Source organism: Tenrec ecaudatus, chromosome 4 (genome assembly GCF_050624435.1).
Source record: "Tenrec ecaudatus isolate mTenEca1 chromosome 4, mTenEca1.hap1, whole genome shotgun sequence".
Classification (NCBI taxonomy): domain Eukaryota; kingdom Metazoa; phylum Chordata; class Mammalia; order Afrosoricida; family Tenrecidae; genus Tenrec; species Tenrec ecaudatus.
Window position 1 is genome coordinate 85,132,825 of NC_134533.1, and position 72,089 is coordinate 85,204,913.

At 41.4% G+C, this 72,089-nt stretch overlaps 1 pseudogene; it reads right to left on the reverse strand.

Moving 5' to 3' along the window:
* Nucleotides 1-28,416: 28,416 nt before the first annotated feature.
* On the reverse strand, nt 28,417-30,665 carry LOC142445938 (oxysterol-binding protein-related protein 9 pseudogene; annotated as a pseudogene).
* Nucleotides 30,666-72,089: the final 41,424 nt, after the last annotated feature.

A 72,089-nucleotide genomic window follows, 5' to 3' on the forward strand; every position in this document is an offset into this window, starting at 1 on the left:
GAAGATTAAGAGGAAATTTGTCTTGTTTTATAATGTGACATTTCCTGAGGACACGCTTCAGGACTTAATGACCTCAAAAATTAGGCCTTAAAAATACAAAGACTAAGGAGAGATAAGGTAATCCACCTAGCCTAGAGATGACGCGACTAACAGCAATGTTTGCAGCTACTTTGGGCTGAAGGACATATGAATGTGTCAGAGTATTTCTTAAGAAATGGCCAGCCATGGCATTTTGCATGTGGGGGATGAACCTAAGAGGCTGTGGGGCCAAATTCAGTAACCAAAGACACTTTGAAATCGATAATTATTTCCTCCTAAAAGCCAAGTGATCCTTTTCATGTTAAAGCCAATGCTTCTGTATCCTGGGAAGTGTTGGATCTATGCCCTGGGAACTTGAACCCTGGACATCAGGCGTGGGCACTAGCAGTAGCAATCGTATCACTGTCATGAGGAATTCAACACGCATGGACTGGAAACAGAACAAATGCTCCATGTCGGAGGCTCTTGGCTTTGTAAGGTAAGGTTACAGTTGTGGACAGTTACACAGGGGCAGCTATATCCTATCATCGGGTTGCTATGAGTTGGAATCGACTGTGTGGAAATGAGGCCTCTTTAAGAGTAAATGCGGTGTTGTATATGTAGAGAGTAGGGTTGCCGTATTTATTTCAGATTTAAACCTTGACTTTTTTCCAAGGAGACTTGAGGCTATTTACTGAGTAAAGCACGGTGCAAGATGAATCACTAAGGATAAAAGAAGAGGACTGAGACCTTAGTAAGGAAGGACAGGCTTTCAACTCAGAAAACCTCTATTATTCTTGATTGTTTGCTCTCTGCCCATGATGTAGTCAACCAAGTATCTGCTTCCTTACTTTCAAAAAGGAATGAAATATTTACCCCTCCTGCAAGCATTAAATTACATGAAGATGGAAATATTTATATTCCATATCTGATTCTCTTTACTCCTCTCTCTCTTTCAAGCAATCCCTTAAGACTTCAACATGGCTTTGAGAAGCTCTTGTGAACCTTTTCAGAAAGTCACCGCACGTATCTCTGTACTTTCCCTGTGTCATGGGGGCCTCCGACCATTCCTTTGCCAGCGCTTTTAGCGTCCACCCCTGTTATTTTCTCAACGGCGCTCTGCATTATACACTCAGCTTCATGTATCGCCACTGTTCTTGATAAAAGCAGAAGGATGCAGCTGCCTGCTCCCACCGAGATCTACAGTCCAGAGACCTACATTCTTTTCAACATCACTGTGAGTCAGGATGAACTCGGTGGTAACGGGTGGGTGTGGTGTAGTGGGTCGTTCAGCAAACACTGACTAGTCCAGTTCATTCGTCCCTCTCAGAGAGTGCATTAGTTGTCTCTTACTGTTGTTATAAATTGCCATACATAGCGGATTAAAACAACATTCATTTATTATCTCACAATACTCAAGGGTAGGAGTCTTGGTGGTCTCAACTGATTTCTCTGCTCCAGGTTTCAAAAGGCCTTCATGGAGGTTCTCGGGAAGAGTTCATTTCCAGACTCATTCAGAATACTGTCCTATTGTAGTGGTAACATTCCAGATTCCCAAATGGCTCATGGCCAAGGCTCATTCTCAACTTCTAAAGGCCACTCACATCCCAGGCTTTAGGGTCTTTCAAAGCCAGCAGTAGCAGGCGAAGCTCTTCTCACCCTTCAAGTCTCTCTGGCTCAACTCTCTTCCATTGTCTTCTACTTTGATTCCAGCAGAACTGTCTCCAACTGCAAGGGTTCAGGGGATTATGTTGAGCTCAGCTGGAGAAGTCAGGCTACAACAAATAAACAAAGTACAACAACATACAAACACAAATAGTGTCATTCGGGCAATTATGACCCGGGACGACCTCGTGTGTTACAGAGTTGAACTGCTCCCTTCTGCTCTCTTTTCTTTCTTCCTCCGCACCGCTCGGTGGTTCCAAACTGCCGCCCTAGTCGTCCAGTTACTTGCGTGCTGTGTAGGGACTCTGCTCCACGATAACCTTCCTCGTTTAAGGCTTGTCTCTATAATTGTATGAAGCCCTGGTGAGATAATGGTTATGAGTTGGGCTGCTACCTGCAAGGTCAGGAGTTCAAAACCACCAGCTGCTCCATGGGAGAAAGACAGCACTTTCTACTCCCACGAGGGGTTTGCATCTGTGAAAGTCATGGGGCAATTCCACTCTGTCTGCTAGGTCCACTATGAATTGGCATTGACTGGATTTGGCTTTGATTTGGGTTTGGCAGTGGGTTTGATATAATTACATCAGCAACATCGCCCCAGAGTGATACCTAGATTAGAGTTTGATTGAGTAACCAGAGGATGGAGAGCTCGGATGCATCTTTGAATGTCTGCTTACAACACAAAGTCTGCCCAAGATTTGTCAGATTTGGACAGTTTCCTTTTTAATTACCTCCCTTTGTAATTACCTCCGTTTTTACATCAATAAATCAAAAGACTCAAATACAACCTTCTCTATTTTCCCTTAACTTTCTACAATCCAGGAAGAGAAATCCTTCATCTTGGTATAATGGAGAGAGCAAACAAAACACATCCTTTTAAAATTCCTGTTTGTTTGTTTTTGAAGGTAGTAACTATCCACTAAATCAATACACCCTTTCTGCTCCCTGTATCTCTAAAATAGCCTTCAAAATACCCCAAATGCTTCAAGTTTTTCATAAGGATTAAATTGAAAGTGTTGACATAAAAACATGATAAAATGTAGAGCCATTTTCAAATCAGAGTATTCATTCTTGTCAAACCAAACTCCAAACTCACTGCCACCGAGTTGATTCTAATTCACGGAGGTCCTGTGGCACAAAGCAGAAGGGCCCTTGTGGTTTTCTGAGACTGTAGCTCATTACGGAAGAAGAAACACTTGTCTTTCTCTCAAGTTTATGATTTTCACTCCTTAAAATTATTCTATGTAAATATATTAGTATGAAATTAAATATAATGAACCATTGATCTTCAAAATTCCTTGTTTTCCTAGGATTACCCGGGAAAATATTCACAGCCTTGTTTTTGGGGGTTTTCCCAACAGTTCTATTGGCTTATAATTCATGTGTCATACAATTCAATAGGCAATCACACCAAGAGGCGTTAACCAGTCCTCAGCACCATCAGTTTTAGAACATTGTCCTCATTCTTATACTCATGGTTATTAGCTGCCTATATTCCCCAGCTGCCCCAAGGAACCAGTAATCCCAACACTTTGTCGATAGATTTATCTGTCCTGGATTTCATAGGCAGAAAATTATTAAAATAAATAAACACAACAACAATAATAATAAACTAAGAAGAACAGCAAAGTAAAACAGATAAAACCCTCAATTGAAAAGAAAGCAGATAATAAAAAAGGACAAATTTAAATGTATCATATGGAAGATCAAAATATAGGGTGCTAAATTTTAACCTAACTACATCTTCAACAATTCATTTTCCAATGCATTCTACATGTTAGCAAGGCTGTTCAAGTCTCTGGTCTATGGTCAGAGGGCATTCTCCAGGAGCTTAATATGTGTATTTCTCCTTCATTTTGTTTAAAACTGAAATAGCTTTAAAAAAATCATTTTATTAGGGGCTCATACAACACTTATCACAAGCCATACATACATCAATTGTGTAAAGCACATTTGTACATTCATTTCCCTCATCATTCTCAAAACATTTGCTCTCCACTTACGCCCCTGGCATCAGCTCCTCAGTTTTCCCCTCCCTCCGTGCTCCCCCTCCCTCATGAACCCTTGATAATTTATAAATTATTTTTTTCATCTATTGCCCTGTCTGATGTTTCCCTTCACCCACTTTTCTGTTGTCCATCCCCCAGGGAGGAGGTCATGTGTAGATCCTTGTAATCGATTCCCCCTTCCCAACCCATGCTCCCTCTACCCTCCCAGTATCGCCATTGATACCACTGATCCTGAAGGGATCATCTGCCCTGGATTCTCTGTGTTTCCAGTTCCTATCTGTACCAGTGTACATCCTCTAGTCTAGCCATATTTGTATGGTGGAATTGGGATCATGATGGTGAGGGAGGAGGAAGACTAGGAACTAGAGGAAAGTTGTATGTTTCATCATTGCTGCATGGTACTCTGACTGGCTTGTCTCCTCCCTGAAACCCTTCTGTAAGGGAGTGTCCAGTGGCCTACAAATGGGTGTTGGGTCTCCACTCCACACTCCCGCCCCCCCCCCCCATTCACTATGGTAAGACTTTTTTGTTCTTTGATGCCTGATACCAGATCCCTTCAAAATCTCGTGAGCATGCAGGCTGGTGTGCTTCTTCCATGTGGGCTTTGTTGCTTCTGAGCTAGATGGCCACTTGTTTACCTTCAAGCCTTTAAGACCCCAGATGCTATAACTTTTGATAGCCGGGCACCATTAGCTTTCTTCGCCACATTTACTTATGCACCCATTTACTGAAATAGCTTTATAATGGGTCTAAAGGGAGATCAAATTGGAAATTAAATGATAAGGTTTTATATTTTTACCTATGTCTGCCATAATCGACTTTATAATGATAACAAGATATAATGATAACAAGATATAATGATAACAAGACTGATAACAAGACTATTCACACCCCTCCAGGGCTTCAGCAAACAGGTCACACCTCTCGGGAAATCCATAGACCATGAGTCCAAAGGAAAGTGCAGCAAAATGCCTCAAAGAGACGTTTGCCTGATGTCTCCATAAAGCCACAGTGTGCAGGCAGTCAGCCTTCCACAAAGGCCTGGGTGAACACCACAGATTATGGGGTCTCTGCCAGAGGAGAGTGGTGCAGTAAATGGCATGAGGGTCCCCATTTCTGACTTCCCCTGGTTTTCCTATTCCCACAAGGCAAAGGTCAGACTGTTTCCTAAGATACTCTACTTCGATGTTGGGTTTCAGAAATCATTGCCAAGGTCGCATTTAACTCACAGATAAAACTCACAATTATGGTAATTTGGGGGGGAAGGTAACGGATTACCAAAAGTAAGTATCAGTAGATAGTAAGCATATAGTCATTGGCCCACAGTCTCTCACTGCCAAGTCTCTCTCTGCTTTGGGGCTCCCAGTCCCATGGCCCTTTGCACTCTGCCTCCATGGACCAGGAAGCCAACCTGCTGGTTGGCCTCATAGTCTCTGTGCTTCTTCTTTGTTCTGTCTCATGGTCTCCTTGCCTTGGCCTGTGGTCCCAACCTCTTTTACTCTGCCCCACAGAATGCATGCCAAGCCTCTGGGGCCTGGGACCTTGGCCTTCACCATTCCACATAGAGACCTCAGTTGTGCTTCTGTGGCTATTTTTTCTCATGGTGTGGGATTTCTTTCTGTGTCCAAGAGGGATCCGATACCCATCCTTGACTAGGGCTGGGCTTGGGGGCGGCAGCATTTTTTCTTTTAGCATGGCATAGCCCCAAGGAAAATGGCTGGTGGCTTGGTTCACACCCTCTACTCAATGGGAGATGTAATGCCACCTGAATCCTGTCGACTAAAATAGCAGAGAAAACACTGCCAGGGAATCAATTCTGACTCAGAGACCTTATAGGGCAGGGCAGAATGGCCTATCCCGAGACTCTGATGACAGGAGTGGGAAACCTTGTCTTTCTCCCGCGCAGCAGCTGGCGGCTTCCAGATGCTGACTTTGTGTTTAGCAGCCCATTATGTAACCGCTACAACACTAGGTCTCCTGCACAGCAGAGAATGCCCTCTAAAATAGGATTATAGCCCCAAGCACAGAGACCAGAATTAAAATATCTCATAAAGGATTCTAACAAAAAGGACATTATTCATTGACTACATCTCAAGCTCCCTTAGAACAGGTAGATGAGAATTGTTTAGTTTTATATGAAGGAGAGACTCTTTCTAGGTGGAAGATTTCAAGACCTGAGCAATTTCATAACAAGAGGTGACTGTGGGCAGGTCTGAAATGTTTGCACATGGGGGACCATCCGTGCTGTATCATTAAAGATAGCCTAGACTCCTTTCAGCACGATGGAGACAGAAACACTGAGTTCAAAGGGGAAATGAAATTAACAATCCCATAATAGAAAATGCCCCCAGATAGAAAAGTGTAAGTGCTTCACATCTGGTAGAGGCTGCTGCAAATGCATCTTGGTAAATTCGCCACAAACAGCGATGTAAGAAAGGGCGCAGTTTTCCTCCATGCTGCCCCTGCCCTCATTTAGGAAATTGAAAATGCCAAGATATTTTTATTGAATAATCTATTTCATTCATCAAGAATATATGCTGCGGAGCATATATCACATCCCCATGGATTAGTCCGGGGCAGTGAGACTTTCTCTAGGTAGGCAACCACTCTTAGCTCCTTTTCCCATCCTTCCTCTGTCATCAATTTGCTTAGCCAACAAGTTTCTCCCAGATGAGTAGAAAGCAAGCAAAAAGAACAAAAGCAGGTCACCGGTTTTGGAGAAGGCACCAGAGGAGTTGCATTGTTTCTGAGATCAAGCCAGCCCCTGGCTCATAGCAAGACGGCCCTGCGTGTTACAGAGCAGGTCCGTGGTACTGAGCTGCTGTCTCCGTGGAAGCGAAGAGCCAGGCCTTTTCCCGGCACCGTCTCCAAGCTGACCTAGAGGAGCTTCTCTCCATAGTCCCACCGTCATGTAGACTCCATCAAGGACTTGCTGTCATTCTTGGGAACCTTAACTACATTGTTTTTCTGGAATAATTTCCCTCAGGACTGCCCATGGGATCATTTCCAAAAATGTTTGGGCACAGGGCCAATGCCGGACTAATTGTGCATGTCCTAGTAGAGATTTAGATTTCTCCAAAGTAAAGCCCACAGAGATTCGGAGGGAAAGCGGTTCAGCCATTAGGTTTCTGAGGGATTCACAACCACGCCAGGGGAAGGCAGCGCGGGCTTCGACTACTGAAGGAGTCCTAATGCCAGCCTGGCATGACCAGTTCTCTGCCTGAGATTCAGCTGAATATGAATTTGAAAAGAAAATAATAGAGGATTTGTTTTACAAATTCAGTTTCTTTGAACTTTGAAGTTGTTGGATGTAAACCTACCAAAAGAATTATTATTTTAACTTTATTTTCTCCCTGATACTGAGAAACACTTGTATATAATTTTTGGCAGTTCTTTATTGTCCTTTGATTGCCAGAGTACTGCAATATTATTTTCCCTCTTTGAGACACCTGTAATTGGTTAGACTAGGCAAAATGGCAGGAAATTGAAGTGGAAGGCTTTGAAGTTTGAATTAATTAATTAATGTGCTTTGGGATCATATTTTGAGCCTTCTGGTTCAAAACATACACTATACACTAGACATTCCAGGATAATAGCCAAAGGAGTAGTGGTTAATAATTTGAGAAGAGCCTCACCAGGGGGCACAAAAAGACTATTTTGAAAATTGGAGTAGACAGTCATGCCGTACATCTTCCCCTTAATGGTTATGCCCAGCAACTTCCCAGCACAACCAACCCGGGAATAGGGAGGCCAGGGATGCATGTTCCGCGTTTCTAACATGTCCTTTCAGATGGAGGGGATGCCATTAGGGTCTCGCACTACTGGGCTCTCTCCTTCCTCTCTGTTCACCTTCCCCAGAGGGTGACTCCTTTCATTGGCAAACACAGCTCCTCTCCTCTCCTGGGAATGATGTCTGCCAAGAGCATGTGGTGTTGATTACATAATTGGAAAAGTCCTGTCGGTGCTAGCGGGGAAGATGTGAGAAAAGGTGAAAAGCTTTTAGTAGACCAGAAGGCCCTTGAGATGAGACCCATTTCACCACCTTTCTTCATTAGATCCATGCTTACCTAGAGATGAAAGTCACATTTGCCAATACATTCCATTTTAGTAGTAAAGTTGATAGTTTGGTTCCTCTCCCATTTGCCTTCTCTTGGATTATTTCTCAAACTGTTCAGAACTCAGAAGAATAAGGGAAACTCCCTCTACCTGCAAGAAAACATTAGAGATTCAGAAGATGCATTACTCAGCCCTCATATTCCTTGGCTGGTTGTTCTTGGAAACTTTTAGGCATAACTGCAGAGGTGAGGAGCAATTTATGGTATAACTTAATCTTTCAAGACAGCTCCTTTGCACACCCACATTTTGGGAGCTCTTACAGATATTATAACAAACCATAGTTCACTTGATCAAGCATGATTGAACACTTGCTGCCACCATCAGCGTAAAAACAATGTCTTTCTTTTGGCACTCTTTGATATCAGTTCTCCTTTATCCCCACCCCACCCCCAACCTGCCCCCAGTAGCCCTTGTTATTATAGTATATATTATCATGATTCCTTATATTTCATATTTCTGTCATCTCTTACACCATCCAATGTATCTGTTCACATACCATTCTGTTATTTGTTCCCCTTCAGTGGGTTTATATGTTTCCTGTGTGTTTTTTCAAATTATAAATCACTATTTCTTTGGAAATTGTCCTAGAACTCCTAGTGGACAGTGTATATCTGGACCCCAGAAGGTTCTAGATTGGATCTATGAGCACATTAATTAATTGAACTTCAAAGTTTTTCACTTTAATTTTCAGCTACTTTGTCTAGTTCATCCATGTTAGTCCAGATTGACTAGAGAAACAAATCCAGAGACAGTCCTATATGTGTAAGAGAGCATTTTACATCAAGATTAATTGTATATTTAGAAAACATACCAGCCCAGTCCAGAGCAAGTTCATGAGTTCGCTATTAGTCCATACGTTCATTATTAGGCCATATGTCCGATACTAGTCCATAAATTCTTCTACAGACTCATGCAGCACATGCAATGATGTTGAAAATAGGAAGATCACAAGCCAGTGGGTGAAGAGTCTTGTGGAAGCATCTCAGCTCGAGCACGGCTCTCCATGTAGCTCCTCCAACTCCAGGGCTCGGGCTCCATCAGCATAGCTTCTTGTGGCTTGTCAACAGGCATGTGTATGAGGGAGAGTGTGTGTCCCACCTCCAGGGAGGAAGACAGGAGTTCTGAGAATCCTCAGGAGAAGGCCATTCCCACACAGAGGCTTCATTTTCTCTGATCTGATTGACAGGCAAAGACTCCACCCCTTTGATCAAGTTGACAGACTATTATGTAACTGCCACAACAACCATTCACAGGTGCTTCAAAGAGGTAAAATAATAATAATACACTATTCTAGCAATCAAAGGACAATAGAGAAGTACCACAAATTTATATACAAGTGTTTCACTGTATCCGAGTAAAAATAAAGTGAAAGGAATAATTCTCTTTGTAGAAGGAAGCTGTTGACCTGAGAAATATTACTTCCTCTTTCCATGGACACAGAAATGGTAGTGAGTCAGCTTCAACCATGTAGATTTAAACAGGAGATCCCATACTGCTGCTCCCAGTTCTTGTACAAGATGAGAAATGTGGTTGTACAAGAAGTCATTCAAAATGCTGTTAGTCTTCATTTAAAAGTCTAAGGAAAAAAATCAGCTGAACAAAACAATGTGTTTAATTATGTAATTGTTTTGCCTACTTGTGGTAGTTACATAATCTGGTGTCAGTTTGGGACTTGAGAGGATTAAGAGTGAAGGAGTTACTCAATTTCAATAATGAGTCTTTCCGACAGGTGTCTATCCCTGTTGGTTGATGACTCCCTTTCCAAACGGAATGAGCATACACACACACACACACACACACACACCCCACATGGTGTTTGGAGGGGAGTCTCACACACAAAAGCATCTTGAATTGCTAAGGGAAATGTCTGTTCAAACAAAAATAATACCATGTCACCGCCAGAGGTTAACTATTTTAAAATGGAGTCTCCCAGTGTTTATAGTATGAAGAAATCTTATCCAAAGTACTGACAGATGTGAAGAGAGGGCAGCTTTGAGCAAAGGTAATTTCACACGTCCCATACTTTGTAGGCTAACCTTTCACGTGTTCCTGAGTTATCAGTCAGTTTGCGTACTTTAGGGCTCAAACATCATAACTTTGTGTTCCCCCAAAGACTTACCTGAGCCATTTGCCGTGCAGGACAGGGCCCCGGAGCCAGGAGTGGACTGCAGCGCTTCAGCTGACCAGAGTCATCCCCGAAAAGGATGCCGGGAGCCAAGCTCACATTTAGTTTGCTCTCCGTGCTCACGTTTCTGTTTCCTGTACCCAAACCTCCTCCTGGTCCCATGTGCTTAGCACAAACCAGCAGGAAGTGAGGGTTGGCCACTTGATTTTCCTTTCTGTGGCACCTCCGTGGCGGAAAATGAAGGTCAAAGTCAGGAACGGGGCCAGGACGAGAGTGGGGAGAGGGAGGCACTCAAGGCAGGCACACCATTTCTCAATATGCCAAAGGTCTCCGATATCAAGGTAAATCATATTTCAATACAAAAAAAATTAATGAAAGTTTATCTCCACTCCCCCCAACAACAAAAGAATATGAGCAACCAGTAATATCATAGTCTTTGGTGAATAAGCTAGAACATTTGTACTTAAGTCAGGATCCGGTGGTTACTTGAACAAGTTGTCCTCACTCAACCTCGCTCTAATCCTGCCCCTGACAAATCTTTATTTAAAATTATGATATTTTACTGACTGTGGATTTTTTGCATTGATTTTCATTTTTTAGAAAAAATATGCTAACCTGGTGTTTATCTGGAGGAATGGATTTATTGCCACACTCTTCTCTTTTGTCCTTCATCTCTTCCAGCTTTGACTCGGCTCAGGTGTACAAATCCTTGCTTTAGCCAGAGCATATACTTGCTGCGTCATTTTAGGAAACTTCTTTTATCCTCCTAATTTTGGGCCTAATTTTATAAAACGGAAAACAAGATTTGATGGTCTCCGATGTTGCCTTCTTTTCTGATGTGCTCAGTGAAGTCTGAGAACACATCTGCGTGAACGGGCTTGGCTGACTGGAGTGGTAAGCACACACGCGCCCATAATCAAGCTGGAACATGCAGGGTAAGCAGAGCTGATGGGTGAATAGTTAGGAAGCTGAAAGCTAGCATCTCGTGCCAGATGTCTCACTGAGGTTCCTTCATTTGGGGCTTGATTCTTTCTTTTCCTCTCGGATGCTGTGGCAAGCAGTTAAACAATGCTGGCATGAGATAGAAAGGGATAGGAGGAGTCCCTGAGCAAAGCATCTAAATGTAGCCCTTGAGCCCCGGTTTGTAAAACACAAACAGAGCGCTCAGTATAGGAAGTCATTGCTGCTCTGGGATGAGTGCTAAAGAGGCTCGTCTTCTGTCTAGGGCCATGCTCCCATGGGCACGCCTCCATGTTGCCCATAGCTCTTCCATCGTATCTCATGCCAGCGGTGCCTGGTTATCGGTTTGGTTTTCCAACTGACTAGCTTTCAAGGTAGGGAAAAGCCATAAGGGAACCCAGACTGGGTCTCAGAGCTGAGCTGTGCTGTACTTAATTGACTAAGAGATGCTCTGGCTGAGAAGGGACGCAGGCCGGGCCGTCCCAGGATGCTGCTGTGCTGATGGAGTTGTAATGAGTCAGGAAGCACGTTGCTCCAGGGGTGTTTCCAGATGGGTTTATGTTACTGAACTAAAGTCAGCAAAGGCAGAAGAGAGATTTGCAAATTGTGCTTTCCTGTTTGGAAGCGGCAGGGCTGCCACTCACCTGTCTCTGGAAAGTGGAAGGTGCCAGGACGGATGTGCAACTCAGAATGTTTAGGGAACATGACCTCAGTTCTTATCACCCGTGTTCTGTTAGTCTCACCTGGCTGTTTACACTCTTGACTGTCTGACTCGGTAACATGGGGACAACGTGTTGGCTTATCTAAGAATCCATAGCACCAGGTCAATAGAACTAATGGCTTTTCACTTCAATACAAGACATAGAATGAAAGCCAAGAGATATTGAGGCAGATAGAGCCACAACCAAGTTGTACCATGCGGAGAAGTTGGCAGAGAGACAGCAGCTCGATTGTTGGGAAGAGGCACTTAAATTAAGAAAATTAAAGTCCCGTCCCTTTTGTCTACTTCAACAGTCTCTCATTTAGTCTCTTAAACAACAACATTGTGCTTGTTGAACATGGGGACTGACATCAACACATTCATTGCCACTTGCTCTTGAAATCCCTAAAGTATGTAGAACCAGTTTTAAAAAAGAACTTTTTAAAATTCACAATCCAATTGAATTGGCCACACAATTTTAGAAGATGAGAAAAAGATGAAAAAGATGGATGATTACTTATTGGCATAGAAATAACAGACACAGGAGACAACTGAAACTCTCCTTTAGAAAAGACGCAATGAAAAAGAAAATCGGTCACCTCCCAGACCTATAGAAGGTCTTAGAAAATGTAAGTGCTGGTTTTCACTGATGGCTGGGGAAAGGCCTAGATTGAAAACAAAGGGATTGGTTGAAAAGCCTGATAAGGTGTAGTAGATACCCCAGGATCCCTGGTTGCAGTGTGGTTACACCTTTGGGCTATGATCCAAAACCTCAAAATCCACCAGCTACTCTGGGAGAGAAAGACAGGACTTTCTACACCCATAACCAGTTACAGGGCCATGTGCGGCAGTCTATCCTGTCCCATCGGATCATTCTGAGTAGGCATGGACTTGGTGGCAGTGAGAGAGGAGATGCCCGCCCCCTCATCCAAGATTTCCTTCTCCAGCCCCTATATCCAGATGACGATTCCTCCTGACAAAGAGAAGTCATAAAAGCAAACCACATACCTTTTTGACCCTTGCCAAAAATAAGTCCCCACCGCCTTGGAGAACCTGAGCCTCCAAGAGAATCTATTAGGCACAACTGATAAGTGGAGGCCAGATCCAGTCCTGAAAAGGAGACAGTGAAGTGAAAGTTTGCCGCCAGAACAGCAGGAACATGCCGGTTCCTTTTCCCCACTCCCCTCTCACAGCACTGACATCCCCGCAGAGAGGGCCCCCCCCCCCACCCAAGAGGGGACCGTACAGGCTAGGCTGCCCTCAGGAGAAACCTAAATGTGTAGGGTGGTTTTTATAAGATAGATACTCCTAATTCTTTCCCCATTGACATCGTTTAAGGACTCCTCTCTGAGATAACTAACTAGCCAACAAAAACAGACCTGCACCTACAAACACCAGGAAGCCCTAACAAAGAGCAGCCAATTTTCCAAAACATTCAAAGACCCTCTGATAAGGTACACCGTTCCACATGACCAAGCCCCTCGAAGAAGTTTCCAAAGAGCTTTACAAATAATAAAACCACTCATACCTTTGAGGCGGCCTCTAGCATGAGCAAGCAATGGAGATACACATGAAGAAAAATGCAATAAAAGGAGTACAAAGGAAAGAGATAAAATTAAATTTGTAAAGCCTTAAAGATCAGCAATAGGTAAATAATCTTTAATACCTGAGAAGATCCCATTGAGTTGACTCCAACACATAGAGACCCTCAGAGGACAGAGAACTGCCTTAGGAGCTCCTGAGACTAAATATTTACGGGACCAGATGCCTCCTCTCCTAGTTGGCAGCTCAGTGCAAAGGCCACTAGGCCCCCAGGGCTCCTTACCAGAGACTACCCTGCATCATTAATGAGCAGGAGAGAATCCTCACTAGAAGCAAAGAAAGAACGTTAGTACTCCAACATCTCTGGTCATGAAGAATAACTATAATAGATGTGCCACACTCCTGGAAACAACTGTGAAACTGGACAACATGCAGGGGCAACTGTTTCCAGACATTCAGCTATTGGCAGCTCAGTGCCATGATCTTTGAAAACAGGGAAGCACAGGAGAGTCATGTCTTTGCATGGGGTTAACTCTCGTATCCTTGGTGCTCAGAGATACAGCCAGCTCCATATGAAAGTCTTGTTGAGATGAAGATTTGTAGAATGGGAAAAAGAATGCTGACATGTTTCGAATTTATACATTTAATTAGCAGAAAAATGTTAACGATGAAAGATGAAATATATCCAGAAAATTGTGATTCTTCCCCACAAGAACTTATCTAAATCTAAACACAGGTGTGATGGCTGCAGCTGTGAGTCACAAAAGAGAAGACCTGATGATGGGCTGAGACCAATATAGAATCACCAAAGGCCAACAATGCTGGACTCTATTGAGTACCTATCCATGAGCACCTTCCTCATTCAGCTGAGCCCCCGGAAAGGTCTCACCTGAGTGGTAAAAGCTCTATATTATAACAGTGAAGCCCCTTCTCACTCACTCACTGCCATCAAGTAATGTTGACGCACAGCCACCCTATAGGACAGGGTAGAACTGCCCCTGTGTGTTTCTGAGACTGTAACATAACATGAGTAGAAAACCCTGTCTTCTCTCAAGGATCAGCGGGGGGCGGGGGGGCGGGGTGTGTGTGTGTGTGTGTGTTAGAACTGCTGACCTTATAGATTGCAAACCAACAAGTAACCATTATGCTACCAGGGTTCCTTAATGAAGTCCTAGGACTGATAGGAAATTTTAAATAAACTCTCCTAAATAAAGGATATATCCAAATGTGGCAAAAATGAAGAATATTGCTGTGTAGAATAGATGACTTGAAAAATATTACCTAAAGAGTTTGATAGCATGGTGATGGGTAATTTTAATATTCATAAGTAATTATGTTGAGCTTTGGGGAAAAATAATAACAGAGTTAAAAAATCAAGGAACACAAAACAATTCAACCACCATCAACTTTAGAGAGAAAAAAAATCAAAGGTCACACAAGGAAAAGCGTAGTGATTGTAGACATGCATCTTGCTCGCATTTATCCCACAAGAATAAAGATGAGTGAACCACTCAAGGAGGCAATGTGGCTCTCACATAGCCTCTTCCAAACTCCTGGCTGAGCTCACAATTCCCTGCCTCGAGGGGCCTCTGATGCACAGCAACCCTGGAGCACAGAGTGGAACGTCCCCTGAGGGTTTCCAAAATGGTGCGTCTTTATTCTTCTTGAGAGAGGGTGTTACATGGCCCTGAAATTCTATTTCCCCATCATAGATTTTAATTGGGGGTAAAACATTTATTGTTCCTGCTTAATATGTGCAAGAAAGTGTATTAAAATCTTGCTAGAACTATTAATTTGTTCGTATAGCAACTCTTCACTCAGCACTAATTATATGGCAGGAACATTACCAGATGAACACCAGGTTGTACAACACAGGGTCCCTGCTCTCATTAACATTTATAGTCTCATTTAATGTACTCTGACCTTCCAAACAGACCTATCTCTATCCAAGTTGTAATATTATTGCTGCCTCACAGGATAAACAAACAAACAAATAACACATAACAACTAAGTGGTGGATCAACTTGCATAAAGAAATACAAATAATAAATTCTGGAGCCCAATTCAAACCTTGCCTTATCTGATCTGTGGCACTTAGATTTTGGTCAGCTTGAACCTGGGTCACAGTGCAGGACGGAGTGTAAGTTCTCAGTCAGGTCCCAGTTTGATAGTGCCTCGGGATGTGGCCTTATTATAAGGGAGATGCTAGAAACGTCTCCTTCTTGCTTCTCCTTGGTCCTCTCTACTTGCTGGCTCAGGATGTGGCCCTGGTTCAGCTGATTCCTCTTTCTGAACCCACTCAGGTTCTCACCAAGCAGATAAAGAAAAACCTTCAGAAACCATCAGCTAGATCTAGGGAGCTGGGAAGACAGATCTAGGAAGGTCACTCTAGGAACCCGCCACCAGGAGCTTCTCAGTCCTTAAAGGAAGAAGAACACAAAAAGCTATCCTATGGTTCAAATTCTTGGAAGGATACAAGGGGGATCTTTCAGCATCTGTTCTCTGGAGATGAAACCAGCAACTGGAGCAATGACGGCCCCTGATGGGAAGAGAATGGGACCAGGAAAGAATGGGATTGTTGGTAACTAACAGAGAAAAAGGTGGTAGGAACCATGCTTGGTCAGGGACTTCTGATAAAGCTTATATTAAAATGGTCTTAATCCTAGACAGCTAATATGTCTGGCAGTATGTTTGAGGTGGCGCTGTAATTAGCAAGCCTGCTAAAATCATCCATTGCCCTTTGCTTCACAAATCATCTCTGACATAGGAATTACATACACAGAAAGCCTCTGCCTTCCAGGTAGGACAGCAAAAAGATTCCGGATTTTCCACTATATTTAATCAAAGTCTGTGTTAGGCTACCCAGACTAACACATTATGGTACCTTGGGAGTGGGGTACTAGAGAAACAAATCATAAAGATGGAAAGGAGATGTTTGTTTGGCTTCTTCCTCAGAGTAGTGTTTCTTCTTTGTCTAGCCAGAAGTCAGTTATATTCTTGCAGTTTACTGAGTTGTTTTCTAGAAAGAATATGGGAAATGAAAGCTTTGATTATTTTGTTTGGTTGTAGTCTTTGGTTATTCCTGTGTGAAGTGGTAAAAATGAATATTGTTAATGTAGATTTTGAGCTCAGGGGTAGAAATTGCCATTTGAATTTCTCAGAAACCATGCTGCTTAAGGAAAATGGCTGACAGAAGTTCAAAATGGCTGACAGAAAGCATGGATCTGTTTTGATGGTCTCAGAGGCCTAATCCCATATTTTTGTGTCCAAAGAATAGTTTAGATAAGGATTTAGATAAGTTAAATAAGAGTTGAACTTGACTTTTAAGAATTGAGTTTAGTATCTGATTCTACTTTGTTTATACTGATTTCTTCTGTTTATTATTATTGATATAATGATTGATAGAAATGTTTATTGGAAAGTATGAAAATAGAGAGTTTGTAAGCCCATTTGTCTTCCCCCATTAAAATAGGCTCTTTAGATAGGTTTAGGACATACCAGCAGAGAAGGCTCTGAAAAGATAAGCCCCACCCAGTGCTTTGGAGTACTCAGTACATTTGCATTCCAAGAGACTTACTTGGGGACAAAATTGACAGATTGAAGATTAAAAAAAGGGGGGGGACTCTTTGTATTTAAGTTTGAACTCTAGTGGATTTTGTCAGAAGCTGGAAAAAATCTGGAACCATGAAGAAAACTCCTCTCTAGGACTGATTATTAAAGAAAGCCTGTGAGCAGGCTGAAATGCTTGCTAGGTGACCACCTGGATTCACTTGTTGAATGGAAGTGGGAGAAATGCAGCAATAGAGACTGATTGAATTTGGCCATGGACTTGAGTTTGACACCCATGGACTTGATTTACATAAACTAGAGGAGAAGACAAGGTGGGTTGACAGGTCTGAAGTTCATGACCTAGTACAAGGGGCTGGGGTGCTGAGGATTTGTGATGGGGCCATGGTCTAAGGCAAGGGGACAAATGAACATCCTAGGGAGGCTAAGAGAGGCAGCCTACATTGAGTTGACCAGAACCCGACAAGATGAAGAGATATTTGAGCCTGTGAACTGGTACTGTGAACTGTTGACTTTATGGATAGCCTATCCTGAGTTGACTGTGCTTATGGATGCGGATTTCACAAGGTTCCAACTGGATTGAAGATTCTTCACGTTGAAAATATGATTGTTTGGCTCCTCAGAGCACTGGGGTATTATAAGTGGGCAGTATAGAAATTGGGTACCCAAAATTGGGGGGTATAAAGGCATGCAGTGGTTGGCTTATAAACTTTCATAGGTGGGGGAATATATTCATAGTATTATAGGATTAAGGTGTTGGTGTTACTTAACTGCAATTGTTAGACATAGGATATTTTTGTTCATTTGTAAAATGCTATGTTTAAATAAGGGTGGCACATATTGAATTGTATGCATTTTAGTTTAATCCTGTCAGGTACATATATGATTTCATTATTGTTTGTTTGAAACTTATATATGGTTACAGAGTTATGGGAAAGTATCAAATTGACAAGGGGTGGTCTGTGGTAGATAAATATTCATTTGTCAATTTGAGGACTAACAGTGTAGGGTGGAGTCTAGTGTGTCAATCAGATTATAGCCAATGAGGCCTTTGTGTAGGCATGGCCTTCTCCTGAGAGTTCTGGGAAATCCCTAACTTCCTCCTTGGAGGTGGGAGACACTGTCTTTGTCTGCACACACCCTGGGAGACATAGCAGTTGACAAGATACATGGACTCACCCTGATACAGCCCTGGGTGCTGAGAAGCCATGCAGAGACCCTTGCTGGCGCTGAAATATTTCCTACGCCACTGAACTCAAAGACTGTCCACTCACTGGCCTAAGATCTTCTACATTCAGCATTATTGCATGTGTTTCATGAGTCTGAAGAGGACTTTATAGATTGGTGTCAGACATATGGGCTAATATTGGACTTATGGACTTTATCTGGACTGGGCTGGGATGTTTTCTCAATGCTCAACTTCTTTTGTATATAAACCTCTTTCTTGTACACATATGTGTGTCCATAGATTTGTTTCTCTAGTCTACTCAGACTCACACAAAGCCCTATTCTATTCTCTCTACTTCACTGTCTTTCCTTCGTGCTGCACTGAGCATTGGAAAAAGCAAGTTTAATCTGGTAATATTAATGCTGCTCTGCTTATACTATTAGAAAAATCTAATATGTTTACACTCAAAAGGATAAACAACTATTTTTAACATATTTAAACCATTGAATTGTATAGTACATGAATGCTATGCCAATAAAACTGCTAAAAATAAAACTCGAAGGAGAATTTCGTATTCAATCTTCATGTTGTAAAAGTAATTCTAAAGGGTTGGATGCACAGAGAAACAAATAGGCTACAGCAGAGATTCCCTCTCAATTCCCAAAGTACAAACTAAAAACAGAAACATAATACTCACACTCTCACTGTCCTTGAGTTGATTCAGATTCATAGCAACCCTACAGAATAGAGTACAACTACTCTGTAGGATTAGCGAGAAGGGAAATCTTTCCGGAAGCAGAGAGTCTCATGTTTCTCCCATGGAGCGTGTGGTGAGTTTGAATAGCCAACACTGAGATTAGCAGTCCTTTGATTGGCCCACAGTAACACCTGGGCTCCCCAGGGCACACACATCCCTATACTCTCAAGGCCTGAATTTCCTCAATTGCAAAATAAGATGGTTGCCTCCGGGGGTGGGGTGGGGGGGGGGATTTTAAGAGCTAAAGTTTTTATTTTATTTTGTTTTGGTTGTTCTACTTCTGACATTAATAGTTGGGAGTTCATTTACCTCAGAAGACCAATTGGTAATAAATTTAAACTAAATACCAAGAACAATACAGAAAGGAATTTTAAATAGCTATCTAATCCCAAGTATCACAGAGAATATAAATTATGAACAGGGATGGAAAACTAGAAGACAGAAATAACAGCCTTGATATTATGTGCCCTTACTTATCTGTTTAAAGCAGGGCTAAAGGATGAATACTTTGCAGTAGTTTCATAAATTTCTTTTGGTTAGAGAGGGTATATATTCAATGGCATAAAAGTAGTGTTTCATTTTTTAATGAAAGCCAAGGATGTCATTGAATAACTTCTTTTTTGTTTGTTCATTCCTGTTCTTTCCTCTTTCTTTTTTCTTTTTAGAACGACTGTACCAAAAGGAGAAGAGCCATTTTAGAATCGCTAACCCCACCGAAAAGCCATGTGAAGGATTTTGTTCTTACCTGATTCCAAAGCTGACAATTTGGAGATTTATGTTTGCCTGCAAATGCTGCAGTGAAACAATAAGAAAAGAGCTAGGACGGGGAGCTGTGAAGTCAGTCAGAGGGATTCAGCAGTCCATGGGGAGTCCTTGAGATGGAAAAAAATGGTAAGTCCTCTTCTCCCACAGCCACCTAAACTGATGGTTTTCTGGTATGTGCTGCAGTGTCCCTGCCCTGCAAAAGCCTTGGGATGGAATGAAATAGCTATTTTCCAGCTCATGCAATAAAGACTTGATGGATACTCGATATGTTAAGATTAAAATCAATGCAAGTCAAGTGCATTGCACATTCCCTGGTACATATCGGTTCATAGCCACTGCTATGAGAATCATAATATACATAATAAGAGAATCGCAGCAGCAGGAGCAGAAGAAGTGAGCAGTGGTACCTGTAGCAGTCGCTGCTACTGTGACGCTAGCTTAAGGGAAAGGGAGCAGACAGGACCCAGGAGCACACACTCCTCTTCCTGTCTTGCTCTCTAGTATCAAAGGGCCAAGTCAGGGAAATGGAATGTTAGGGGAATGGGAATGATAGCAGGAGAAACTAAACAATTTTGAATCCATAGGTCAGGCTCTATAACAGCTGCTTATAGACACTGTCTTATTTCTTATTAGTCATTGAGGTAGGTAGCGTCAACCCAATGATCCAGATTAAAAAACAAGGATCAAGTAATTTATATGGGATTTTCTAGAAATGCTCGCTTTGTGACTGGTGTAAACGAGAATGCCAATACAGATATACTGGATACCACTTTGCTCTCTGATCTGTAGAGTCACTATGAGTCGGAATCGGATTCCTGGCAATGGGCTTGGTTAGGTCTTGGAATGCTATCACCAGGCTTGAAATCTGAGGCAACTCTAGGTGGGTTCGATCGACCATTTGGCTGCTAGCCAATCACTTTACTATTTTCAACCCCCAGGGACTGTATTATAAATCCTTATCCTTCTAATTTAGAGACCAGAAAATGACATTCTCTTGGTTAATTGACTTCTCTAAAAGTTCACATGGTTAAAACATGGCAGAGTTAAGACTACGAGATGAGTACCATATATACTCAAGTATAAACCAACCCGAATATCAGTCAAGGCACCTAATTTTACCACAAAAACAGCATTTAAAAAATATGCTTAAAAACTTGACTTATACACAAGTCTATACGGTATGTTTGACTCAAAGCCTACACGCCACTCTTCAGAACTTGAATTTCTAACACTCTGGCTGTAATACTCTCCTTTGGTATCAGACCGGTCCATTCAACTTCATCTCACTTCCCTACTGATAAAAGCCTCCTTTCGATCCAGTTACCTCTCTCCTTTCCAGTTGGCCTTTTCCGCAGCCATAGTGGAGGCCATGAGGGTGAGGGCGTGCTCTGCTGTTCAGCAATGGGCTCAGGGGCCTGGCAGGCACCGCACAGTGAGAGGCACGGCTCTCAGAGCCAATGCTGAAAAGGTGACTAGAAGCAGAACTCAACTAGGCCGTCAAGGATCGCAGGCTTCTGTAGGGAAGAAGATGTGTTTGTGGTAGCCATCATTACATTGGGAAGAGACGAGGATTTCCTAAAGGGAAACATGACAATCAGAGCAAATCTATAATAAAACGTACTGAGCTGCCATCACTCGCCTGTCTTGTTTCACAACTCTTGTCAGTTATCAAAATCTGCCTATTGTCTCAACTCTTAGTGAGAACTTTAATTGCTTCTTCTTTTTCCAAAATCATTTTATTGGAGTCAATACAGCTGTCATACCATTCCATCGTTCGTTTGCACACTTGCTATCACAACCAATCCAAAGACATTCTTTTCCTTTCTGAACTCCTTGACCTCAGCACCTCTTGACCTCACCCCCCAACACCACCACTGTGCCCCCACCCCGAAACCCGTGTCCTGCTTTCTGTCCCGATAGGCTCATCAATCCTGGGTTTCATATACTGAAAAAGAGAAAACCATCTAAAACAAATTCAAGAAGGTTTAATGACATTTCACATCTGAGATAAACCCAATACGAAAAAAACAAAAAGTACAGAAAATGTTGACAAACCAAATCAGACATAGTGAGCATCAGAAGTGGGATCATCTGACAAGGTTTTAGCTGTTCAGGTCAAGTTCATCATTTGGATCGTCTGCAGTCATCTCTCCAATGCACTCTATTTAGTAACCACGTTCCTCCTGAATGAAGACGGACATGAAAGGACAGCAATTTGATGAAGTAGAAAAGGTGAAGGAAAAAAACAAGCAAGGTGCTATCAGCCACCCAAATAAATGAGTCTGAAAGATGTTTCCATGAATGGAATTGCAGATTTGACAAATATGTTAAGTGTAATGGAGAGTTCTTTGAAGGTGATAAGGTTGTATTGTAAAAATACGTAACTTTGAAAAAATTCCGTTTTTTGGGGGGGTACCCAGAGTTGTTTTAATCCAACCTCTGCTGATGGGAATTTAGGGGGTTTTCCACTTGTTGCTATTGTGTACCATGGTACTGCAATGAACATGGGGGATCATATGTCCATACATGATCTGTTTCTTATTTCTTTGGCGTATATGCCCAGTGATGGTATTGTTGGATCATCTGGTAGTTCAATTGCCATCTGTTTTAGGTATTGCCATGTCATTTTTTGCAGTGGCTATGTGTATTTACAAGTCCACCAGCAGTGAATAAGAGTTCCAATCTCACCATGCCCTATCCAAGATTTGCTGTACTCTGTTTTGTTGTTCTTAATTGGGCTACAATGATGGGTATTAAATGGTATCTTGTGGTTGTATTGACTTTCATTTCCCAGATGCCTAGTGAACAGGAGCATTTCCTCATGTGCTTATTAGCCATTTGTGTGTCATCCTTTGAGAATCATCTGTTCATGTTCTTTGCTGAGTTTCTAGCTTTCTGTCTTGATTTAGGCTTGTAGTATACTTTAGATTGCTACTCTTGGGGACTAAATTATGCTTTCAATTGGCTCCTATGCATGTGACAGTTGGACATTGAATAAGGTAGACCTGATCAAAATGGACACACTTGAGCGGTGGTGTTGGCCATAGAAGGATATGGAAAGTGTCACGAACGTTCAAGAGAACAATCTGTCTTCGAAGAAGTACAATCAGAGTGCTCCTTAGAAGCAAGGCTGTTGAGACTTTGTCTCACATGCTTTGGGCAGGTCATCAGGAGGCAGCAGAACCTGGAGGAAGACATGATTCTTGGGAAAGTGGAGGAGCGGGAAAAAGAGGACGGCTTTCAATGAAATCACTTGACACCACTGAGGATCGTTGTGAGGACAGCACAGGAGCAGGCAGAGTGTGGTTCCATTTTACATAGGATGCTGGGCTCTTCCTCAACCATCCTACCAGCAAGTGGAGTGGAAAAGGTGTAGATTCAGCTCTACTGTTTTACGGTTCTTGCTAACCTGCATAAACTAAGAGCGAATCGCTACGGGAAAGACCTCCGTTCTTCAGATAGCCAGGAAGGTCATTCATTTATTTCCAATGTGGTGTAGGGCTGGGTGGTGTGGTTTCAATACTAGCTCAACCAATTACTTATTATGACCTTGGGCAAGTAAGTTAAACTCTCTAAGCGTCCCGTAGTGAATAAGATATTGTTGCTAAGTTGCTGTGATGATGAAATGAGATAAAAATGCACGAAAGCAATTATCACAATGCGTGGTCAATAAAGCGTTAGCCATTATTCTGCATTGCCTTGTAGGGATTTGGGATATTGAAATGAGTTCATCATTCTATTGTGAGGGTTTGGGTGTTTATTAGATCTATAAAAGAGGGAACTGTCTCAAGAAGGAGGGAGAATAGATTAGGAAAACCTTATTCAATGGTAAATCTAATGGTGATTTTTCCAGAAAAGGGTCCCACTTGGATTGTTGCATGCTCCCAAGTTATCGTCTTGGTTACAATAATTGTCTTGGTGGGCAAAAATGTTTCAGATTCTGTGTTAGAGCCTGCATGTGTTAGGCATCTTGAAACACAGCTTCTCTCTTGCCTTACTTTTAAGACCATTGCTAGCTACTTGAATCAAGGAGCGGACTTGTTGTCCACCTGCTTCATCACCTTGTCTTCTCATGAAATTTCATCCATTTGTAGGAAAAGGGGACTTTGATTTCTGTAGCTGAGCTATCAGTCACGAGCCTGATTCTTTTATCTACTTGGTAGCTAAAATGATTCTATCAACAAGGATGACTAATTCATTTTGCAACTACCTAAATTTTACTGTCTAGTTGGACAGTTGAATGTGGTCAAAAACCTCAAAAACCAGTGTTCCTGGTTGGGTCTGCTTGGAGATATTTATTTGTACTGTCTGAACTTAAATTGTTCTTTTCTGTGACATTTGGATTAGAAAACCCCCTTCAACAAGACTGTAATGAGATTAATACAGAGGCCAGGCAGGGGCTGCCCAAGGAACCTAGGCAGATGCCCATGCAACCTAATGAAAACTGTTGAAGAATTGATATGATTTGGGGGGGGGTCGTGGTCAAGAGAAACATCTTCTTAGGCGGTTTCTTCTGAGAAAACACAGAAGAGAAAGATCACTTGTTAAGATTAACAGTTGAGGATGCATCTCTTTTCCTGAGGACAGGCCTTAGAGTCCGGGTAATTTTTACCTCCACCTCCTAGAGATTCCACAAGAGGGAGCTCTTCTCCTTATCCAGGCCTCTGCAGGGGCCTTCCTGCTCCATTCTTACCTTACCACACCATTTCCTGGGGTGTTTTGATTTTAAGTTTCCTTTCTAAACAAGATACCTAGATACAAGAGAAACGATACAAGTTACCTAGATAAAAAAGCAAAAAAGAGAGTTCTAAACCAACCAAGAAAACCAACGCTTGGGTTCTGCCGCCACTAATAAGCACCTTACGTAGGCCAGGTAGCCTAGGGTACGTTTGGGAGTTTGATCAGAATTCGTAACCTATAGTCCAAGAATACGTCCTCATGTGTAAGTTTGTACATACATATGTGCACACTTTTTTCTATGGAAAAAACTGGCTCTCATCATTTTCATAAAGGAATTGGTGGTAAGAAATATATAGGAGTGTGTGTGTGTGTGTGTGTGTGTGTGTGTGTGTAAAGGGTCCACCATCGTGCCCGCTCTATAATAGTGCCAGAACCTGGTTGTTAATAGTCAATAAGTATGGAATGAATTAAAAACGAAAACAGAAGTGAGTGAGTCATAACATGACTGGCATGCCAATCTAGACCTAAAAAGTCTCTAACTGAAGCTTGTAACTAAAATCATCCGACTATTTGTCTTTAGCTGTTCTAAAATTTTTTCTAGACATTTTTTTCTATTTGTCCTCAAGTGATATGCATGTACAAACTTAGATAATCTGCACACCATCACCAGGCACAACATACTTTGAATCTTCTCATTTATAAGTGCCGTGTGGTGTCGGTGTTGTTAGGTGCCCTTAAGTCCATTTGGCCCCCTATAGATCCACACACAACAGAGGCAAACACTGCCTGTTGCTATAGCAGCCTCCCAATTCTTCCCGAGCCACGGTGTCATTCCATCTCCTTGAGATCCCTCTGCTTTACAAAACATGATGCCCTTCTCCTGACATGTCCAAAGCACATAAGACAGAGTCTCCCCATCCTTGCCTCTAAGGGGCATTCGGGCTGTACTCCTTCCAAGACACAGCAGTTTGCCCTTTTGGCAGTCCTGGTGCTTTCAGTGCTCTTCTCCAGCCCCACAATCCAAATGCCTCAACGCGCCATCGGCCTTCCTTATTCAGTGGCTACCTTTCAAATGCTGAGTGCTACCAAGTGACAAAGGCAGGTTTTGAACTTGAGTCTCTCTCTGAGACACACTGTGGATCTTCCTCTCAATATGCTCATAGGACGAGCATAAACTCCAACACAACATTTCTTATTCTGAGATATTTTATCAAATAATACATATGCTAAAATATTTCATGCTTGGCTAATTCTTAATTTTAAAAATAAGCCCTTTTATTTATAGATATTTTGACAATTAATGTACGTAGGTACATTCATATAAGCTGTGCTATAAAACATCAGCAAAAAAAATCACTGCCATCAAGGAAATTCTGGCTCATAGCGACCCTCTAGGGTAGAGCAGTCCCTGTGGGTTTCTGAGACTGTGACTCTTTATGGGAGGTGACAGTCTCATCTTTCTCCTGAGGAGCCACTGATGGTTTTGAATTTCTGGCTTTGTGATTAGAAGCCCAACTTAGAGCGACAGTGCCATCAGGGCGTCAAACTGTGCTGTGTAGACAGATAAATGAGAGGTAGAAAGAAATAGATTTAGTTGAGAGGCATATCCATATTGGCATATGGTTGAACCTATAGATATATAGACATTGATATAAATTTGGATTGTTTACAAGCTGATTATCCTTGCTAGCAAAAAAATTCAGCAATGCCCAGTCATGTGTCCAGATCAACATTCTGTTTCTAGTGACAGAGTAACAAGTCAGGGTTACATAAATGATTTCCTAGTTTTAATATATTACCTACAGAATTTTTTCACAGTCATTTTTATTTAATCCTCGCAAGGATCTTGGAAGAAAGGAAACTGGGTTTTTGAGCATTTGTTCTGGCCCAGGTTCTGTGCCAAGGGTCTGCTCGTCAGCCATTGGTTTCAGTACAGCTCTATGTCTCACCCACGAACTAAAGGAAACTTCCGGTTTCAAACTTTTTGCAAAACAACAGCAAAATCGTGCTCCATGAAAGAAAAGAAATGACAAATTGGGTAGAAATTTAAACCTTTTGTTCTGTGAAAAACTATTCAGAAGACGGAAAGGCCAACTATAAACTGGGAGAAGATATTCGCAGATCACACATCTAAGAACAAATTTGCACCTAGAACATTCACATGATAAACCCTCAAAATTCAATAGCAATACCCAATCAAACAAACCATTCAACAACACTTACACTACGAGAGCACATGTTTCCAACAAAGAGAATACGCTTGTCTAAATACACATACAATGATCGGCATTGTTAGCCATTAGGTAACTGTATATGAAAGCTATACTACGGTAGCTACTTGTGTGTGTTGTTGTTGTTGATCTTGGGTGCCATCAGTGAATTTTTATCCATAGAGTCCCTGTGTGCAGGGAACACCTCCTGGTCCCGTGCCAGGCTCACGATTATGCTTATGTCTGAGTCCATCGCTGTAGCTACGGGGTCTGTCTCATCGTGGGCCTTCTGTTTTGCTGCCCTCCACTTATGAAGCATGCTGCCTTTCTCTAGGGACTGGGCTTTCCTGACCACATGTCCAAAGTACAGGAGATGAAGTCTCACCAGCTTTGTCTCTAAGGAGCTCTCTGGCCTTACTTCTTCCAAGTCTGCTACAAGGACAAACTGTTTTAGGACTATGGTACTGTCAGTATTCTTCCCCAGCCCCACAGTTCAAATGCATCTATTCTTCTTCAGTCTCCTTTAATCAATGTCCAACTTTTACATGCAAGAACCTGACTAAATTTCAAGAGAAATATGCTGAATGAAAAAAATCCTCAAAGATCAAATAATATAGAGTCCCACTTATCTAATTTTACTGAAATGACAAGACTACATGGAACTGCAAAGCACATAAGTGGTTTCCAGAAATCTGAGGCTGCTGTGGTTATGAAAGGGCAACACAAGAAATCCATCCATGTGGTTCTGAAACCTGTCTGTGATGTTGGAGCCTGAAAACCTGACACTGGGTGAAACTGCAAATTAATAAACAAATGCACACACACGAGTCCATGTAAAACTGAGGAAAAAATAAACAAAGCAGCTTCACTTTCTCGGGAAAGATCGCTGTCGCTGTATTGGTTGTCACCGTGGAGGACACTAGCGAAAGGACACGGGGGCTCTCTGTGTATACAGATATCTCCAAATAAACATCTAAACAAGTTTAAATCACTTTTCCTCCTAAAGGAAATCCTAGGCCCAGCTGATTTCACAGCTACCCTTAAAGAAGAAATCATGTCAACTTGTCCAGAATTGCATTATGATAGATGAGTTTTGTCCATTTTAAAATGTGAAATCCCAAGGAGCTACTCTATTGGGCCTAGATAGTTCTATTTCACACGATCTCTGGCTTCATCTAGACCCCCATTGCTAGCAATCGATCCTTTTTTGATTCCCATCACAATTAGTCACCCCTTTTCAGTACTGTTGGATTTGAAATATAGACCTGGCACTTTCCTTCTGAGAAAGCAGACGTGGAAAAGGGTAGAAGGCACAGTTCTACTTCAACACTTCTGGGGTTGCTGGGGGTTGGAAATGACTTGATGACCGTTGATTTCAGTGTTGTTGGCCGTCTGTGTTGTTTCTAGCTCGGGGGCGAATTTGCCTCATGCTGCTATCAAAGACATTCTTTAAAAATTTTTTTTTAATTTATGTTACTATAATTTTATTAATTATTTTTTAAATTTATGTTACTATAATTGTATTATAGTATTACAATTCTGTAATACTTTAATTCCAAAACAAATGTTATAGATGAGAGTGTGAAATTCCTAATGCTTGATTTTAATACATCGTGCTCATTTTCTGACACAAAGGAATCGTTGTTTACAGTAAATGGAGCATTTATGAAAATCTGTCATCAAGTCTATTTTCTGTCTATATAAATGCATTTTTGTATATGTGTGTACACACACGCACACATATATACCTATATAAAGATTCTATGAACAATGAAATGTCCCACATCTCAGCAGCAGAACTCGAGTGCTGAGTCTGAGGCGGAATTAGAGGTGCTTTTGCAAGCATGGGGTTGGGAGAAGGATTAGACGTTTTATTTTCAAAGCCTGAGGCTTTTCTCAGGACTGAAGTCAAAATCAGCACACCTGCAGAAGAGCAAATAGGAAAGCTTTTTCGCTTTCGCTGTTCATCTTCACTGCAAAGTCCAAATCTCCCTGAGGTAGGAACCAGAGCAGAAAGGAGACAGTGAACAGATTCTCCCAAAGGAAGACTGCTTGCACTTCCTTCTGCCTGCTGCCCTGCGCATCCCAGACACACATCACATTCCCCAGTCTAGTGCCTGCCAGGACCCACGTACTACAGTGATGGTTCACCGTAAACCCAAAACGCTCCTCTTCCTGGAATGACCTTGTTTCTCCTTGAATGTCCTTTTCCTTCCTTCCCTGGTCCCCTGCTTTTTGTCTTTCTTGAAGGTTATGCTTTGCTTCCATTGCTGCATCAGTGACATTTTTTTTAAGTTGAAGGGACATCTGTCCAAAGGCAGCAGAGTTCATACTCTTTCTGGTCTTCCAACTATCTCACTTCGTTCTTGATTAGAGGCAACTTCTTGGCATCTATAAAAACTGTTGTTTCCCTATTGCACAGTTTACATATAAGCCACCATTCCGCCCCCCTCATTTGAATAAAATGGTTTCTTATTTGAAGAAAAAAGATCAGTATTAATTGTGTGCTTCTTGACCCCATAGAAAGGTTTGGTGTGAAACTCACTATAGCTTGTTTTGTAACAATTAATATTGCATGAATTAATTGTGAGGATAGACCTTCCATAACTATTGCAAAATGCCATGTCTCTCATAGGCTAGACATGAGACACAGCCTTGCCCTATGTTGTGTACCCCAATTGACATCCCAAGGAATTTTGACTTGGTCCATATATGACCACTGGATTGTATCTTTTTGTTAAAACCCGCAGCACTACGAGCAGAAATGGGTGGATGATGGGAAAGTACTCAGCCACAAAGATTATACTGTTTGTGGAAACCCAGGGGACCTGTCCTTCTGGAACGCTCTCTGCAGTCTCTTCCTTGTCATTTAGGGAGGTCCAAGGATGCAGAACAATCTCATCCAAATGGGGCATGAGCGATTTCTTGGCAATGGATCATTCCTCCCTTCATGAGCGATACCAACTGCTTTACAACTTGAACCATGTGATCCCTGGATATTTCTGGTTCATTAATCCTGACAAGTAGATCTAGATGTGCAAAAAAAAAAACTACATGCATTTCTAAATGAGATCTTTGTTCAAGAATAAATGTCTAGAAAACTTAGTTAAGATCCAGTCCAAGACAACTGTAGGACGAGAGACACCCAATAGCACTCTGTGCTCTTCCACTGAGCCCGCCTCCTCTTCATCACAAGAATCAAAAACATCTACGTATGGAAGGCTCAGTGTGGACATGAAAGGACGAAGTGATCTGTGGTGTCCGAGCACTTTGGGCTATTTCTCAAGTTCCTGTGTGTCAAGAATGAGGAAAATGGAGAGGAATCTAAAGGTCTTTGGGGATGAGCCACTTGGATGAAATCTTCAGCATTGTAGAATTCATTCTCACTGCTAGAATAAGAGAACTCTGAGACTGTGTTTGGTGACAATTTGACAAGACTTGGAGAAGTTAGACTGCTTTAGGTGGTGTCTTGTGCCAGGTGGACTAGTGAACCCAATTCAGTGATACTCATATATATGAAAGAGAACTTTATATTAAAAGGTAATTTATATATCAAGCAAACATCCCAGCCCAGTCCAGAACAAGTACCTAAGTCTGTTATTAGTCCATAAATCCCTCCTCAGACTCATGCAGTCACATGCAGAATGCAGGGAGATCACAGGCCAGCAGGTGGGTGCAGCAGGTGGGTGCAATGGTGATGTCCCCGACAGTTCTCTGAGTGACTTGACAGCAAGGAGGTAAAGCAAGAGAGGGGGTGGCGAGTGAGGTTCCCAGGACCCTCTTTATGAGGAGGTCATGCCCACAAAGAGACAGCATCAGTCTGTGACCTGATTGACAGGCTAGATCCCACCCCTACTTCAAGTTGACATGAAATTATGTAACCACCACAGGTAGCGAGTGCCCACTGCTCATACTATGTGATGTTGGCGTCAATTTGTGTCCCAGAGTCACTATTGCAGGTCCAACTGATAGGTTGGACATTGTTCTGACTTACACAACTGAACAGGTTTTAAGAGGAATGGTAGCCTGGGGAATCATTGTGCTGATCACAGGTTCCCAGAGGCTGTTGACATATTGTTTCTACAGGATTGATAGTACTTACAATTCCATGTATGTGCTTCTCCAAGTCACTCTGGACCTCAGGTATCTGCAGCAATGCAATGCAGTGTTTAATGAACTCTACTGTGCTATTGGTTATCTCTTTGAGAACTTCCGCTTTCTTTCTCTGTCCATTATCTTTGCAGTGCTGAAGCTTGTCATCAAAAGCTGTAAATGTTCTATCAAGATGTTCAGATATGCATCAGCTTCTGTAAGTTTGTTATCAAAACCTTAGGAACTAGAAACAAAACCTGAATCCAAACGTCCACAGGAGGCCAGCAAGAAAATCAGTCACCAGGGCCCCCATCCTCCATGCTTTCAGGGGCGGGGCCTGGGGGGTGTTCCCAAGCACCCCTTTCCTTCTCCCACAGCGGATCCCCTGACTACAGAGCAGTCATGCAGCCTCGGGTCAGGCCTTCCCAGGGACAGGATTGATCAAGTCTTATTCACGCATCTTGGTTGCCTTGCTGTTGTTATTGTTAGGTCATACATCCGTCCCCACTCACGGGCCTGTGAGGTCTTCACACGTGTTGCTATGTTCGAGCCCACTGTTACAGCCACTGTGTCAACCCATCTCATCAAGGAGCTTCCTCTTTTTATCTGTCCTTCTGCTTTACCAAAAAGTATGACATCCTTTTCCAGAGCCTGGTCTCACCTGATAATGTGCCCAACGTCCTGGAGAAGGAATCTCACCATCCTCACTTCCAAGGAACCTCTGGCTGCACTTCCTCCTCCACGACAGACTCAGTTGTTCTGATGGTTCTTGATCTCTCAGTGTTCTTTGCAGACACCACAAGTGAAACGCATCAATTCTTCTTCCTTCTGTCTTATTCAGTGCCCAATTACCATATGCACATGAGACGACTGAAAACGCCATGGCTTGGATCAGGTCCACCATGTCCTCAAAGTGCCATGCCAACTCGGCAATGCTTCAGGAGCTTTTTTGTAACACACTTGTGCAACGCAGTATCCCATTTGATTTCTTGCCTGCTGCTTCCATGACCATTCATTGCGTGTCCAAGCAACATGAAACCCTTGACAACTTCAGTCTTTTCTCTCTCTCCATTTCCCATGATGTTATCTATTGGTCCAGTTGGGAACATTTGGGTTTCTTGACATTCTGTTGCAATCTGTTCAAAAAGCTGCAGTTCCTTATATTCAACAGCAGGTGCCTCAAGTTATCCTAGCTTCCAGCAAGCAAGGTGGTGTCATCTGCACTTCCAATCACTTGTTCTACTTCATATAGACCAGCTCCTCAGATTGCTTGCTCAGCATCCATATTGAATAAGAATAGTGAAAGGATACAACCCTAACACATGGTTGGCCTGGTTTTAAACCATGCAGTAGTCTCTTTTCTGTTCCTATGAATGCTTCTTGGTCCGTGTACAGGTGCCACATGAGGACAATGAAGTGTCCTGGGATTCCCATGTTTTCCCAATACTATTCATAATGTTTTATGATCCAGACATTCAAATGCCTGTGCATAGTCTTTGCTTTCTTCATGTGTGACATTCTTGATGCCATTCTGCAGCTTGTCAGGTCTTTTCTCAATAGTGTTCAGTGGCCAATCTATTCTTAATATGCTTTCAAAATTAAGGTGGGATACACTGAGGGTTGTATTTTGGTGCTGAAGGAGTTGTTTTGGTTTACATTCATTTTAACCTGAACTTACACATGAGCAATTGATGGTCTGCTCCCCAGTCAGAACCTGGACTAAAGTTTAGTACTGATACTGAATTTCTGCTTTGTCTCTTTCCAAAGATGTAGTCACTTTTATTTTTGTGTATTCAATCTGAAAGATTCATGTGTACACATCCTATTTATGTTGTTGAAAAAAGGTATTTTTGATGAGGTTGTTGGTCTTGCAAAATTTTTTCATGCAATCTCCAGCTTCATTTCTGTCACCAGGGCCATATTTTCCAATTACTGTCTATTTCTGTTTCCAAGTTTTACCTTCCAATTGCCTACAATTATCAGTGCATCTAAATTGTGTGTTTTATCATTTCAGATCGAAGCAGTCGGTAGAATTCTTTAAATTCTTCATCACTAGCTTGAGTGGTTGGTATGTACATTTGGATAATAGTTGTATTAGTTGCATTTCCATATATATATATATATATATATATATATATATATATATATATATATATATATATATACCTTATGTTATAGTCAGCCTTATTCATCAAGGTAGATGTTGAAATGCTGTTCTCTATCTGGAGGGACAGACACATGTTACTTCCACACTAGTCTTTTCTCATTGTTGTTGGGTGCCATTGAGTTGACTCTGACCAACAGAGACTCTTTACACAGCAGAATGAAACATTGCCCAGTCCTGCGCCATCTCATGATGCTTCCTACACTTGAGCCTGTTGTTGCAGCCACAATGTCAACATGGTGTAAATATATCTCACTGAAGGCCTTCCTCTTTTACATTGCCCCTCGACTACTCAGATGTCCTTCTCTAGGGACTGATCCCTGTTGAAAATATGTTCAAAGCATGTGAGATGGAGTCTCACCATCCTTGCTGCTAAGGAGCATTCTGCCTGTACTTCTTTTAAGATAGACAATTTTGTTAATTTGGCAGTCCATGGAACTTTCAATAGTCTTTGCCAGCACCAGAGTTCAGATGCAGCAATTCTTAGATCTTCTTTATTCAGTGTTCAACTTTCACATGCCTATGGTACAATGGAACATTCTATGGCTTGGTTCAGGTACACCTTAAACCTCAAAGTAATATTTTTGCTTTTCAACAATATAAAGAGGTTTGTTCCAGTAGACTTACCCAATGCATATATTGTTTTATCTCTTGAGTATTGCATCTATGTGTGTTGATTGTGAATCCAAGTAAAATTAAATCATTGACAACTTCAATCATTCCTTTTTTAAATTTAAATACTTTTATTTTTGAAAGTCACATTGAAACAAGGAGATGGTGCTACTGACCAAATAAACTAAATGTTTCCCATCACAAAACCAGACCATACAAACTCATTTGCTTCCAGGTAAGCAAAGAACAAGGGATTCTCATAATTGGATTGCTTTTTTTTCAGAACACACAATTGTTTATTATACCTAAATTTCAGTTTCCATGAGTCAATGGATATATTCTTTGCCTTTTTTTTAATTATAATTTTTTAAATCATTTTATTGGGGGCTTGTATGACTCTTATCGCAATTCATACATACATCCATTGTGTCAAGCACATTTGTACATTTGTTGCCCTCATCATTCTCAAAACATTTGCCTTATACTTGAGCCCTTGGAAGTAGCTCTTCATTTCTCCCCCTTCCTTCCTGCTCCCCCTTCTCTCATGAACCCTTGATAATTTATAAATTATTAATTTTTTTGTTTTATTAAAAGCTTTATTCAACTTGACAAATTATTAATTATTTTATCATACCTTACACTGTCCAACTTCTAACTTCACCCACTTTACTGTTGTCCATCCCCCAGGGAGGAGGTTATATGTAGATTCTTGTAACTGGTTCCCTTTTTTCTACCCCACCCTCCCTCCACCCTACTGGTATCGCCACTCTCGCCACTGGTCCTGAGGGGTTCATCTGTCCTGCATTCCCTGTGTTCCCAGTTCATCTAGTCATTTCTCTGTCTAAGGTGATGCTGTCTATTGTTCCAGTGTAAAGCTTTTGGTTTTCTTTATCTTTGGTTGTAATTCATCCTGAAGGCTGCAGTCCTTGATCCAGGGGCTTCAAGCCCTTCATTTTCAGCAAGCAAGGCTGTGTGATCTGCATTTGAGCCTTCCTCCTACCCTGATGCCATATTCTTTATATAAGCTGGCTTCTTTGATGGTTTGCTGAGCATACAGAAGAATAAATATGGTGAGAGGCTACAACGCTGTCTCAAACCTTTCCTGAGTTAAGCCACACAATACTCCCTTTTTCTATTCTCACAACGTCCTCTTGATCCACGTACAGGTCCTGAAGGAGCACAATGAAGATTTCTGGAGTTCCCATCCTTGTCGATGTTATCCTTAGTTTATGAACTACACAGTCTAATGCCTTTGCAGGGTCAATGAAATATAAGTAAACAGTCTTCGGGTGTTCTCTACTTTTAGCCAAGATGTATTTGACATCAGCAGCAATATCCCTGGCTCCACATCTTTTTCTGAACCCACCCCAAACCTGTGGCAGCTCCCTATCAATGGACTGCTGCATCTGTTGTTGGATGCTCTTCAGCAACATTTGAGTTGCATGTCAGATCAATGACATTGCTCTACAGTTTGAGCATTCCCTTGTGTCGTCTTATTTTGAAATGGGTACAAATATGATCTCTTCCTGTCAATTGGCCAAGTAGCTCTCGTCCAAATTTCTTGGAGGAGAGAAATATAGTTTGTTTCCAGGTTTCATCAGCTTGTTGCAATATTTCGATTGATATTTCATAAGTTCCTGAAGTCTTGGGTTTCAGTGCAGCTTGGACTTTTTCTTTTAGTACCATTGGTTCTTGTTCCTGCGCTACTTCCTGAAATGATGGAATGGCAACTAGTTATTTATTTATCTATATATCTATTTATTTATTTATATAGTGACTGTATTCATCCCATCTTCTTTTGATAATTCCTGAGTCAATGTTTTGTTCATGAATTTTTCAACAGTACAACTTGAAGCTTACGTTTTCTCTCTAGTTCTTTCAGCTTAGGATATGTAGAATGTGTCCTTTCTTTTTAGTTTGCCAACTCTAGGTCTTTGAATAGTTTATTATAATATTGGACTTTGTTTTCTTGAGTTACTCTTTCAAATTTTCTATTCAGTTCTTTGACTTAATCCTATTTTCCATTTGCCTTAGCTACTCCATGATTATGAACACGTTTCAGAGTCTCTTCAGACATCCACTTTGATCTTTTCTTTATTTCTTGTCTCTTTAGTAACTTTTGCTTTGTAGATTTTCTTCTGAGGGGGGTGATGATCTCTATGTCATACCATAGCCCATCAGGTATTCTATCATTAGTGTTCAATGAAGCAAATCTCTTCTTGAAATGTTCTCAAAATTCAGGTGGGATATATTCATGGTGGCATTTTGACTTGCTTTATTTTTTCTCAGCTTCAATCTGAACGTTTATAAACTCCAATTGATGGTCTGTTTCACAGTCAGCCACAGGCTCTGTTTTAGCTGCTGATATTGAGCTTCTCTGTTCTCAATTCCAGCAGATGCATCAATTTGATTTCTCAGTATCCCATCTGGAGAAATACATGTGTATTGTTGAAAAAAGATATGTACTATGAATAAGTCTTTGGCCTTGCAAAATTCTATCATGTGATCTCCAGCTTCCTTTCTATTACCAAGGCAATATTATAAAACTACTGCTACTTTCGATTTCCAACTTTTGTATTCCCATTGTCAACAATTGGCAATGCATCTTGAGTAAATGTTTGATCAACCTCAGACTGAAGATATTTGTAAAATTCTTCAATTTCTTCATTACTACGTTTAGTGGTTGGTGCATAAATTTGAATAATAGTTGCATTGATTGGATTTCCTTATATTCAGATAGATAGTATTCTATCACATACAGCATTGTACTTCAAGGTAATCTTGAAATGTCCTTTTCGACAATGAATACAAAGCCATTCCTCTTGAATATGATCATGTACTGTATGATTTTCTGATTCAAAATGGTGAATAGTAATCCCCTTACGCTCACTAATGCCTAGGATATCAATATTTATGCATTCCATTTCATTTTTGGCAATTTTCAACTTTCCTAGATTCATACTTTTTAACATTACAAGTTCCAGTCATTAATAGAAGCTTGCAGCTGTTTCTTCTCATTTTGAGTCATGCCCATCAGCAAATGAAGGTCCTGAAAGCTTTACTCCTTCTGTCATGATAGTCAACTCGCCTTTGAAAAGGCAGCTTTGCCTCAGGCATAGTTTGCATGCCTACCGACCTGAGGGGCTCATCGGATGGCACAATATCTGCAATGTTCTGCTGCTAGTCGCGAAGGTTTTTGTGTCTGACAATTTTTGAAGCTATTCCTATAGTTTTCAGAGGATAATTCCTCTGAACTGGATAGCCTATTCATTCTTCATAGTCTGTTATTAGTCTGGAAGCTCCACTGACACCTATTCATTTGGGGTTAGTCTGCTCATGTTTCAGAATAGCATTGACATAGCTTCCAGCATCATTGCAACACACAAGCCACCATAGTATGACAGACTGACAGACAAGTGTGGATCTTCCCTCATTAGCATAAAAATAACAATCCACATTTTATTCCCAAATTGAATTAAAACCACAGGCAGAGAGGTTATAATTCATATATATTTGGAGGGGCATAACTTCTAAACAGTGAGATAATAAACTTATGAAGACTCCAAACAAATAAGCATACAGAGTTTATCTAGACACAGTTTCTTAAGAGGTAATATTTAAGCTGAGACTTGAAGGAAGAAAAAAGTGCGTGTGTGTGTGTGTGTGCGTGCGTGTGTGTGTGTGAGGATCCAGTTTCAGGAGTTTAAGAAGGGAGTCTTGAGGTAGTGGGTTACCTGTATGTCTGGTAACCACAAGGTCAGTAGTTTGAACCCAAAACCAGCCACTTTGAGGGAGGAAGAGGGGGTTTGCTGCTCCCATAAAGAATGATGGTATAGGAAGCCCATGAGGGCAGTCCCTTCTGCCTTCAGGGTTACTGTGAGTCAGAATTAACTTGCTGGCAGTGAATTTTGAGGCTCAGGTCTAATTTAGACAGTGTTTTGTAGGCAATGGGAAGTAAGAATTTGTTTTTCCTTAAGGATGCGTCAATATAGAGAGTTGTTTGGCATAGGGAAAGTTTGATAATTTTAATTTCTTATATGAGTATCTGAATGTTTCAAATTTACGGAAGAAAACTTGCCATAAAAATCGTGTTTATTTCTTTATGGTATAGTAGCAATGTGCTATAAATCAGGTCTATTTATTCTGCAAAGACTTACTCCACAGGTCCCCTAGGCAAGTATAAATCAAATAGGCACCCAATAACCTAGATAAGCAGAACTGTAGTGAGGGGAGAATTTAGCAAATATGTACAGGGCCTTGGGCCTACTGAGAAGGAGATTACAATTCTAATCCCTTTCATTTTTGAACTGTGTCATCTAAATTTTACTCAGGAATAATTACATATAGACTCGCTGACATCAAGTCAGTGTGGATTCGTGGTGACCTGCTGTGAGTTTCTGAGACTGCAGCTGTTTACTGCATTAGAAAAATCATCTTTCTCCTTTGGAGTTGCTGGTGGTTTTGAACTGCTGACCATACGGATCACGAGTAACCACTGCACCACAGGACTTCTCCAGGAATAATTACATTTACGAAAAAGGCACACTAAAAAATAATAAATAAGTAAAAGACCTGATGTGTAAGGCACCAAGAATAAGGACTGCTCATACTGGTTACTTGGAAAATGATGAGGTTTTCCACTCTCATAGTATTTACAGACTTGGAAGTCCCAAGGGGCAGGTCTACTTGATCCCATAGCATAGGGTCACTATGAGTCCGAGTTGACTGAGTGGCTTTGAGTTTTTTGAGTGAGAGATTCTGGCCACTTAAACTCAAACCACCCAAAACAAACAAACAAACACCCTTGGCATTAGTTCAATTCCTACTCACTGTGATCAGACAGAACAAAGTAGAGCTGCCCATTAGGGTTTCTAAGAGTGGAAATCCTTACGATGCCCATAGCTTTCTCCCAGGAGCCGCTGTTGGGATGAACCACCAAGGCACTTTTAGGCTCAACAACAACAAGAACAAAAATCAAACTCACTGCCATCAGAGTCAATTCTGACTCATAGTGACCCTCGTGGTACAGTGGTTATTTATTGGGCTGCTGACCAAAATGTTAGTAGTTCAAAACCACTGGCCACTCCAAGGGAGAAAGAAGAGGATTTCTACTCCCATAAATAATTACAGTCTCGGAAACTCACAAAGGCAGTTCTCTCCCGTCCTGTAGGATTGCTATGAGTTCAACTCAACAGTAGGGCCTAAGTGGAAATGAGTATATAGCATATATCTGAGATGGGAAACTGTAACCTAGTGGAGAACAATTGAACGTTAAGTGCAAGTTAAAGAGCTCTGAACTGTACTTCAACCTTGCATATGTTTGTATGAACAGCATGCTCATGGAGTAGAGTCAGAATGAGCAAAGACACCTTAGCTGTAGTTGGTCAGGGACCATTCACAGGTGTGAGTTCCTTCCTCAACAACAGCACCCTCTAGCAGTGAAAGAAGAAAGCCTGTCTCACAGCCAGCAAGGGCTTGTGCTCATATCTGATTCTCAAGTTTGCTTTGGACTAAGAGCCCAGAGGTTCTCAGACAGTTACTGAGTTTTGAGCAAATCCCAAGGGAAATGCTCTAAGTTCCTTTGCAAGGAACAGAAATGGTGACTTGAATGAATTTGAATGTTAAAAAGATAATACTCACTATTTTTTAAAAAGTATTTTATTGTGAAATTTTGCCCACCATCATGTTTTTTTTAAAAAAAAATGCTGAGCTGCATACCCTTTGGTTTAAAAATGCAAAATAGCTGACATGGAAGGTAGACCGGGTGAGCGGCTTTGCCTGTCTATTCACATCTTTCCCCCCACAAAAGTTACCAGTGTTTATCCAGAAAACAATCGCATTCATATTTCATACCTTTATGATAATCATCACTGCACACCAAATTAGTGAGGTAATTTTACATGCTATATCTGCTTAATAGTTTTACATAAATTTCACCCTCAAAATTCATTCCAAAATTCCTTAGCCAGGAATCCCACTGAAACTCACTGGGTGTGAATCCCTGATCTGGAGGTTGGCAGGCTAAAGTCAACCCGCAGCCCTACTGAGTCTCCATTAGCAGGGCATAGTTCATAACGGTCTGCTCTTACCTGCATTCCCAGTCCTCTTGGCTTCCCTGCCCTGTGTGACGGCGAGCTGAACGTGTCATTCTCACGCATATGTCTTCATTCTGTTTGAAGTGCTCTTTTCTCTGCCAGGAATGACCTTGTGTCCTGCAGCATAAGTTAGTTGTCCCTCATTTATAGTCATGAGCCACTGAATAATGCCTCTGTCGTGGTACACATCAGATCAGATTGAAATGAAAAGTCTCTTTTTCTCTTGTATCCAGTGGATGTGGGGTGCCTGGCATGTAAGGCACATTTCACTGTCTAGAGCGGGGCAGGTAGAAAGTTATCATTTCTCCTTAAGTTCGTTGAATGAATCCTTAATGAATGATGGATTTTGCTGTTGATGATTTGGGTGATAATACTTCTAGCATAAACATGCTCTTCCCAGGTCATTGAGAAATGTTTGAATTTTTTTGAATCTAAAAATGGTGTGTTTCTGAATTTCTATCCCCAAACAAAAGCAATGCCCAGATGAGGAAGAAAAGAGAAATGCATTTCCTGAACTGTTTCTCCTCCTGCAGCTCATGCCTTTGCCTTTGCCTTAGCCAAGGATAGCTGACAGGCTCCTGGGTGCTTGAGCGCAGTCTTCACTTGACACCTGACAGCGCCGGCTCTCCCAGATCTGCTGGGAGCTGTTACTAGGCATCAGGGGGGTGGCAGGGCCTTTATTTCTGCCTTATTAAGATGGAGAACTGAGCTCTGTAACAGAAGGGATCCCGCCCAACCAAGAAAGACCGTGAGGGGTTCAGCAGACACACAAGTGGGCTTTAAATATTCAGGGGGGCGGGAAATGGCACTAAAATATAGTCCCAACTTTCCACAAACTATTTGTAGCCCCCTCATATATTAGACTCCTTCAAATAAACTGGAAACCTGGTTTAATTGTGAAATTTGGAAGACCTTTTAAAAACAGATCCCTTTCCTGTTATAAACCAAACTCTCCATTCTAAAACCATCCAGGTTTCTGGAAAATTCTACGGCATAGATGTACCAGGAGAAGGCAGAGCCAATTTCTCCCCTAGGCAACACATTCTCCCAGGTAGAGTTGTTTCTGCCAGAGAGACAGCTCTGACCCATGTATTTGCTAATTGAGCAGCCTGGTCCTGCATGTGCACAATCTTGATCCAACAAAGCGCTGCAGGGTTCGTTGTTTCCATGGGATGTGCTGAGAAGCCATGGAAGGTGAAGCTTGGAGGAATCCTGAGGCCATTCCTGAGGGTTCTTTTCCTGCCCTCATTACCTTTCTCTGACACTAAGAGCTTGTGGGTCTACTCAGAGCACCCAGCCCAATCATGGCAGTGGAGCACATCAAAAGTAGCCATTCCACCTGAGTGATTGAACAGGAGGGTAATTCCCAGGCAGAGGACCTGGAGAAAGTAGGTAATTTCCCGGTAGGTCTGTATCAGACCTCTGGACCTGATTAGCGGGAACAGACAGGAGCAGTCTAGGTTTGCCAGTCTCCAAGGAGGCTTATTTCCTGCAGAGCCATCACCAAGAGAGAAAGCCAGAAGCCAGAGCAGAGACCAGATGAGTGGCTTTTCCTAGTATGAACCAAGAGCTCAGTAAAATCTGGTCCCGGCTTGATGTTCTCATGTCAAATTCAGAATGCCCAGCCCAGGGCTAAACTCTTATTAAATGATCAATAATTATCATCTGATTTGGATCAGGGACTGTGCAGAGAAATGTTTCCAAGAGGGTAATGTATTAAATAAATAACTAGCTAGAGCCATAGCTCTATAGCACAGTATGAACTAGCAATAAGCAGTTTGAAACACAAGAAGCACATGAACTTTTAAATTGAGCTTTCCTACAGTACCACACAAACCCACTGAGCAAGGAAGGGCTTGGTGTTGTTTTGGTTTTTAGTATCTGAAGAGTAGAGCTTTGGTGGCCCAAGGTTAAGGAAGATCTGCTGAACACACCGCCACCCCCAGCTGCTCTGCACAAGCGAGATGCAGCCATCTGCTTACCCACAGAAGACAGTCTGGGAAAACCCACAGGGCAGTAGGTGACTAGGGTTTGGATTCTCTAGATAATCCACACAGACAACTAAAGTAGCAACCATAAAGATGGTCTTAAGTCAACGTTGCCGGGAAGAAGGAAGGAAGGGTGGGTAGGCAGTATGCAGGTGAAGAGTGTTTATGTTGTGGTTGTTAGATTTTCTGTCAACTTGAATTTGTATGAACTTGTAGCACCGGGGCTAGCCTGTCAATCATGTCACAGCCTGATGATGCCTTCCTGGGAGTGTGTCCTTTTTAGAGGTCAGACACTGAGAACATCTTCCTCCTCTCTTGTCTTGTGGCTTTCCTGTTTGCTGGGACTCTGTGCCTGCCTCCAGGAGTGGCCTCATGTGGACCGTTCCATCATGAGACCAACTAGCATGGGACCCATGGACTTAGTTTGTAGCAGGCTGGGATGCTTGCTTGATATGAGCTTCCTTCTTGATATAAAGTTCCTTCTTAGAGATATAGGAGTGTCCCTGGTTTCAGTGCTCAATACAAGGCTTTTCCAGAATTATATAGAAATCTACTCTTGGGACAAAGGTGTACATTATATATGACTACAAATGGTCCCAAGGTAATGAGATTAAAAAGCAACCAGTTTTTCTACACAGCCAACATTCAGCATGTTTGGTCACTGAATTTATTCTGTAATGCTTTTGATAACCTTTTGCCAAAGCCTGCATTATTAACTAAATAAACTTGTCCTGGGCCCAGCAACAGAGTCCCTATGTGACACAGATGGTTTGCATTCACTCTACTGTGCGTCTGAAGAACAGGTATGGTGGCCTGTTTCCCATACAATGACAACTCAGAAAACTCGCTGGGACAATTCTACTCTGAAATTGGGGGCATGGCCCTGAGTTGAATCAACTCAATGGTAACTAACAACAATGGCAAAAATGCTTATATGTATGAAAAATTGAAAGATGGCAAGTACTAAACCTGTAAAGAGGGGTTGGTCCCTTGATGGTTTTCCAGAATAAAAAGAAAGGGGAAGCCAAGACAAGAAATGAGAACATTTCTATGTGGACATTTTCTCTCCTACTAATATAACAAACCTCTGTAAGGGGATTCCAAAAGGTTTTAAAAAATGGAATTCAAAGATAATTATTTCCCCCACAAACTTTGGAAGCCCCTTCATATTTATCTCAATAGACAACATCTTTGTTAAGTCTTTTCTCTCAAGCAGAGTGTACACAAATCTGGACATACACACATGCACCACCCCCTACACACACATACAAACACACACACACCAGGCAGTCACTTTCACCTGGAGGATGATGGGAAGTGAAAGGACTGCATTATATTGGGTAATTTCTGGAAAGTATAGTTTATTTTTAAGGACATAAAGATTTACTAGAAATTACAATGCGGCAAAGTTTCTTGATAGAGAAATATTTACTTTTTTTTTAGAATGTATCTCCTTTGCCCTCCTCTTGCCTCATTCCTAGTTTTCAGTAACAATTTAAGAGTATTCTTTTCTGGTTCTAGGTAAGGTGGAGTAAGCACACTTCCCCCCACCTCTTGGACTTAATATAGCTCTAAGCCAGACTGAACACATAAAGCAGCTGCCTGGGGAATCTGAAAAATAATTAGTAGCAGTCAAGTTGAGATAAAAGAACAGAATTTGAAGGAATCACTACCAAGTTGGGAGTGATGGAGAATTTTTCCATCTGTCTTCTCACTGGTGGCACCAGATGGGGTGCAAACTGTGTAATTCAGGAACTGAGATGAGGAAGGGCAGCAGGGCCATGAGGTGTACAATGTTGGATCCAGTCTCCATTTTAAATTTTGTTCATTATGGGCTTTGGCATTAATTTCCATTTAAAAAATATTACCTTGGAATGATATTTTATTTGTTAATGAATATTTTTGCACCTGGGGTGTGTATAACTCACTTGCTTCGCTCTAATCCTGAACTGACAAGATAACTAAACTCCCAAGTTCATGCTAAAAGACAAAAAACTGCTAAGGATATGAAAGACATATAAGAGTACATCAAAGAGTCCCCCTCCTGGGATATTCCATTTTACACATGCATTGGTTTATTCCAGACTAAAAGGGTCTACGCCTGTCTCTGCGATCAGCACAGCTGCAGACAAGTTCTCAGTGATACATTTGACGTAGTCTCGTTGGGTTGCCTTCAAACTGAAAGTCCAGTCCAAAGAGTGCTTCTGAGAGAATCTTCAGGGCCAGTTACATGCAAGGCAGAGGGTGTGTTCAGAAGGGTTGACAAGTGTTTGAGAATATTCCAATTTGTAATATTGACCGTTTTCTCAAAGGACACAGGGCAATCATGAAGGCTTGTATAGAGAAGTTTTTAAAAATTGAAACTGCACTGGGCAGCAAAAGGCCAGGAAAGTTACACTGAGCGAGTTTTTCCTATTGTGACAAATTACCTGCTCATTTTCTGAGGGTCAAGGACAGCCCTACAGAAATTTCTTCAGAAATAGTGCCTTGGCTTTTCTATAGCCCCTACAGAGTTATTGTTGCTGTGTTTCCCAAATTCAAAGAACATTTTCAAAGGAATCTCATTTGAGTCCCCCAAGGATGCCGTAACTGTGGTTTTGAAGTGTTGTAACTCAAATAATACATTCTATTTGGGCATAAAGTTAAACTCACTGCCATCCAGTCAATGCAATTAGTGACCCTATGTGGGTTTCTGAGACTGCAACTGTTTAAGGGAGTAGAAGACCATTCTTTTGCCCACGGAGTTGCTGGTGGTTTTGAACTGCCGACCATGCAGACCACCACCCAACACATAACCACGACACCAACAGGGCGACCTTTGACCAAAGATTAGGGAGGTGAAAACAAACTTTCAGAAGTCTATAGAGCTTAGATAGATAAAAGATGTGTAGAGAAACATTAGCTTCATATTTTGCTATTTTTGTTTAAGAAAAAATTTCTATACTTGGGTAGGAATACTTTTTATTTAACCTTGTAGAGAAAATCCTCATGAAAGCAGTATATGAAATCCTGGCCTAAGTCCTTAAGCTATGGTGGTTGAATGGATCTTTTTCTTATTACCATACCCAAAACTTGGAGAAGGTAAGCAAACAGAGACATCGCAACCCAAGTCCCAGCCTGGTCACTAGGGGACGCACATGCAAGCAAGACCCATCAGAGCCAGTACTACACAGGTTTAGGAAACTGAAGTTGGAAAACTCAGCCCACAGAAGGTGGCATTGAATTTGCAGCCTGAATCTAATTGAAAAACAAAACATCAACATTCTCCAGAAACTTTAAATGGAATACAACCTCTATGGATAACATGAGGAGTAAATAAAATCCTGATTTGCTGGGAAAAAACAACCAGCAGATGATAAATTAGAGTTGACAGAGATGGACTTAAATTGCAAAGTCTTCAAAGCTGTTATTATAAAGACGGACCAAAAAATCCTAAACTTCTTAAAATAAGTGAAAAAATAGAAACTTTTAGTAAATAAGTAGAAGATTCAAGGAAGATGCAAATAAACATTTTAAAGCTAAAACAATTGCAATAAAAAACTTAACTGGAGAGCTCAATAGAATAATGGAGATGGAAGACAAGAGTCAAACTTGAAGACAATAATAATAGAAATTATGTATTGTACATCACAGAAAAAGAAGAGATGAGGGGGGGCTTAAATGAATAGCCACAGGGACAGGTGAGACAGTAATACCATACACACACACACACAAACACACACACTATATATATACCATATACATATATCAGAGTTCCAGAAAGACAAAAGCTAGAGTTGATGCTGTAAAACTGGTTAAACAATAGTGGCTACAAACATCTCCTAATTTTTACATATAATGTTCTAGTTTTATTTTTATTGTAAAAATACAGATAGCATACTTGCCAATCTATCAATCTTTCATGTGTACAGCTCAATATTCACAATTGCATTGATTCTGCTTTACAAACATCACCAATATCCAGCCAAATTTCCCATAACTGTAAGGAGAAACTCACAGCTTTCTAAGCAATAATTTTCCTATTTTCGATTCCCTTTTGCCCCTAGTAACTACAATTAAATTGTGACCTACAGACATTTGCCTATTTTAACCACTTCCTACTAATGAATATCCAACAACGTTTGTCATTGTATAATTTCAATGTAGAAATAGAGAGTCATATAACCATACCACAAACAGGAAACAAAAGGATTAGATTTCAACCTAGATTTTTCTTACCTTCAAAAGTTTATTTAGGCCATAATTTTGTTCCTCACTAGATTTGCACTTGAGTATATCAAACAGATTCACTTTTGTCAAATGCCAAGAGTGTTGGCGTTCATACATGTTTTCATTCTCCAGCTCCTGACATGCCTCTGTGAGCCTGGCACTGACTATGCCCCGGCTATGTCTCTGAAAGTGAGCCTTTTTCACAGATGAAAATCTTTGTGGCCTAAAAGAAATTGAGGCCACCTTTGAAAATCAGCATGGGATGCATTCAGTTTATGGAATTTCTTTCCCTTTTGGACCTTTCGCTGACTAAAAAAAAAAAACAACTAAACTGAAAAAAGGCTTAATGTGAATTTTCTATACCTTCTCTCATTACCTCTCAGGGCAAGGGGACTGGGGATGTGTGTGTGTATATATATATATATGATGTATATATATGATATATACACACATCCCATAGCTTCTGTTCTTGTCTTCACAAAGAGTCACAAACAAACATGAAAGTTATCAGAAAGCTGTGTTTTTCAGTGATAAAGGTTCCTATTTAAAGACCAGCAGAAGCTTCACTCGAATTTGGAAAGAAAAGTAATGTTAAAATCCAGTCATATCAGGTGTTTGGGGCCATAAGACTAAGCAGAGTTTTCCCAAGTCTTAAATAGAGAGAAGTTTGTTAAAAAGAAATGGCCATGATAGCGTTTAACAAGGTGTATGTGTAAAGCAAACGACACACCGCAGCAAAGGCTTTCAACCATTTCTTACAACTGCAGCGACACTAGTGAGAGAAGGGTGTGGGGTGACCTGAATGACTGACAGAATGAGGATGGCATTCTTCTATCGCACGCTGACTCATCCCACAAGAAAGATGTTCTAGAGAGCATATCCACTTTGAAATCACACCGAATTCTGTGCAAATCTCCATGTCCCATTCATTTTCACTGCAACTTGAGCCAAGCATTAGACCTCTGTCTGGACTGCACTTCAGTGCACTGAACACATGATGCTATCATTCCTGCCTGACAAAGCTAGCGTGTGGAATAAATGTAATGTAGGTTGTCCAGGACATCCCAGGCTGCTCCTCGATGAGCCTGGCTACTGTAAAGGCAGCACGCTTCCTCTGTGTGGAGTAGTCAGCACTCCTTTGACGAGCCTTCCATCTTCTTCTTGTTCAATGAGGCGGGAAGAGCCAGGCTTGGACGAGCCCAACTTTTCTTGAGTGGACCCCATTTCTGGTTGACTACAAAGCCTAAAGCTTTAGGTATTGGGTGGATAAATTAAAACATTCTAGCACTATTCGACTTCCTGGACATAAAAATTAAAATAAACACACATACACAAACCCAATGAGACCATTAGGTCAATGAAGTATCAGTGTGAATTTCAGAAAGAAAAACACAAGGACCTATCACATAGGAAAAGTCAATGTGGTTTTTGGGTTAACACTAAAAAGGCTATTGATAGTTCAGCTCAGCTGGGACTTCTTGAGAACCTACTAGAGATGATCGACTTCACGCTCTTACAGCATACCTCAGGAGACAGAAATCTAGACATTCTAGTGTGACGAATACAGTACTGAAACCAAGGAATAGAAGCAACTGAAGGCGGTAGCAAACTGGTTCAGGAGGACAGCTGTGTTTCACTCAGAGTGACTTTCAAACACAGTGATATGGAGGATTTTTCAGGGTGGAGGTGGAAACAGATTTTTTGCTTGAGAACAATAGTTTATCCAAAGGCACATATCCAATTAATCACTTGCTGAGTGTTATAGGTGGTCTCCGTAAGTGGAATTTGCTTTCAGAACAAAGCAAGTAGGATAAGATTTTTTTTCCCAAGAGGCTGGACTGTCTGATGTTTAGAATTGAATTGCATCCTTTTATTTTTCATTTTATTGGGTGCTCGTACAACTCTATCACAACCCATACATTGATTGAATCAGGCATGTTTGTACATTTGTTGCCTTCATTCTTTTCTAGACATTTACGTTCTATTGAGCCCTGGGTATCAGCTCATTTTTACCCCATGCCTCTCTGCCCACCCTCATAACTCCTTGATAGATTGATTGTACATTGTTATAATTTTCATCTCTCACACCAAGTGCTGTCTCCCTTCCCCCATGTTTTCTGTTGCTCTTCCCCCTGTAGAAGGGTGTATGGCTGTGTGTCAATCATAATGATCAGTTCCCCCATTCTCCCTTCCTCTCTCCCTCTTCTCCCTACCATTCTGGTATCACTATTTCCACTCCTGTTCCTGGATTCTGTGTGTTGTGAGCACCTATCATTTGTCTACACCTGTGTACATGTTCCGGTCTAGTCTGCATTGAAAAGCAGCACTGGGGTCATGGTAGTGGGAGGTGAGGAAGCTTCCAGGAACCAGAGGAATATAGTGAGTTTCATCGATGCTTTACTGCAGCCTGGTGACTCATCACTTCCCAGTGGCCCCTCTGTGGGGAGATTGTTCCACTCGCTACAGATGAGCTTTGGAGCTCTGCTCCAACCCCCCTCATTCTCAACAATATGTTTATGTATTTTTTATGGTAATTATGTCTGTTGATGCCTATTACCCGATCCCTATGTCTCCTCATGATCTCACTGGCAGTGTGCTTCTTCCATGTGCACTTGTTGTTTCACTGCTGAATAGTGGTGTGTGTAACTTCAAGCCTTTAAGACCCCAGATTCTATATCTTTTAATAGCCGGGCACCATACGCCTTCTTCATCACATTTGTTTATGCACCCATTTTGTCTTCAGCAATTGTGTTGGGAGGGTGAACATCTCAGAGTGCCGATTGGTTAGAGCAATGTGTTCTTGTATTGAGGGTGGGTATGAGCAGAGGCCTAAAGTCCATCCCCTACCTCAGTGTATTGCTGTATAAATATATGTACATGGGCCAATACCTCTATTTTTGTGGATTAATGTATTTACATATGTATACTGCTATGTTTATACCTCTATCCATTGTTTTGCTTCCTTGGTCCTTCCTGTGTTTCCTTTTACCTTCCTCCTTACCCACTTTCACTTTCCCCTTATTTCTGCCTCTTGGTACCTCCTCTTAGCTAGTTTGCTGTTGGTCCTACAACCCCCAACCCCCATCCCTGCCTAGGATCCCTAACTCCTCCTTATAATTGACACCAGCACCCCAGTTGTTCCCCTGTCCATGGTGCAACCTGCTCACTGCCCCTGCTCCTTTCCTCCACCCCCTTCCCCCACCTCCCTCACCTCCCAGGTCTCCCCAGGGTCCTGCTGCTCTCTCCTCACATGCCTCTTCTCACTACTTACCACCCCAAAGGTGTTTAAAAACTAAACCCTGTCCCTCTAAATAAGCACAAATGGGGAATAGAAATATTCTTCTATTATGTAAATGAAGTCATACCATTTTAGGGTGGATTCTTTACCTACCCACTGCTGAATTATTAAAGGCAAAAAAACAGCCATACGGTAGACAGACCTGAATAAGGGAAACCGGCAGTTGAAGATAGACACACAGGACAGATGCCCCCGCAAGACCAGGGATGCCAAGGACTGCCAACACGTGCTTGACCCTGCAATAGACAATACAGGACTCCTTCCAAGAACTATGGCCTGAGTTTAGACGGTAGCCACCTAAACTGTGAGAAATAAATTTCCATGGTTTAAAACTACCTCCTTATTGTATTTTGTTTGTTTGTTTGCTTTGGCCGATTCTAACTCTCTACATGTGGCATAATGTGGAGAAAATGCAAGGGACCTTTAAAAAGTTCGTGAAAATATATATTATTTTTCACTTTGTTTTTCCATGAACTTTTTGAAGCTTTCCATGTGTAGAGAAAAACCCTAGGTTGACCTCTTGACCTTGAGTACACAAGAATGGGTTACAGATAATGACTATGCTACAAGTTGTTGTGAAGTGAACTGGAAACCTCTATAGAGATGCTAATTATTAATGGGGATATTATCTCAGATACAATCCTTTATAAATCATCTATGCTATATTAATTTCAAATATAGCTATTCATAAAGCGATGAAATACAATGTTATAAAGATTTACATAAAATACATAGTTACTATATAAATATTCTAGGACTTTTGATTGGTATGAAGAGATGTAAATATTTTAGAACACTTCAAAATGTTTATGATGAGAATTTTTTAAAAAAGCAATTACTTATATTGTGGCTTTCTCTCTAGAAAGTGTGTAGGTAAAGATTTCACATGAAAAAGGTGTAACTATAGAATAGAAAATTTAATAAATAAGGGAAAGAAGATATTTGAATGCACACAAAGAAGTGGCCTCCTGGCTTATGAGTTGGGCTGCTAAACCCAAGGCCCAAAGTTGTGCTCCTGTAAAGAGTTGCATCCCCAGAGGCCCATGAGGGCAGTCCGACCCAGGCCTATAGGTGGCTGTAAGACAAAAGCAACTTGATGGCAGTGAGTGGGGTTTTCTGATTTGGTGTCTCTCATATCACAGCAGCCATTACCTTTTCTCTTGGCTCCTCTGTAAGCTTTCGGAAGGCAAGAGCTGTATCTATCTTAGACACCCTTGTATCCCTAGCTCCCACTCAATCACTGTTGAAGGAATGCTTTCTGGGTGCCTGGCATAGGGATTCAACAGTGAACGGACTGACCTGAGCCCTTCCTTCATTGGGCTTCAAAGAAAACTGATCTAAAATCTCCTGGGCTAAATTCTCTGTGAGAAAGTCCATTCCAACTTATAGTGATCCTACACTGGGTTCCTGAGGGTCCGTGTCTCTAGGAATAAACAGGTCCGTCTGTAGCCTGTGGCTTGACATTTGCAGCCTGATGCCTAGCCCACTGGCACTACCAGGAGTGTTTGTCTCTCCTAGGAGAGGCACTTGAATCAAAAATGGATCACATGATTCTTAGTAAAGTTACAGACATTTTCTGCTCTGAAACAAGCATGCTCAGAAGGTAAGCTTAGAACAAACACCAGAAGTCCAATCCTCGGCCTGCACAAAAGACACTTCAAACCCTCCGGCAGGTGTTTCTGAGTGGAATTTACTTTCCTGCTTCCAAAGCCCAGCATAAAGCACACAGTCTCTCTTTAAATGAACCTCAGAGGAAAAGTACTTAGGCCTTTAGCTTTGTGCCATTATTGTTTATCAATATTAGCCTTACCCAAGTGTTTTGAAGACAGGAGAAAATGGGCACAATGTATCACTGGCCTTCCTATGCCTGCGCCTGACCTGCCATCTTTAATGTATGTATCGAACCCTCTATCACCGTTTCATTAAAAGTGGCACAGTCCTTCTCTAATGAGGCATGACCGAGTATCAAAAAGAATCAGAGAGGACATTAATTTGGGGCCTTCCAAAGGAATCTGAGGGAGAATGTATAAGAGTTCACTACACTCGGCTGCAGCCCGGTCAGGACCAGAAGAGCACTGCTCATTATCATGACCTGTTCAGGCCTACAGCATAAAGGAGGGAACAAGCTTGCAAACAAGCAGAGCAGCGGTTCAATGTTAGCCTCACTGGTTTGGCCTGCACCACCCTGAACACATGCTTGGCCCCTGGGCCTCGGTGTCATCAGCTACGTAGAGCAGAGGAAAGCAGAAAGCACAGCTATCAGATGGAGTGCAATGAGGATCCAATGAGCCAATGGAATCAGAGAGGATCTCAGCATGTGGTGGCCAATAGATGCTGCGTCCTTCGGCTTGAAAATGCTTTTTAATGGGCAACTGCCCTGTTAAAACTTTGGTTTCACTTTTCTCGGCAGAGTAAGGAGCTCTTTTTTGTGAATGGTCTTTCTTTTGAGTCCGTTTGCTCCCCCGTTAAGGAAGTTCGGACTCCTTGAAGATAAGGACTGCGTCTCCTGTATCTGGGCAGCATCGAGCCCCTGTCAGTACACGGAAGCTTGTAAGGGCCCTATGCCTCCACCTGACGCACAATTACCCTCCCTTTCCAGAAAAAAAAACAACAACAACCCAGAATGTCAAAGTAGTAGGAGGTCAGGAAATCCCTCAGAGCATCCTTTCAGACAGAAAGTAATTCTCACTAAAGCTTTGCCTCAGACAAGTATTTACCTGCAATGTAAGTCATATAAATGTGTCTGTGGATGGTCAGGCATTTTGGGATATCACAACAAAGAAGGGGATGTGAATATTTACATGATTCAGTATGTAAGAGTAAAGAAAACTAGGGGTCTTAGAGAAGAACTGCTGTCCCTGGCATTGGACTCTAGTCCAATTTCTCTTGGGCCTCACAGAGGACACTGCTGAATTGAATTAACAAGGCCTGAAAGAATGTCCTTGTTATAGATATAGTATAAAGCACAAAGCCATAACCATGAAACCTAAGCATATTCCCAGTGGTCATATACAATCTAGAAGTACTTGTAGAATTTATAGTACCTAGAGGGAGAAATAAGTAGACAACATAATGTTCAGGACGTCCTCTACAAACATTGAATTATATATGAATAGAGTAACTTTGAGTGGGGGTCTTTCTCCTAATAGTACAGCCCCTCAGATCCTGCTGTCAAGGTGAGTCCAGCTCATAGAGACCCTTTAGGGCGGAGTGTAACTGCCTTTGGGGGTTTCCAAGATATTATAATCTTTAGGGGACCACAGTTCTCCTGTGGATTGACTAGGGAGTTCAAGCTGCTGACCTTGAAGCGAACAGCATCTGAATGCATATCCCACGATGCAACCAGGACTCCTTAAGCTAGCCACAGCAAAGACACAAACAAAAATGATAGCCACAGCAGTGCATAAATCAATAACCAGACCTACAGCACTCAAATCCATTATCCTGCACAGAGACCTTTGAAGAGAGAGTTGGATCCTCTGGGTTTCCAAGGTTGTAAATATTGGTGAGAGTAGAAACCCTCATCTTACTATAGCTTAGAGACTGGCATTGAACTGCTGGCCTTGCAGTTAGCAGGTTAATGTGTAACCCACGGTGTCACTAGGGCTTCACACAACACAGCGTTCTTCATAAAATACAGGCTGTGGACTCTTGCCCCCAAACAAACAGACAACCAAACTCACTGCCATTGAGTCATTTCTAACTCATAGATATTTATATAGAACAAAGTGGAACTTCTCCATGATCTCCGAGGCTGTAAGTCTTTCCCAATGCACACACGCCCATCTTTCCCCTAGGAATGGTTGATGGGTTTGAATTGGTCCTTATGGTTGGCAATGGGTTATCCCATTGTATGACCATTGCATTACTTAACTAGTTACTATTAGGTTTTTGACCTTGAAAAATAATTTAATGAAGTCCAAAATTTCACATTTACAGAAGGATCAACAGAAGTATCAACATCATATGTTTGTTGAGATTATGAAATAAGAAAACAAACGGGATTGCTTCTCTGCTTAGCTCAGTCACTGAAGCTAAACACAGGTAAACACAGGTGTTTAATCAAAGTTATTTGTTCCCACAAATTTTGAGGAGAAATATTATTAGTTATATAGTCAATTACATAGTTAGATTGTCAATGTTCTTGGAAGCAGCAGTCAAGAGATCAAACTATTCATTGCCCTGGAAAATCTTCATAAGATCTCTTTAAAATGTGGAGGGCAAAGTTGTTACCTTCAGGACCAGGGTACAACTGTCATAAGCCACAGGTTTTTCAGTCAGCTCAGATTCATATGAAAGTTGGACATTGATGAAGGAAAACTGAAGAACTGATACATTTGAATTATGGTGTGAGCAAAGAATATTGAAAGTACTGTGGACTTCCAAGAAGAACAAACAAATCCATACAGGAAGAAGTAACGCCAGGATGCTCCTTAGAGACAAGGATAGCAAGACTTCATCTCATGTACCTTGGACAAGTTATCAAGAGGGACCAGTCCCTGGTGAAGGACATCATGCTTGGACAAGTGGAGAGGCAGACAAAAAAGGCATCCGCAAGATGGACTGACACAATGGCTGCAACAATGGGCTCAAACATAAGAACAATTGTGAGGATGGTGCCGGAACAGGGGGTGTTTTGTTCTGTTGTGAATAGGGTCTCTATAAGTGAGAAATAGCTCGATGGCACCTAGCAACAGCAAAGGCCACACTTCCTGAGGTGATATATTATAATTCTGTCTTCTATAGACTTGTGTCCCATTTTGGAGGACACGCCAAACTATACTGGTGGACAGCACTAGGGTGGGATTAAGATATGACTTTAATAGAGAGTGTGAACTAAGGCACATCTTTTGTTTCCTTGGAGACATCTTTGCATCTAAATTAGTAAAGAGTGTGACTTAAGACATTATCATTGGTGCCTGCCTATCAAAAGATATAGCATCTGGGGTCTTAAAGGCTTGAAGGTAAACAAGCAGCCATCTAGCTCAGAAACAAAAAAGCCCACATGGAAGAAGTATACCAGCCTGCGTGATCACGAGATGTTGAAGGGATCAGATATCAGGCATCAAAGAACAAAAAATCATGTCATTATGAATGAGGGGGAGTGGAGACCCAAAGACCATCTGTAGGCAACTGGACATTCTCTTACAGAAGGGTCTTGGGGGAGCAAACGAGCCATTCAGGGTGCAGTGTAGCAATGATGAAACATACAAATTTCCTCTAGTTCCTAAATGCTTCCTCCCCCTCCGGTCCCATCCCCATCATGATCCCAATTCTACCTTATAAATCCAGCTGGACCAGAGGATGTACACTGGTACAGATAGGAACTGGAAACACAGGGACTCCAGGGCGATGATCCCTTCAGGACCAGTGGTGAGAGTGGTGATACTGGGAAGGTTGAGGGAGGGTGGGGTGGAAAGGAGGAACCCATTACAGGGATCTACATATAACCTCCTCCCTAGGGGATGGACAACAGAAAAGTGGATGAAGAGAGACCTTGGACAGTGTAAGATATGACAAAATAATAATTTGTAAATTATCAAGGGTTCATAAGGGAGTGGGGAGCAGGGATGGAAGGGGAAATGAGGGATACCAAGGGCTTAAGTGGAGAGCGAATGTTTTGAGAATGATGAGGGCAAGGAATGTACAAGAGTGCTTGACCCAATTGATGTATATATGGATTGTGATAAGAGTTCTTTGAGCCCCAGTACAATGATTTAAAAAATGACATCATCATGGATTTTCCTTGGGTACACACTGGTACCAGTGTACAGTTATAAAACACATGGTCTCACCTGGAAAGTCCTACCTCTATTTCCTGACTGGGCTTTGGTAGCAGAAAGAAGACCTGCTGTGACTATTGGTCAGTTTTATTTCTAGCACTGGGCCTTGTATTTGGCTCTCCTCTGCCTGACCTTCAGATTTTCGACTGAACACCACCCACCACCACATGAGGTACTCCCTCCATGGTTTTGGAGTTTCCCTGGGATGTTGCAGGAAATCACAGAACCCAGAGATGTGAGGGAATATACACGAGAGACAAGTGGGGGCAATATGGAGCAGATTAGCATCTTAGATATAGGGGCCATCTTTAATCCCCAACTCCTTGGGATTAGACTGGTATTAATTCTTCTAAAATAAATCATTAGCATAGCTATCAATTCTTATAAGTAGCTATTTCTTTCACTTGATTTCTCTTAACTATAATCTATAATAATTTTAATAGAGATTTCCTTCAATATCTCCATTAACCACACTAAAGCGCAATCCCTGCCGTGGACTCAATGCTCACTCCTAGAGGTGCTGTAGGAGAGGCTGGGACTTCCCTGTGGGTTTCTAAGGCTGTAGTTCTTAATCCATTTGATTGTGCAGTTAAACGTATTACATGAACTCTTAACACTTCCTTAAGAATGTTCCTGAAATGACCTTACAGTTCAAAGAAATCCACACAGGCAACACATCCCTTGTGGGAGAAGACCATGTTGATCTCTGCCAAGAGTTTTCTCTGCAGAGTCTCAGAGAGACATGTTCCTAGGATCACCCACAACTAGTTGGTGTCATGGGTTCTATGAGGTCATACAAGGACATGCAATAATCATGCATGAAGTACCTACTATGTGTCAGGCAGTGAGTCTGATATTGTGTATAAGATCTTATCCCTACTGTCCAGCCTTTGAAAAACTCCTCTGGCTCTCCTTGGATCCAGTCTTCCCCATGCTTAACACGAAGAATTAAAGAGGTCAACATATTTCAAAAGTCTGGCCTGGTTCACTTCCAGACATTTCCAAGGATGTTGAAGAAGAGCCAGTCTTTACTGTGGGTATAGATGGACTTTTAGCTGCTCATTATTCTTGTGTCCAAATTCTCAGTATGCTTGCCGTTACATCTGGATAGCTCTAGTCTCACCTTCGCAATTCCAGTGAAGGGAAGCCTGTGTGAGTCTATGGCATCAATTAAGCAAACATTCAATTTTATGAACACTTACTGAGCTCAGGAAGTGAATGGAATTGACAACTCAGCAAGGGATTTGGCAAGCCTTTGTGTCTCTTAAATTGAACTGTCTTCGGCTAGAGTGGCCACCAACAAGATATGACACAATGCTTCCCGTCTCTTTTTGTAAGCAGAATTTTGATCAAGGTTCTCCCATTTGGGGCTGCCAGAGAACAACTAGAAAATTTCATTCTTCACATTGAAAACAATATTGTATATATTTGAAGATCAATGGGTACTATTAAGACAAGAACCCCCTGCATTCTACTTCTTGGGGACTAGATCCTCCTTATAATGTTTTATGTCAGACAGAACTTTTGCAAGGACAAGGGATATTCATATTTATTTGAGCATTTTCTATGGATCTAGCATTGGAATAGATCGCTTACCATTATTTAGGATATCTGATGTATTTGCCTTATAGAGGTGGAAAATAAGATGCAGAGCAATGAAAAGACTCGTCTAACAGAAAGCAAATGAACATCTGAGCAAATATTAATACCAAGGTTTGAGTCCAAAGCCATGTTTTCTGTTATCCAGGTTTTCTCAACCTTGGCACTGTTGACATTTTAGGCTGGAAGTTTTTGTTGTGGAGAGTATTGTTTAGGATGTTTAATACCATCCTTAACCTACCTCAACTAGTTGCCAGTTATAATTCTCAGTTGCAGTAACCAAACATATCTTCCAACACATTACCAAGTGTCCTTGGGTTAAAAAATCAAGTGTAGAGGGGAAGAGGGAGCATACACGCCTTGCATAGCATGTTGAAGGCATGTTGGTAGAAAAAGGGGAGGATCAACTTCCCAGCCCGGGCTAGGGGGTGGGTGGAAGAAATAACTGAGAGTACTTTTAAGAACTGTAAAAGGGGAGTACGCCTGGAACCATGGTCCTATCAGACCATATCCATTAGAATTTCTCCAGCAAGCCCCCACCCCCATCCACCAAGGCCATGCACCATAGAACACTAGAACATTGAACCCTGGACCTTTGAGGTGAAAGCATGCACCTAGGTTACCATTCCAGAAGAACGTGATGTGGAAATCCCACTTGGTGAACTAGGTTCTACCCTAAACACACCTGTAACCTGAGGATTTAAGCCCCAAACTACATGGTTTGTGAAGAAGCAAGAGGACAGCTACACCAGTGGTATTGAACTGTCAGCAGGCAGACTAACATTTACTTACAACTGCAATGTCCTACTTGCTGTATGAAGATGTAAATTACTCTGGTAGAACTGTGTCTGACATTGAATATTATTGTAAGTGTTGCCTGAGCACCAGCCCCCCATTGTGTAGATAATGTTCAGTCATGTAAGGATTTATTCTGTAAATATCAATGATACACATATTGCCATTTGTAGTTAGCCTAAACATGTTCAATCTCCCCATTTCAATGGTATTTAAAAATTACTACCATGGACTAAATCAATGGCACTACTAACAGGAGACGCCTATGGTGCAGGGAGATGATTGATAAGATTCTCCACCATAAAATGACAAGGATGTCTCTAAGGTGAACCAGAGGCAGATGGAAAGCATAGGGATGGATTGGGGCTCAAACTTAATCCTAGTTCTGATCTAAGAACAATTAGTTCTTAGAACATGGCCCTGCTTGATACTGGCCCTCATGAAGGAAGCACAGGCGATATGGGTGCTATAGCAAAGTATGGTGAAGAAGCTAGAGGATGCAAGGCTATCAGAAAGAATAGCATGGGGGCTCCTAAAGGCTTGCTCTCAAACAAGTAGCCATCCAAGTGTGGTGTCAACTAAACCCACGTGGAAGAAGCACACAAATATCGATAATCTAAGGATTATAAATTATACAATCCAAATCCAATGGAAGGAGTACTATCAGAACTTAAATTGTGAGGTTCCAGTGACCTCTGGAAGAAATTAGAAGTCCTAAATATGGTTGTGAGATCTACTGAGGAAATAAACCTCTGGTGAATCCCCTCTAACCATAATGGAGGGATGGGAATAACCTGGTCAGCAGACAGACAGTATTGTAGAGATGACTGTAATAGCTTTAAATGGTACATCTCACTTGAATGGTCAAAACTGTGTCATCCTATTTCTCTTTTGATACACATTGTACTTCATCTGAGTTTTAATATTTTCTGTATGACTTGTTTTCCATATACAGGTTTATCTCTCATATTTTGTCATTGTTGGTAGCTTTCTTGACTCTGTTATGTATTTTTCAGTATATGAAATTCAGTATGGATAAATATATAGATAAAATAGCAGGAATAAGGATTCCTGGGGGTATGGCAGGGGAGGTTTATTGGGGGGATCATGAGGAGCAGATATCAAGGAGTACAAGAAAGAAGAAAGTGTCTTGAAATTGGTTATGGTAGCAATTTGACAGCAATGCTTGATATGATTGAACTATGGAATGGTATGATGTCTGGATTAGGTCCAAATAAAAAGGTTTGAAAGGGAAAAAATGGCTCTAGAATAGTCAGAGAAATTATGGAACAGAACTCAAATTCATAAAGACCAGTGTTACTGGGAAAATAGAGATTGGCGGGCCATTCAAGATTATGGCACTTCCACGCTGGAACTGAACTCACTTCCATGCTACAATTATCCATTGACTGGGAATTCTGTGGACACGGGGACCCCGGGTGAAAGTAGCTCAGGGAAGGGGACACTGAGGGACTGCAGTGAATGAATGGCGTCAGGATGTGTATGGTTTGTTAAATGTAAAACTACACTGTGATCGGCTCTGTCATCCTTCTCCTAATAGAATTACAAAGTTGAAAGAATAGTAAACTAAATGAATCATAATTTTTAAAAACTGCCCTATAGTACACTAAGGAAAAGTAACCGAACTATCCAAGCCAAATAATCAATCCTCCTGACAAATTACTGAGCTATCAAACCATATGAGGCGGCATGTTAAGGATTGTTAAGCCGTCTGCTTAAGAGTTTACCAGTGGGCTCAAGCATAAGGACAGTGTGCAGATGGCACAGGACCGAGCAGCACTTTGTTCTCCTGTGCCGAGGGTCACTATGGGTTGGAACCAACTTGGTGGTGTCTACTACTGACAAAGGAGTTTAATTAAACCACTAATGATAACCAGGGAAAAGAAGTGGAGATTATTTGGGTAACTCTTTAAGAATTGGTCTTCATTTGCTTACCTGATCAATATTATCAGTACTCTACAATGAGACGATAATATGGACGATGATGTGACAATGAGGATATTGAGGTCAGGATAATAAAGTCGACTATCTCAGGCTGTGAGCTGGGAAGCAGGGAGGCCAGGGTGGGCACTTCTTTCTGCCGGGTGCTGACCAGAGTGCATGGAGTTCACTGAGGGCAGAGGACACGCACAGATGCTGTACAGCTTACATGCAGGCAGCGGCCAGAAGAATCAGAAGTAAAGTGAAAATAGCAAATTACATGAGTTGTTGTGCTGAGCAAATGAGAATATTAATCATATATATATATGCAAAAGACATCCCAGATGTCTAGCAACATCAGCTTGTTTACGTGTCCTAAATGAAGACATTGCCGGGTTTAATGATCATTTGAGAATCAAATCACAGTATGTGTTCTCCACAAAAAAAAAAAAAAAATAGAGGGCTGATTCCAGCTGGCGACAGGAGGACAAATTAGGAGACTTGAGGCAATTGGAAAAAACTTATTTTTTTTCCTTTTAATATACACAACCCTAATTGCCTATATTGGAGCCCTAGGGTCATAGCAACTAAAGCACTTGGCTGCCAACCAAAAGCAGCTCAGAATCACCAGTCGCTCCAGGACCGAGGTGTGACAGTCTGCACACAGCAGTGGGTTCAATTACGCATAGGAAAAGTAACTCAAATGACAATAATTTATTTTAGCTTTTTCATAGAAAGGACACATTCGGAAGCTTTCTCAGGCCTTTTGTGTTTATGAGAAACGTCTCTAGACTCTAGAGAATTGCTCAGAACTGGTCAAGCCAGGTGTGAGGCCGATTTCCTCTCCCGTGATGGATCCCCAGCGTGTGCAGAAGACCTGGCAATCGGCTCCGCTGGGAGCCCGCTGGCACCATGAGGGGTGTCACAACCAGAGGAGAGCTGTCCGGCTGCTGTTGTTGGCTTTACGGGACTGCAACTTTTCATTTCATGAGTCTACAGAGAGCCAGCCCACCCTTAAACAGATTCGGTTGTCCTCTGCAATGTCATTGTACATTTTTCAAATTTCAATTTCCAGTGTTCTTAGAATTGTCCATGGAACAGACTTACTCTATTTTTTTCTATTATTCAATGTAACAGAAAAAAGAAAACTTCACTAAATAAGGGAAAACAGAATTAAAACTATCTGGTGAAATGGATTTGGCTGTAAAGGTTAACTTAAAAAGTGTCCTCACACTTACTTCATAGTTAGACAATAGTCGATTTCCATTCACAGCATTTCCAGTGACTAGTCCTGCAGAAGTGAGTTGTCAATGAGGATTGACGTACTGGCTGCAACAATGGACAAGACATAACAATTGTTAGGATCAAGCAGGACCTTGACTTTGGAACCATATTTTCACAAAACACCATTACAGGGGAAGTGGTTAGTGAACATATCCGGGGGAAGGCTGCTTTAAATCCATCGAGTGATAAATTAAGAAAACAGAGTTAATCAAAAGAGATTTTTTCAAAATTGTTGTCAATTTTTAATGCTTTTATAACAAACTATGGATTTCCTTTTGCTCAAGAGTACTATCTTGCCTTTTAATCAATTTTGTCATGCATCTCATACTTTTTAGGCCACGACTCGCTAACCACCCAGCCCCCCCTCAGTCTCCGTGGGCAGTTGGCATGGTTTTCAGAGCTGAGGTCTGATTCTAGTGAGAAGTAAACGGAGGAGTGGCTTGGGGAGAAAGCTTAGGCAGAATGATGAATGAGTGCTTCACTGACACCTTCGTTTCTTCCACCGGTGAGGGAGGTGATGGTCATGCAGGAGGAAGCTCGGTTGTATCATCATTTTAATCATTTTCGTGAGCACCCATCAAGAGAAAATGAAGACTTTAGAATGTAATGTACATTCTATTTCCCCTCTTCATACCAATACTTTTGTTTTTGAGGTCATATTTTTAAAGAAATACACATACACACACAGAGAGATTCCCTTCCAAAGCAAACCAAATTCACTGCCATCAAGTCGATTCCCACACATGGCTGACTTATAGGACAGCTTGTTCAACAGCTCTTTCAATCGACTATTTAAACTAGTGTTTGATGCTAGCATAATTCAACAATTAAAACTATATACATTTTATCATCTCTCAGTTTTTGCAGGTCATGGTCAGAGAAGAGCTATGGTCAGAGACAAATCCTCTGCTCATGACCTCTCAAGACTTAGATGTAGGTGTTAACTAGCCTGCATTTTTTCCTGGAAACTTGGTTGGAAGTTTATGCTATTCCTTGAGGTCTCCTGCTGTTCTAAGTGGTTTTGTGAAGTGTCTAGAGGCTCCTGCTCTTTCTGGAGATCTTCTGGAGTTTCTAGAAGTTTCTGGCCTCTTGCAGTTCCCAGAAACGCCTTTAAAATCCTAGAAGCCTCCTGCAGTTTCTGATGTTGTTAGCTGCGTTGAGTCAGTTCAGACTCACACTGGCCTTATGTACAACAGAATGAAACATTGCCTGCTCCTACACCGTCCTCACAATTGTTCTCATATTTGAACCTGTCCACGCAGTCACTGTGTCAATCCATCTTGTTGAAGGCTTTCCTCTTTTTCTCTTCCCCAATACTTCACCAAGCATGATGTCCTTCTCCATGGACTGGTGAGACTTTTAAATTTCCTCATTACTTACTCTTCCTACTAGGCTCCTTCATCGAGGTATGCAGGAGAATATCTCACTGTTGTCTGCTATGACAGAGTTGTGTGTAACATTACCTAATCATAACAGTGACACTCCATTGTCTTTGCTATAGTCTATTCTTTGAAAGACAATAATAAGTCCTGTACAGACTCAATGGGAGGGAGCTGCCCAAGGCATGAACTTTAGTGCATAAGAGTTCCTGGGGAACCTCCTAGATCATGCCCTTCTCGTACTCCTAACGGAAGGCAGGTGGAAACTGATCAAGTCCCTGTGTCTAATTACCAACAAATAGAAATACACATACAGAGTATACATATCAAAGATCACTGAAGTTAATCCCAAGGCTGAAAATAATAAGAAAATCACAAGATTAAAAAAACCTCTATAGAAGTAATTGCATATTCCGTCACCAAATTGTAAAAGGAAAGACTAGAAATATGTGAAAAGAACCTCAAAATATATATAATCAATAACCAAAAATAAGAAAGGATTTTATTTTGGTCCTGAATCAACAAAATGGAAAAAATCCTTTACAGCATATGTATTATGACCTTAAGATAGCATTTTTTTTAGTTATGGTCTTTTGGATAAATCTTTTTAAAGAATTGTTACCTTGTAATGATGAATTCATCAAAAAAGTATCTGCTAGGAAGATTTGGTTCCAAAAAATAATGCATAGGTTGGGGAGCAGTTTATACAAATACAAATAAAACTATATTTCTATCTGTTGAGAACTATTGAACCTGACTGATGGGATCATAGTGGTAGTTTATCTTGTGCTATACTTATTAATATGTTAGCATTATTCATAACAATTTTCAAGGCTTAGAGTATAAAATATCTTAATAGAATGTCTCAGTTGAACAAAATGTCTAAAGAGATAGATTTTTCATGACTTGCTGTATAATGTCTCCATTTATATGAAGAAAAGGAATCATGATGGTGGTAGCAGGAAATAAAAATAGTAAATCATATTTTATAACTAAATCAATAATTATATATTGTAGTACATAAATACTATACATTTTATATTATAATAGAACTTTGGCTATGGTTAGAAGCAAATGGAATAACTTAGAAACTAATAGGACAGATTCTATTAAGTTTTGAGATAATAGTGTTGCCACAGAAACTATCCCTTTATATTTCTTCCCACAATACAAACACTCACACACACACAAAGTGTATATAGTCATTGGGCTGCTAACTTCATGGTTGGTAGTTCAAACCCACTGGGCACTCTCTAGGAGCAAAGTGAGGCTATCTGCGCCTATAAAGAACAACAGTCTTGGAACATCCATAGGTCACTGTGAGTCAGAATCAGTTTATGGCAGTGGGCATAGTCCTCAAGGAAGACTCACTATATACACTAGAGTATAAGCTGAGGCACCTAATTTTACCACTAAAAACTGGGGAAATTTATTGACTCAAGTATAAGCCTATGGTGGAAAATGCAGCAGCTACTGGTAAATTTCAAAATAGAAATAGATACCAATAATATTACATTAATTGAGGCAAAAGCAGGTTAAATGTTTTGGAATATTTATTTCAAAGCAAAACAATAAACTAGCTCTGTCCGTGGTAAAAAGGGTCAACAAAAACAATATGGTATTAACAATAACGTTAAAAGTACAAAAACCTTAGCTCAATCAGCAACTATGCAAAAACACAAGAGTTAAAATCCTTCAAAACTAGATTCCTCCTCATCAGCTGTATACTCAAACAGAACTTCAATTTTAGCTGGTGTGACGTTACCAGCATAGACATTGTCCCCATCACTGAGTTCACAGTCACCACCATCACTGCTGCTGTTCTCACACAAAGCGCTGTCTTCACTGCCATCCATAGCACTACTGATGCCACATTTCTTGAAGGCGCTTTGCACCATGTCCTCTGGAATCTCTTCCCATGCATCACGAACCCACTTTGCTCTCAATTCTATGTCAGGCTTGGCCAGATGACATCCATTCATGCCGCATCTTTCACACGGTCTTTGAAAGGTTTATTTAAACACACATCTAGGGGCTGCAATACAGGTATAAGCCCCCTGGAATAATGGCCAAAGAAACTTGAGAACACTTTGCCATTTGTTTATGTCATGAGATGTGGGCTCTGAACACATCCCAAACTAGCAATTTCTTCTAGCCATTTTTTGTTCTGTCTTCATCCAGCTAGCCTTTAATATGTGCGCACACTGTAATTCATGGTGGGAATTTGACCTTTTTAGGCAAGCTCTTTCTTCTAAAAAATAATGACAGGACACCGTTTAGTTCCATAAGCCAAACATGATAGAACAACTGTGAAAAAAATTTTTTTCATTCCCCATGGTTCTGAGTAAATTAGTAGTTTTGTCTCCCATACTTGCCACAGTTCTGTTGCTTAGAAGATCAAAGGTCAAGGTGTTTCATCCATATTCTAAGTAACAATTTACAGTAAAAAAATGGTGATGTCCAGGCAACTGCTAGTATACATGTAAACATCTAAAATCAGTTGGCAATAGAATGCAGCAAGACAGATAGACTTCACCACAGGAAGCAGATACCCCCCAAATGAATCGTACTCAAAAGATACCACGAGAGTCAGGGTTTGGAGAGTTTGGTGTGATGATATTCCAGAATGTGATGACATGACTATATTTGCATAGAGCAGCCTGCGTTAGGGCTCATAGTATACATGATGTGTTGTAAATGCACTGTGTTACTGCATGCTTTGTGTTACTGCATACACAGTGTTACATGTAGTAACAGTGTGTACACAACACAACGTGTATATTATGAGCCCTAACACAGGCTACTCTATGCAAGCAGTCAACACTGGGTCCAGCTAGGGGTTAATAAGAAAATAAAATATACAAAATGGCAGACTAAGTACTGTAAATAAACATACTGTAGATCCAGACCAGAGATATACTAGTACTTTTATTCAACAATGCTTGGGTGGAGCAAGGGGGCGTGCCCAAGCACAGGTCAGACTGTAAAGGCTACTTCATTGGTCACAGCCCTGGAGGAGAGCAGGAGAAGAAGAGCGGCCGCATCCAACGTTCATCTGCCAAGGATGCGGAGCGCCCCAGGTCCCATCACACGGAAGTGGGCAGGTTCTTGCCTGGTACAGCATGGACAATATGTCGGCATGCAGGAGAAAAGAAGAGCAGTTACACCAGCAGTCATCGGACCACCCACCGAGGCTGCAGGCCCCTACAGATGACAGGAGAGACTGGAGAACACCTGCACTGCACTGGAGAACAGGTAGGTGGGCACATCACTTGAGTATAAGCTCAGGGGGCCTTGTTCAGCTAAAAACTTGGCTTGTACATAAGTCTATACAGTACCTCACCCACTTTAAAGATAATAAAGAAGAAAAATTCTCAAAGAATAGTTTCTCCTTTAGTGGAGTCAGGAAACACAGAAAAGGAAGCTAGAAACTCCTATCAGAAAACAGAACCAGGTCCTCATCAAGGATGTTCCGTATACCTAGAACAGGAGGTCTCTCCCACGGGTATCCAATGGGATGACATACTTACCGTGGTCCAGTGATCTTTGTGTTCCTTTTGAAATGGGATTATTTATTTTAGTCACCCTGGACATGTTTCATTATTATAAATACCTACATAAGGAGCCAAATAAATAAAGGAAACTATACAAAAGACCCACAGAAGGAACTACATCAACGAAGGTTCTAAACAGTCTATTATTCTGGGATGGAATGAATCTGGATTCCTAAATTGACACTTGGAAGAGAGCTGCTTAGATGAACATCAGAAAAGACATTAGAAATACGAGGCTAAACCAAAAACAATTGGGGCTCCAATTTCAGTTCAGACCTGGGTTCATTAGAAACTGAACATGCTTAAACACGTCTCTGAAGACAGTGAGTGGCTGTCGACAAAATTCTCTCAGTAGTCACACATGTTTCTTAGTCTGGTAGGATGTCTCCAATCACAGCGGTGATTCCCAAGGTGATCTGTTGATCCAGGTGAATTCTGGGTCAAGAAATCAGCTCATAAATTATGGTGACAGTTTTTATAACCCCTAAGATATAATCTTGATAGATTTTCTTGAAGGACATAAGACAACCACAGGAGCTTATTAGGAAAAATGATCTAAGAAACTAGAAAACTGAATCAAGACCAGGAGAGTGCCCCCAAGGAATGCTTCTTTCATCAAGACAATGCACCTCTTCATTCTTAGAGAATGGCAATGACTAGTCTATGAAAACATTCTTGAGAAACTTTTCATTCACCCTACACTCCTGATCTTGTCCCTTCAGTCTTATTTTTCCCCTAAACTTAAATATTTAAAAGGAGTGTAATTTTAATTCATCAAGAACTTAAAAATACCACTTTAATGTAATGCACATTGAAGAATATCCCATTCTTTGGTGAAGTGTTAGAGAAATGGAAAAACTACCTTCAGAAGTGTTTAGCCATATATGCAGAATATGTCAAAAAGAAATAGCTTCATATACTTATTTTTTATTTAAGAAAGGTCTCTATACTTTTGTCACATACTTTTTTGCTTACCTTTGTACAGATTATGCTGTCAAGCCCCTGGGAATCGGGGGCTGTTTATTAAAGCATGGAGTATTAGTTACCCTACATTTCTATTGTGGATAAAACCATATATCTTCAAATGTCTTTCCCAGGAATTATGGACAAACGGCATATAATTTCAGGCCATGTATACATGAGAATGTTATTGTACTAGACAGGGAAATTATTTGGTCACACTCTTTTTCTTTCTTCTTTAGTTCTTTTTATTCAACAGACATTCAACAAGCTAATTTTGAGTCGTTGCTATTTGGCCGCGCCTGACCTTGGTGTTGTAAATTTCACAGGGAATAGATAGGTGTTTTGTCCCTTAAATGTTTCCAATATGGTGTTAAAGTCATCCAGTTCTCGTAGATAATCAGTTTCAAAGGTTGTTGGGGTGTCAGCCCTGATTTTTGCCTTGTTATAGTATCTGTTTCTGAGACCCAGGATTTTTGCCCTTTTTATTTCTTCTTTCCTTAGCAATATGTGTATGGCCGAGATCTGACAGGTCCAGCATTTACAGCCTTACAGCATTTTCACCCAGATACAGATGGCAATTTTTGCTTTTATTTTCAGCTCCACACATGATGCTCAGATGTAGACTTGTTTTAAAAAGATTGGCTCTCTTCTAACCCAAACTGATGGGTTGTGTGGCTTAAATAGAAATAAATATTTTGCTTAAAATTCTCTGCTAGTGTATTACAAGATATTGCATGTTCTGGCATGTACAATTGCTAGCATCCTTCCTGCCTTAGATCCATATTTAGATGCACTTGCTTCGGTGAACAAGCAGCCTCAGACAAGCAGGTTTCCTGTTACTCACTCTCCAATCTGAATTACCCTGGGATCTCTGTGCGTCAACAAGATGTCTAGCGATGAGGGATAAGCTGCCAGGGATAGGAAAAGCCATTCTTGCTCTAATTCAAAATCTAGTTCACCTGAAGTTCTGAACACTCCAATCCCTGATTCAGGTATTAATAATAGGGTAGGTCAACAAATATTTCTAAATTCTTTAGGGACAGCATAGAATACTTGACAGTGGAGGATGAAAGGTGGCTAAAGAAATCTGAATCATGGTTCTCTCATTAAAAATTGTGTGATAAATGACCTTGGATAGACCACAGGAAAAAGAGAATCAAACTCCACCAAAGCATGATTCCCAGAAGGCAAAGGTCAAACATACCACCACTCTCCAAACTTCTTTACCCTAATTTGACGCCAACCGTCCCTGTAATAGTCACACATAACTCAAGACAATATTCAAAATTTTGAGTTTTATAAGGGAAGTTAACAAATTACAAGTCAGGAGCTGAAATATTAAGGAGACAGTTATTTTGTCTACAGTGGTTAGTTTTGGCAAGAACACCTCCCTCAAACCTTTGGCCTCTTGGCCAGCAGAATCCTTTGGCCCCCATCCTGCTCAGGCAATTGTTAGAAAGGTCCTTTAGTGCTAGTTAGTATGACAGGGCACCCCACTCTGCCCGTCAGCCTCTTACCCAAATGCACTCAGCTTTACTCGTGTGGTGGGCCAGGAAGCACGCTAGTTGGTCTTATGGTCTCAGCTAACGTCACATTTAGCACATTTAGCACTACATATTGTGATCTCAGACACACCTTTGATGGTTAATATTCCTTGATGGTAATGAGATTCTTCCCTACCCATTTTGGAAGAGCTCACTTTATTCCCAGCAGAACAGCAGTTCCCTCATGTTCAACCCCTGCAGCCCACTTGAATGTTCCGACTCCGCCATTTGGTGAGTTGAAACACTACGGAGAGGTGAGCCCTCTCCCTTAATTTCACTGTACTGCACTCAGACAGCAGGATTCACTAATTGATAAATGGCCTTCCTAAGAGTGAAGGACTCATGGGGCTGCTGTGAAGAATAAATGAGTGTATTAAGTGTTTAGTATTGAAGCAAGCAGCGGTCATGAAATCAAATGGCCTATTGCAGGGTGCAAATCTGTGACAGAGGATCTCTTAAAAAGTCTCTTGAAGTCTTGAAATCTCAGGTGTGCCTGGGCAGAGCCACAGTGTTTTCAATTTCTTGACATACATGAGACGGATGGGCAATGACTAAGAACACTGAATAATGCCTTTCGATTATGGTGTTGTCAAAGACTTCAATAAACAAGGACTTCCAGAAGAACACAGCAGTGTGGGCTGGGCAAAGTGCAGGTGGAATATTCCTTTGAGGGTAGGTAGTGAGACTTTATGCATCTACTTTGGACATGTTACAAGTAAGGACCAGTCCCTGGGAAAGGACAGCAAGGTGCTCAAGCAGAGGGTCAGTAAAAATGTAGAAGACACTCATGAAGATGTTTGGCACGGCGACTGTCATACGGCTCAAACAGAAATAGTTGTAAGGATGGCACGAGATGGGGTAGTGTTTCCTTGGGTTGTTGTGAGTGGAAAATTAACTGATGGCAAATAACTACTGTTAACAACAGCCTGGATCCTGAGTTTCTGGGGTGAACCGCAGAGGGTACAGTGAAATAAAGCATTCCTCTGCTCATGCTCATCACAGCATAGGGTGAACATGCCCCCTCTGGACTGGCCAATTGCCTTTGAAAAGATTCACATTTTAGATTCAGCTTTCTGTATCTTTGTGAGCGCTTTGAAGAGAAGTGAGGAGGAGACCTACCAGTTAAGGTTCGTGTAAATTTAGAAGCTGCTGTCTCAGTTGAAGCAGAAATAACCCTGAAGCAACCCATCCCTGCAAAAGCACTGTAGGCTGCATTTAATGTGCAATCAACAAAGTGACCAGGGACCTGTGCTGACAAGTTTGATTTGGAAAATTAAATGTGTGCTTCATCACAAAGGGTAGATACCATGTTCACTTGATTGCTGGAATCCTGCTTTCGAGGTACTCCTGACTGCTGGCTGGTCCAGGGCACTGCTGATGCAGGCAGCAGCTCTCCGGCCAGAGGACTTACTGTGCTAGCCTTTCAATACGCTGCCCGCGATTTTTACAGCCAAACCACGACTTTCCAAAGCTTCCAAATCAGAATGCAAGCTGATGAGGCTGAGAAGATGATTCCACCGAGTGTATTCTGGATCTCATCACGCTAACTGAATATTTTCAGATAGGCATGTTTCCTTTACAGAATTAAACATTAAAAACACACACGGCTTCAAAATGCTGGTGGGAAAATTCAGAGCCCTGAAATAACTGCTCTTATAGTCTGATATTAACTCCTCCTACTTATCCCCTCCTAGGTCATTCCCTTCCAGCTATTCTGGTCACCTCATTGTTCCTGAACAAGAATAAGTCTGATCCTGCCTCGGGCTTTTGTCCTTACTATGCTCTGCTCTGATTCTCTCTTCCCCACACAGCGGGCTGGGTGGACTTTCCTTCAGGGTTGGCTGCAGTACCATCTTTGCGCTGAGGCCCTCTATGAATGCCCGACTGAAAATTGCATTCCTCAGCCGCAGCCTGCCTTCGCCCTTCTCGCTGCTTAATTTTTTTTTAGCGCTTCTCATTTCTGAGATATTGTGTGCATATTATTACATTTCACTGATTAAAAATCCTCTTTTTAAGTTATGTTTTAATGCTTCTTTAATCAGAAAGTGCCTTACATTAATGGTGTGCCTAATTGTAATTAGTAGTGGATCTTCTTCCTCTTTTGTTGACACATAAAATAATGATGCATTTTAATCTAACTAGCATCTTAGATTCAATGAGATATGATAACGGCCTTATTTTTTATTATCACTAGAATATAAAAGTCATCAGCAGTCAGATTTTTGTCTTTATCTACCTCTGTGTCCCCACCTCCCAGAAGTATACCTGGTGAATAATAAATATTTAATAAACGTTTTCTAATGGACGCCGAAGAGAACTTTAAAGGATTGGATGAATGGTGATTATAAAAGAAGGTGTCGGCCCAAGTGTCGGCCAATGGAGATCCCCTCATAGAGGGGTTTAGGAGAGGAGATGGGTTAATTAGGGTGCGAGGTAGTACTGATGAAGAACACAGCTTTCCCCCAGATCCTGGATGCTTCCTCCCCCCAACTACCATGATCCGAATTCTACCTTGCAGGACTGGATAGGGCAGAGGCTGTACACTGGTACATATGAGGGCTGGAGGTACAGGGAATCCAGGGTGGATGATACCTTCAGGACCAAGGGTGTGAGGGGCGATGCTGGGAGAGTGGAGGGCGAGTGGGTTGGAAGGGGGGAACTGATTACAAGGATCCACATGTGACCTCTTCCCTGGGAGAGGGACAGCAGAGAAGGGGGGAAGGGAGACTCCGGATAGGGCAAGATATGACAAAATAATGAGGTATAAATTACCAAGGGCACATGAGGGAGGGGGGGAAAGGGAGGGAGGGGAAAAAAAAAGAGGACCTGATGCAAGGGGCTTAAGTGGAGAGCAAATGCTTTGAGAATGATTGGGGCAGGGAATTTATGGATGTGCTTTATACAATTGATGTATGTATATGTATGGATGGTGATAAGAGTTGTATGGGTCCCTAATAAAATGTAAAAAAAAAAAAGAGGAGAAAAAAAATGATTAGGGCAGGGACTGTACAGATGTGCTTTATACAATTGATGTATGTATATGTATGAACTGTGATAAGAATTGTATGAGCCCCTAATAAATTGTTAAAATTTAAAAAATTTTAAAAAAAGATAAAAAAAGAAAAGAAAATGATTAGGGCAGGGACTATACAGATGTGTTTTATACAATTGATGTATGTATATGTATGGATTGTGATAAGAGTTGTATGAGCCCCTAATAAAATGTTTTTTAATTAAAAAAAAAAAGAAAAAGAAGGTGTCAAGAATTATCCAGCAACACAGGTGTGGGAAGAAATGTGTACGCCAGTCAGGCAGTCAGCGTCGACGGGAGCCGTTGTTAAACTTCAAATAAGGAGCTTTGTGGAAGGAAGAGAGCGATCCTGATCAGGGAGTAACTAGTCAGAAGTTACTCAGTTGGTACATTAAGTTAATTTTCACAGGGCTCAACTATAGAAAAATTAAATGTGATAAGGAAAGCTGCGGCTTAGTTGACATTTGCAAAACCACATGTCAGGAGTCCTGAGGCATTTGTGAGATCTTGTAAGCATGTGTTTTCCCTAATCATGAAGTTAGAACCGTTGAGAATCTTGTTAATCTATGGTTATTTTAGGGACAACTGGTCCCAGTATTGGTCCCGTAAGAGGAAGCATGTGGGACAATAGGTGGAAGCGTGCTGGGAGAGGGTGGGGAGACAGTGGAGACCTCACGCGTCTAGAAGCGTTCTGCCTGGTCGATTTGGGGGAGCCAACTCAGAGTGAACATTCGACAATGAAATGGAGTCTGGCTATATCCTGGGCAGGGGCAGTAGAGAAGCTGGGAGGAGACACTTTCCTTTGGAGAGCAAGCAGGCTGTGCTGTACTGGAACTCTGGTGCTAGAGTCTGGGCAGAAAGTAAAGGCTGCAGAATTGAGCCCATCTTCCCTGAAAGGAAGGGGCCTGGTTTTGTAGTGGGGTCATTATCAGGCTGTAACCAGAAAGTCGATGGTCAAACCCATCAACTCTTCTACCGGAAAAGATAAAGTTGTCTGCATCCATACAGATGTCCAGTCTCAGAGACTACTCTGTCCTCACACGGTCATGATAGGAGTCAGAATTGACTTGATGGCACAGAAAGGAGATGAAATCTAGGGTTAAACCAGCACAAGGGGACTACAGTGGAAGAGTGAAAAGAAGAAAGAACAAAGCCTTGACCGGGATTCACTTATTAGGAAGGAAATGGCCTAATTAAAAACGTAGACTGATCAGAAAGGAACAATTGGAATGAAATGAAGCAGAGCTGCCGGCCGATGAGCTCATATTTTATTCCATCAGCTTTGCACCGTAAAACCTGTTTTGATAAGTTGTGGTCCATTTTATCCTTCAAGGCCAAGCTGGATAATTATTGAATAATTATTTTCTCCTTGAATCCTTCTCTGATCCGACTTTTTTTTTTTTTTTTGCATTTCTCTGTGTTTGTGTTGCTGTTCTGCTTCTTTGAGGGTAGTGATTTTTGTGCTAAATCAATAGT